The sequence below is a fragment of the Prionailurus bengalensis genome, chromosome B3 (assembly GCF_016509475.1).
Source record: "Prionailurus bengalensis isolate Pbe53 chromosome B3, Fcat_Pben_1.1_paternal_pri, whole genome shotgun sequence".
In the NCBI taxonomy this organism is placed as follows: domain Eukaryota; kingdom Metazoa; phylum Chordata; class Mammalia; order Carnivora; family Felidae; genus Prionailurus; species Prionailurus bengalensis.
The window spans coordinates 107,840,548-107,901,495 of NC_057355.1; the positions used below are offsets into that span (position 1 = coordinate 107,840,548).

Here is a 60,948-nt window from a genome sequence, read left to right on the forward strand (position 1 = left end):
CCATCAGCCCAGAGCCCGACCCGGGGCTCGAACTCACAGACCGCGAGATCGTGACCTCGCTGAAGTCGGACGCTTAACCAACTGCGCCACCCAGGCGCCCCATATATCTTAATATAAAACCGTGAGATGAGGGGCACATGGGTGGCTCAGTCATTTAAGCATCCAACTTTGGCTCAGGTCATGATCTCATGGTTCATGGGTTCGAGCCCTGTGTCAGGCTCTGTGCTGACAGCTCAGAGCCTGGAACCTGCTTTGGATTCTGTGTCTCCCTCTCTCTACCCCTCCCCCACTCATGCGCGCGCTGTCTCTCTCTCTCTCTCTCTCCCCCTCTCTCTCTCTCAAAAATAAACAAACATTAAATATATATATAAAACAGATGAGATATAGCAAAGGATACAATACTATTTTTTCATGCAAAAATTAGAGTTGATAGTTCATTTTAATTAAATAATTAATTTGTTTGTTTGTTGTTTTGACAGAGAGCACACAAGCAGAGGAGAGGGGCAGAGAGGGAGAGAGAGAATCCCAAGCAGGCTCCACACCCAGCATGGACAGTGACATGGGGCTTGATCTCACCACCATGAGATCATGACCTCGGCCAAAATCAAGAGTAGGACGCTCAGCCACCCAGGTGCCTCAAGAGTTGATAGTTCATTTTAGAAAACAATGATTAGAGGGCGCCTAGGTGGCGCAGTCGGTTAAGCGTCCGACTTCAGCCAGGTCACGATCGCGTGGTCCATGAGTTCGAGCCCCGCGTCAGGCTCTGGGCTGATGGCTCAGAGCCTGGAGCCTGTTTCCGATTCTGTGTCTCCCTCTCTCTCTTCCCCTCCCCCGTTCATGCTCTGTCTCTCTCTGTCCCAAAAATAAATAAACGTTGAAAAAAAAAAATTAAAAAAAAAAAAAAGAAAACAATGATTAGGCATTTCTCAAGCTACCAGATTAACATTTACTAAATTTAATATCACTTTCTTCAATAGATACTATGTTAATCTGAATATACACATAAAAATTTTACTTCCAATTCCTTGGTAATTTCTGACCCACCGTCTTCTAAAATAACCTGCCCTATAGCAGTCCTCATAGTTGACTTATAATAGAAAAAATAAAAATAATGACACATTTGAACCACTTACTTATAAAAGTAAATCTGGACACATTTTGTATTATTTTTCTTATGTGTTTACAATGTAGAACTTGGAGATACTATAATTTGATAGGATTCTTATTAGTGGTTTATAAATCCATGCTTATTAACATTATAATAAAAATACATACATTTGCATTCAATTTAATTTCTTAGATTATAAAGATGTGGTAAGCATTGACCATCAAATGTCATCTCTCATATACTGATAGTGCAAATTAAAGGTAACTATATTTGAAGTCCTGGAAAAAATTGCTAAGCCTTCAGCATTCCCTTGTCAAAGTAATCATCATAACTAACAAGGAGCAATAAATGACAAAAACCAGGAATACAAATAATTTTACACTATGTCAGTACTTACCATTGATCTAGCCACCATGCTTAGTCTCTGATGATCTTAATTCTGAAATGCCATTTCCTTTAAGAACTAATGTAAAATACATATAAGGTCCCACGAAATTCAAATAGTTATTCTAGATTGGTCTTGGTTTTACAATCAGGAAGAAACAGATCATGAGGCATGTTAAACTGTGTAAATAAAAGAATTATTCCTTTTATACAGCATTTTTTGTATTCTTCCTTGTTATCTAAACCAGATATCCATATGCAGCTGTGTATATGGATAGGTGAAAAATCTTATAAGTAAAATGGCAAGTGGTATATACATCAAGAGAGCTAGCCCATCAGTGTATTTTATATAATTCTTGTTCTGTTTTAGGCCACCTGTACTTTCCAGAAAGGAGTAACTTTTCTCCTCGTATAGTAAAAGACTCACTGCATACAGTTTTTCTTTTTATATGAGGTAGAAGAGGCTGCTTCAGTATTCAATAAAAAATTTAGGGGTGCCTGGGTGGCTCAGTTGGTTAAGCGTCCAACTTTCACTAAGGTCATGATCTTGCAGTTTGTGAGTTCAAGCCCCACATCAGGCTCTGTGCTGACACCTCAGAGCCTGGAACCTGCTTCAGATTCTGTGTCTCCCTCCCTCTCTGCTCCTCCCCTCCTCACACTCTGTCTGTCTCTCTCTCAAATAAGTAAACATTAAAAAAATTTTTTTTAATTTAATGACAATTTCTGAGGCCTATTTCCTTAGGTTTTACTGACTATAAATTCCAGTATTTTTCAAAAAGAATTTTACATATTTATTCAACAAAAATTTATATAGTTTTATAATGTGAAAAATCCTGTACTAGGTGTTTTGGAGACAGTAGTGAACATCAGAGACTTGATCTCTTACCTTCTGGAACCTAAAATCTAGTGGCAGATACAACATTAAAGTATATACATAATCACTTCTATAATTGAAGTTGTAATGTTATATGAAGGAAGTAGGCAGAATGTTATGAGAGGTATCCTCACAGTCTATGGGAGGAAGGGAAGGCTTGTTTGAGAAAGTGACATGAATCAGTGAGTATACTGGTGTAACAAAGCCTATGGTTCTAATCAGATCTGAAGCCAAATCTGTGGTTTCTTTTGTGTTTAAGCTGTATGAGTTGGGTATCTGTTGCTTACATCTGAGGGGTCTAATATGCCATTTAATGTCAAATAAGATGTAAAACAACTTTTGTTCAAGGTATTTTAAAGAAAAGACAATTATTAGATTTTGGGTTGCCATTTGAATTTCAGATTGCAAATCATTTTTCTGAGATAATTTTTTCATGTCCATTCTCTAAAGAAAAAGTAATAGGGACGCCTGGGTGGCTCAGTCCATTAAGTGTCCAACTTGGGCTCAGGTCATGATCGGGTCATGACAGAGGGCTCAATCCCACAAACCATGAGATCATGACCTGAGCCGAAATCAACAGTCAGAGGCTTAGCTGACAGAGCCACCCAGGTGCCCTGAGAACATTTTAAATATTTATGCAAGTTTTGTATACTGCCTATCATTCTCACCTGGTAGGCCTTAACAAGTATTTCTTAATTATTATTAGGTTAGGCACATCTTTACTTTTGAGATCTTTTTATTTTTATACCCATTAAGTACAGAAGGTAAGAAAGTGAAAGACTAATTCAACAGATGTGGAATATTACTAGTTACAAAAAAACCTCAATGTATAATTCAAATATTTTTATATGATCAGAAGGCATCAATTAATCATAAAGTTGGGCAAAAGAATAAAAATGAGACTAATGAGTAATATTTTAACATATTTTAATGTTTCCCCTTCAAGATGCATTGGAAGACAAAATTATTTCTTCCTTGGCTAGAAAAAACAGGCATAACTTTTGCAAGTAGTTATTTTTCAGACCAATTTGAACCATGGTATAACTGAATTAATATAAAATGCCTTCCTACTGAATACTTGCTTTACCATTGAAAAGACTTTAAAAGTTACTTTAAAATATCTTTTGTCTCAGGGCACATGGGTGGCTCAGTTGGTTGAGCATCTGACTTTGGTTCAGGTCATGATCTCGCAGTTTGTGAGTACAAGCCCGGCATTGGACTCTGTACTGGCAGCTCGGAGCCTGGAGCCTGCTTCAGATTGTGTGCGTGTGTCTCTCTCTCTGCCCCTCTCCCGCTCATGCTCTCTCTCAAAAATAAATAAAGATTAAAAAAACTTCTGTCCCTTCATTTGATATATGTAGCATATCTTAATAAATTTTTAAAAATCTGAACATTAAATTACCTTATGCTTTGCATGAAAATCTCTATCATCTGTCTCTAAAACAAGTAAGACCACCATTCATCAAGCACTCACCATGAGCTAAGTGCCAGGTCAAACACTTTAATACTCCCAAAGATCCTCTTTAATAGGTAGGGTGATCAACCCCAATTTTAAAATGAGGAAACTGAAGCAAAGAGGATAAATAACTGGAAGAGTCAAACTTCAGCATCAATATTTCAATGTTTAAACCCAGACAGTAACACCAGGGCCCACACTCTTTACTATTCAATACTCTATCCATCATCCTTCTGCTGTTACACTCTCTTGTGATTCATCAATCTGGAGCTACAAATACTCATGAAAAACAATACGTCCTAAAACACACCAAAAAAAAAATTATAAGGTGAGCTGATACTTTGGAAAAATTACTTTCTAAAAAGTAGGGTAGTTTAAAGTTCTAAAAAGAATATCATATTAACCTCAAATCAAAAAAGGTATACTATTAAATAAATGACGTTTTAAGAGACAAATTCTCAGCAAGATGTTAGTATTAGAATACAAAGTGATGTATTTAGAAGCAGAACTGCTGAGCTGCAAACAACCTGGGTGTGAGTCAGAGAATATTAGGACAGGCCTGTCCACCAGGGATGTAGATTTGATTGTATGTGACTTGTGTCAGCTTTGGAGAAATCAAGAGCAAACTATAAAAGCAAGCAATGGGAATGTTTCTAAATGAGCCATTCAGCCTCTAAGGCAAGTTATATGGAGCAACTGAAATTCAAAGGGAAAGCATCAACATGCCAGCCAGGTTTATACATTGCTTGTTCATTCATTCCTTCAAAAGATCAGAAAAACTTTATTTAAAAAATTGTAATTTTGGGGACACCTGGGTGTCTCAGTTGGTTCAACCTATGACTTCAGCTCAGGTCATGATCTCTTGGTTCATGAGTTCCAGCCCTGCATTGGGCTCTCTACTGTCAGCGCAGAGCCCACTTCAGATCTTCAGTCTCCCTCTCTCTCTGCCCCTCATGTGTGTGCACCCGCTCGCACTCTTTTTTTTTAATTATTAAATTTATTGTCAAATTGGTTTCCATACAACACCCAATGCTCATCCCAACAGGTGCCCTCCTCAATGCCCATCACTTAAAGCTTGTGCCCTCCTCAATGCCCATCACTTTCCCCTCCCTCCCACCCCCCGTCAACCCTGTTTATTCTCAGTTTTTAAGAGTCTCTTATGATTGGGCTCCCTCCCTCTCTAACTTTTTTTTTCCTTCCCCTCCCCCATGGGTTTCTGTTAAGTTTCTCAGGATCCACATAAGAGTGAAACCATATGGTATCTGTCTTTCTCTGTATGACTTATTTCACTTAGCATAACACTCTCCAGTTTCATCCACGTTGCTACAAGTGGACATATTTCATTCTTTCTCATTGCCACATAGTATTCCATACAGCACTTTCAACAATAGCCAAATTATGGAAAGAGCCTAAATGTCCATCAACTGATGAATGGATAAAGAAATTGTGGTTTATATACACAATGGAATACTATGTGGCAATGAGAAAGAATGAAATATGGCCTTTTGTAGCAACGTGGATGGAACTGGAGAGTGTGATGCTAAGTGAAATAAGCCATACAGAGAAAGACAGATACCATATGGTTTCACTCTTATGTGGATCCTGAGAAACTTAACAGAAACCCATGGGGGAGGGGAAGGAAAAAAAAAAAGAGGTTAGAGTGGGAGAGAGCCAAAGCATAAGAGACTCTTAAAAACTGAGAACAAACTGAGGGTTGATAGGGGTGGGAGGGAGGGAAGGGTGGGTGATGGGTATTGAGGAGGGCACCTTTTGGGATGAGCACTGGGTGTTGTATGGAAACCAATTTGACAATAAATTTCATATATTGAAAAAAAAAGAAAAAATATAAATAAATATCAAAACCTTTAAAAAAATAAATGTACCACTGACCTATTATCATACTTTAAATAAATAAATAAATAAATAAATAAATAAATAAATAAATAAATAAATTTTAAAAACACACAGTCCAAAGTTTTCTTAAATTCTTTCTGTCATTAGCTAAATCATTTCTCTGACTTCTAAAAGTCTTTGGGAAAGCTTAATTTCATACAATTGTCATGTGTTGTGGACACCCTGAAGAAACAAGAAAGAGTCTCACTCCAAATATGCTTTGTATATTGAGACTGATGACATCACACACACCCCAGTAGGGTATGAAAAGGTTTATTACTCACATAATGATGTTTTCTGGAGAAAGCAGGCCAGGCCTATCTAGTTCTCTGAAAATGGCTTGAGAGATCAGAGACATCAGAGAGATCAGACACTGACTGTGGGTTTTTAAGATGGTGTGGGATGGGGCCAAAACAAGAGTTCCTATACATGGTTTGAACTTCCCACTAGTGCCAAAGGTGGGAACCTGGGCTTTCTTACCAGATTGATCAGATATGGGGCAGAAGGGGAAGAAAGTGCGGTGAAGCTTAAAGCTTGTGAGCATTCACACACCAAAATATGGAGTCAGACTTTTTATTACTCAATAACTCTATATAACTAATTTACAAAATACAAAGACATTGAACATTATGCTTATATAATTTCATCAAATTTTAAATATCTTCATTTACCTATATAATTGACAAGCAAATACTGCATATAAAACATAAAGGTGAGTTTTTTTGTTAGAGACAGAAAACAAAATTTTAAATGTTTTTCAAAAAAGTTTAAGCAAAAAATATAACAGTATCATCATTAATACAACAATCTAATTCTCAGAAATTACTCTAGCCCTTCACATTAATTTCTTTCCATTAAAGATATTAGAATAACTGATAAAATTAGAATTTTATTATTTGTTGTATTCAAAAAAATAACAGATTTAATTCACTATCAATAAAATAAATTATGTGAGATTATCACTGATGTACCACACTTTTTTTTGAAGTACCACCACTCTTTATAGTGAAGCACAGTAATTTTAAGAGCATTTTTTAGTAGCTAAGGTACAAAGTATACCTCAGGATTAATTCTGCATAGTTACTGCCATCTTCTGATGGCCTGAAGTTTTCATTCTTATCAAAGCACCTAAATTACTACAAGAATGAAACAGGTTCTGGGGAGAAGCAGGTTTAATATTTATAGTAAATATTAATGGAAAAGTATCAAATTCTATTAATTCTGCCTAAATATGGCTTGCAAAATCAAAACCAAAATAATGATAGCAAATGCTGCAAATAAAATAAAATTAGATGACATAGGCTTAATTTCCATCAATATTTAAATATATAATCAAATAATGTAACTATGCTAACCTATTTATTATTGCTTTAACCAACAAAATAAAGTAGTCTTCATTTTTAAAGTAATAATGTAAATTTATGCCCTAGATGGTTACAGAGCAGTTAAATAATTCAAGAAATTAGTAATTAGTTCAAAAAAAGGTAAATTGCGTTGTATTTTGTGAGGAAGATGAAAAACCTTTTACAGAAGAAGGTGCTGAGTTTTGATCCTGTTCAAATGAAAATGGAAAACTAAAATCATCTTTTCCAGTTCCAAATGTATGAGTTGAAGAGTCTGATGAAAAAGAAAATGTAAAGGCATCTTCTCCTTCTGGTTTCCCAAATAAGTTTCCTGAGGAAGGTAAATATTATAATATCATGCTATTCATGCTACATAATTTGCATAACCTACTAAGTTACAGTATGCTGCAAACAATGCGTAGGGTAACATCTTATTGCTTATTAAGCAGATACTTAACTATATTCCTCCTATGGGCAAAGAATTGTCCTTTGTACTATGAAAAAACAGATTCAAACTTAAACCCTGTTTTCAAGTAATTTGAACACAAGTATAAAAAGGGCCAGTATATATGGTAGAAAAAAGGGTAAAGCACCTCAAATGGAGAGAATACCACAGAGGCACAGAAACAGGCATGCATAAGAAGTATAAGGATAACAGAAATCAATTCAGCTCGTCAGGAAAACTAAGAAATAATAGTCATTAAAAGGGTATTAATGAAGATGAGCTTGGAAAGACTACTGAATGTCCAACTACAGAATCTGGACTTTATTTGATATGTAAGAGGAAGCCATTAAAAGTTTTCAAGTGGAGCTATGACAGGATTTGAACTGCTTTATAAGGATTACTAAGGAAAGAATGTGTAGAAAGGTTGAAATAGTAGAGCATTTAGAAGTCAGAATAACAGGAAAGGGATGACGAAAGCTTGGTCTTACAGTCATAGCAAAGGGAATGGAGAAAGAAATGCTGGGTCTGAGAGATAACTGCAGAAGTCAAATTTACTCAACTATTATTGATGAGTTACTACAATGTATTGTTTGTAGTACCGAAGGAAATGGACAGAACAGTGAAATGGACAGAACAGTGAAAAAGCTTCTATAGTTTCAAAAGGAATTTTTGTATATGTGCTGCCGAAGCAAGCACTTCAAAAGGAATTTTTGAAATAAACTTTACATAAATAATTTTAACGACTTTAAGAATTGCCCCTAAGGAAAAATATTGTTTCTCATTCATTATATTATGTAAGACTATAAAAATAAAAATATTTTAAATATCTTAATTAGAATTCTTAATTATTACTAAACAACATAAAATGCACAGTAATCTAAAACCTTATTTGAAGCAAGTCTTTTAAAGCACCTGTATTTCTTCCATAGAGAAACAATTCAATTAGTACATTAAGCAAAATAATTTATTTTGTGGCACTTTGAAGTTTCATATATCTTTAAACATCTCAATTATTTCATTCTAAATAAAGGTGAACCAACCAGAAGTAGAAGAGATAGATGGAGGGATGGTTAGATAGACAGATGGACTGACTGATTACCATATACCTGAGTTCTTCCTCTCTCCATTTTTCCACTGACTTCAGTGTACATCCATAATACTAAAATAAAGGAAAGTAGCTCTAATATAGCTATAGATTCAGAAAGAACTAAAAGCTTAAATCTGCCTTTGAATAAATGAATTTGATGTTTACATTTAATTTCAGAAGAAAAGAAGTTCATATGAAGTCTTCATAAAACTCCCATGTTCATTATAAATAAAATAGTAGATTGCTGTGCAAGGTTCTGTGGACAATTCAAAGGTGAGTAAAACAGAACCCCTGTCCTCAAAGACCTGTGATTAGGAGAGATTTTATATATTCATAAATAATAACAGAGAGTAGAATATTCAAAAAGTAAATAAAAAAGAAACATTCAGAAAAGTGAAGGAGACATTTTTTTTGGAATGAAAGGCTGAAGACAAAAGGATTTATGGAACTTGGTTTTTAACAGATAGTTAGAAAGAATTAGAAATTGAGGATTTCAGGAAGAAAAAAATGGGTAAGAAAGTACAGGCATATTTGGGATGCAGTGAATTCTTTAGTTTGGCCAAAAGCATACATTATTCTTATAAGACAAAAGGCTTAAAAGGTATGTTGGAGCAAGGTTAGAAAAACAGGAGCATAATTTGATACTCCATGGGGAGCCACTAAAGATATTAACTAGGGAAAATAATGTGATTTTATATGTAGAAAATCCTAGAGACTCTACCAAAAAAACTGTTAGATCTAATCAATGAATTCAGCCAAGTTGCAGGATACAAAATTAATACACAAAAATCAGTAACATTTCTATACGCTAACAATAATCTGAAAAAGAAATTTTAAAAAATAATCCTCTTTACAATAGAGTAATATTGCAAATATTGTACAGAATAAAATATTTAGGAATAAACTTAACCAAGAATGGTGAAAGATCTCTATTCTGAAAACTACAAGACACTGATGAAAGAAATTATGGAAGATACAAATATATGGAAAAGTACCCTGTGTTCATAGATTGGAAGAATTAATATTGTTAAAATATCAATACCACTGAAAGCCATCTATAGATTCAATGCAATCCCTACCAAGATTCCAATGGCATTTTTTATAGAATTAGAAAAAACCCTCCCAAATTTATACACAACCACAAAAAACTCCCAAAAGCCAAACAATCCTGCAAAAGAAGAACAAAATGGGAGGCATTATACTTCCTGGTTTCAATTAAACTACAAAGCTAATATTAATCAAAACAATATGGCACTGGCACAAAAACAAGCAGATCAACAGAACAGAGCTTGCATATACAGTCAACTAATATTTGACAAGTGAGTTAAGGACAGAGAGAAGACAGTCTCTTCAATAAATAGTGCCGAGAAAATTGGGATACTGACATGTAAAAAGGATGAAACTAGATCCCTATACCACTCACAAAAATTAATGTGAAATGGATTAAAGACTTAAATGTAAGACCTAAAACCATGAATGTCCTAAAAGAAAACATAGGAACAAAGCTCCTTGCCACTGTCTTGACTTTTTGGGTATGATACCTACAGCATAACCAATAAAATAAAAAACAGACAAGTGTAACTACATCAAATTAAAAAGCTTCTGCACAGCAAAAGAAACAACAAAGTGAAAGTTAAAAGACAACCTATGGAATAGGAAAAATATTTGCAAATCATGTATGTGATAAGGGGGATTAATATCCAAAATACATAAAGACCCCATACAAATCAGTAGAAAAAAACAAATAATCCAATTAAAAATAGGCAAATGACCTGGATAGACATTTTTCCAAAAGGCCAACAGGTACTATGGTGGCCAACGGGCATATGAAAGGATGCTCAACATCACTAGTCATTAGTGAAATGCAAATCAAAACCACAATGAGAATTCATCTCATACCTGTTAGAATGCTCATCATCAAAAAGACAAGAGATAACAAATGCTGGCAAGGACGTACAGAAAAGGGAACACTTGTACACCATTGGTAGGATTGTAAACTGATACAGCCACTACGGAAAACAGTATGGAGGATTCTTAAAAAGTTAAAAATAGAACAACCATATGACCCAGCAATTCTACTCTGGGAATATATCCAAAGGAAATGAAAACATTGACTCAAAAAGATTAATGTACCTCCATGTTCATAGCAGCATAATTTATAATAGCTAAGACATAGAAACAACTTAAGTGTCCATCAGCTAATGAATGGATAAAACAGTTGTGAGGTGTATATCTATCTATGTATAGATAGATAGATAGACAGATACACACACACACACACACACACACACACACACACAATGGAATATTAAGCCATAAAAAAACAAGGACATCTTGCCATTTAAAACAACACTGATGGACCTTAAGGGCATTATACTAATTGAAGTAAGTCAGACAGAGAAAGACAAATGATGTATGATTTCACTTACATGTGGAACTGAAGGAAAGGGAAGGGAAACCCATAGAAAAAAAATTCAGATTTGTGATTACCAGAGGTGGGAGGAGGGGGAGGGGAATTTGGAGGAAGGTGGTCAAAAGATACAAACTTCCAGTTCTAAGATAAATAAGTACTATGGAAGTAACTAAAACATGATGACTATAGTTAACACTGCTGTATGATATATAGGAAAGATATTAAGAGAGTAAATCCTAAGAGTTCTCATCACAAAGAAAAAAAATTTTTGCTTTTTCTTTTTATTATATCTATATGGGATGCTGGATACTCACTAAACTTATTACAGTAATAATTTTAAAACGTCTGTAAGTCAAACCATTATGCAGTACATCTTAAATTTGTACAGTGATGTATGTCAATTATATTAACAAACTGGGGGAAAAAAAGACTAAAAACATAAGGTCCTAAAGTTTAGGAGAAGTCAGGGAGGGAACATAGGAATTTGGTCATCACCTGTATTATAATATTTGAAAGTGCTGAAGTGAATGAGTGTCAAATGAATAAGAATGTCAAAGGAGAGAATATTAAAATTCTAATTTTATTAAATAAGGTTTAATTAAAAGAATGTCTACAATTGGTATATTCATTCTGGTCTCATAGCATTAAATGTCATTTATGACAATTTCAAAATTTATGTCTTCACCTTGCTGAATTCCAAATTCATATATACAATTTCTCACTTTACTTTTACTTAGCTATCTAACAGAGGCTTTTCAGTTGATAACACTTCCAAAACTAAACTCCCAGCTCCTGTTGGTCTCTAACATATGGCCTTCCATATTTCAATAAGTGGCAGTTCCATTCTTATTCATCAAAATCTTCTTTGTATCATCCTTATTTCTATCTCTTAATCCTTACATCCTGTCCATTAGCAAATCCTTACAACTCTACCTTCAGAAAGCTTAATGACCAAATCCAACCTCTTCTCACCACTTCCACTACCACTATCCTTGCCACCATTAATTTTCACCTGTAGTATTTTAATTACTTCCTAATAAATCTCCCTGGTTTCACCCTTGTTTCCATATAGTCCATTCTCCATACAGTAGCCAAATAATGCTCTTAAAACCTATTAAATCATTTCAGTCCTTTGCTCAAAACTTTCCAATAAACTGCTCATCTCATTAGGAAAAAAACCCAAAGTCCTTAATTGTCTTAGGGCCCCATATGGTTTGCTCTCCCTCCAACCTCTCTGATGTAATTTCCTACCAGTTTCTCACGCCTTATTTGATTCCAATCATACCAATTTACCCACTATTCAACACACATGCTGAGTATGCTCTAATCTCAAGACCTTTGCACCCTCTGCCTAGAACACTTAACCACATAGCTTGTACCTGGCACCTCCTTCAGGTTTTTGCTCAATGGCTGCCTTTTAGTGATGCCTTCCCTGACTCCCTTGTAACAGAGTAACCAACCGCCCAATCCAAATACTCCCTATTTCCCTTATTCCGTTTACTTTTCTTCATAATACTGATCATCCACAGTAAGTAAAAAGCAAACATCAAGCCTGCCTTGATCCAAGCCCACCTGGAAGAATGACCTTGAAGTTGGAATTCTCATAGGTCTATTTTCTTAAAAAATATGGAATTAAAGTAAATGCTGTGTCTTCCTTGTTTAGTGTAAGACTGCACCTGAATTAGGTGAGCTGTGAGTTAGGACGCAGTCCTTGGACCTTATGATTAGAATGATATTAAAAGACTGGTGGGAAACTGAGGTTGCAGATTTTCTGTTATGCACCATGCCTTTTGTCCATAGTAGCTTTACATGTCTTGTGTGAGTGATGTGGCAAATGAAACCTTATTATTTGGGTAGCTGGTGGGCCTCTCAATGAGATAAAGACACTGTACATGCTGTTATTTCCTATCCTGTATCTTTCTATAAAGCTAAGTAAATCTAAGATTAAAAGTTGTAACGTGTGAGTCTACCAATATCTACTGTTGTTTAGTGCACTACCTGACATAATCGTTTGTCTACTTTCAGTTTCTCCCACTAGAACAAAAACCCTATGAGAACTTTGCATTCTTGTCCACTATCCTATCATCAGAGCCAAAGCAGTACTGCATATGAAATATACTATATGTATACACATATATGTTTATATTTATATGTTGAATGAATCCATTAATCATAGGATAAAAGAAGAAAGAAGATCCAATAAAAAATAAGCACCAGAGAGAGAGGATGAAACCCAAAAACTTCAGAAGGATGAGAAGAGTCAACTATATCACATGCTGCAAAGATACTGAGTATGATAATAAATACAAAATACCCATAATGTTTGATAATTGTTAACTCTCCAGTAATATTAGAGAATTTGGTAGAGTAGTGACAGAAGAAGCTAAATTACTACAAAAAATGATTAGTGAGTGATGCAGAAGTAATAGAATTTTAAAAGAATAAGCTGAGAAAAATCAGAGACAAACTAAATACAAAGTGGAGAAAGTAACATGTTTTTATATGTAGCAAACTTCAAATCACTTACCAATTTCTTGTTGTGACGAAAGAGGATTTAAATTTCCCGCAGAATAATGTTCATTAAACTGAAAAATAATTTCCATTCAATATTACTCATGAAGTCAGTAGAACAGCAAATATGACATTTGTATTTGAATAAAAACCCTAATTTTTCTATTAAGCATAATTAGAGTAGACAAAAATGGCAACATTCTTTTTTTTTAATGGCAACATTCTATATAGCGTACTACTGTACTTTATTTTTTTTGGGTTTTTTTAAATTTTTTTTAACGTTTATTTATTTTTGAGACAGAGACAGAGCATGAACGGGGGAAGGGCAGATAGAGAGGGAGACACAGAATCGGAAGCAGGCTCCAGGCTCTGAGCCATCAGCCCAGAGCCCGACACGGGGCTCGAACCCACGGACCACAAGATCATGACCTGAGCTGAAGTCGGACGCTTAACCGACTGAGCCACCCAGGTGCCCCGATACTACTGTACTTTAAAAAAGAAATCTATCTTTAAAACCTATCATTTAGCCTAAAAGAAGGCTTATTGATTTCATTCTGGCAATGGATAAAATCTTAAAAGGTGTATATATTGTGCTAAAAATAGTTCCTACTTTGGAATATTAATATAACCTAAAATTTTTTTAATGTTTATTTTTTTTTGAGAGAGAGAGACAGTGTGAGTGGGGGAGAGACAGAGAGAGGGAAACACAGAATCTGAAGCAGGCTCCAGGCTCTGAGCTGTCAGCACAGAGCCCAATGTGGGGGGTCAAACCCACGAACTGTGAGATCATGACCTCAGCTGAAGTCAGATGTTTAACCAACTGAGCCACCCAGGCGCCCTTATATAACCTAAAATTCTAATTAATTTTTGCTTTACTCTGAAGGCCTTTTACAAATCAGGTTCTTGGTATTGTTTTCTTGCCTATAAAAGTAATGGGAAATATGAGGAAATAGGAAATATGAGGATAATAGGAAATATCAAGTTTTGCTGCCAAAAGAGTCTGTTTTCTCTGTAAAAGTTTTTTTTTTTTTAAATGGGATCATGACATAGATATGACAACATAGTTTTCTGACCCATTTTTTTCTCTTAATGTTGCATTATGAGCATTTTCCCATGTCATTCTTCTTCCAAAACCAGATTCTTTTCATGGCATTTTAATATTCTTCTATATGGACATACCATACAGTTTTTTAAAGTTTTTACTTAAATTCTAGTTAGTTAACATACAGTATAATATAAATTTCAGGTGTACAATTTAGTGATTCAACACTTACATACAACACCTGGTGCTCATCACCCTGCATAATCCCCATCACCTATTTGACTCATTCCCCCATCCATCTCTCCTGTGGTAACTAACAGTTTGTTCTCTATAGTTAAGCGTCTGTTTCTTGGTTTGCAATCATTCTTTCAATTTAGACATTTAGGTTACCTCTGTTTTTTTTTTCTAATACAAATTACACTTGAATAAATACTGTTATGCACAGATTTATATTTTTTGACAATAAGGAAAACTGTTTTTCCTGGAGATTTTATAAGTCACTTGAATTATTTTTCCGTGATTTATTCACCTAAAGAACTTGTATATATCTTATTAATCTCTATAAGCTCTTCATATATTAAAGATATTAATCTCTTCTACTATTATTGCAAATATTGCATATCACATTATCATTTTGCCTTAAAAAAATTTTTTTAACAGGGGCACATGGGTGGCTCAGTTGGTTGAGTGTCCGACTCCTGATTTCAACTCAGCTCATGATCCCAGGATTGGGGGATCAAGCCCCACATTGGGCTCAGCACTGAGTGTGGAGCCTCCTTAAGCTTCTCTCTCTCTCTCTCTCTCTCTCTCTCTCTCTCTCTCTCTCCGTCCCTCTCCCCCATGCTTCCTCTCTCTTAAAAATAAAAAGAAATTAAAATATAACAATTTTATATGGAACCAAACCCTTCTATTTTCTTTTGGCTCATCTTCCACTGTTTTAATGCTCAGAGAATCCTTCCTCTTCTTAAGATCTGATGAATATTTAAAGTTCCAAGACTTTTAGCCCATACCACTGATCAATTTATCAATCCTTGTACCATTACCACACTTTGCTTGCTCTAGGTTTCCCTTCACCAGTCTTATTTTCCACAATATTATCTTATTATTAATGTCTGTAAATCTATAATACTATTTCATTCATAAAATGTATAAATTGTCTTATCTTTTTATCAGTCTAATGATGACTTTATAAACTCTCAATTTTTTTTCAAGGAACCAACCAATTGGCTTTGTCAATTTTCTCTATTGCTTGTTTTCTATTTCATTAATGTCTCTTATCCCCCTTATTTTGCCATTCTATTTACTTTGGGCTTATTTTGTTCTTCCTTTTCTAGATTTTCAAGGTGAAAACTTACATCACTGATTTTAGACCTTTCTTCTTTTTCATTAATTGAATTATTTAAATATAAACTAAATTATTTAAAGCTATGGTTTTGTTCTGGTTTGGGCAACATCCTACAATTTTGATACACTGAATTTTTCGTAATCATTTCAAAATCTTTTCTAATTTCTCTCATGATTTCTTCTTTGGCCTACGACCTAATTATTCAGGTTTTTCCTTCTACCTTATTATTGATTTCTAATTTAATTATATTGTGAGCAAACAATGCACTCTGTATGATTTCAATCCTTTTAAATTATTAAGACTCATTTTATGGTTCGGAACATGGTCTTGGTGAATGTACCATTAGCACTTGAAAAGAATATAGAGGCACACCTCTGAAATATTATGAGTTTAGTTCCAGACCATCACAAAAATGTATCACAATAAAGCAAGCCGAAAGAATTTTTTGGTTTCCCAATGCATATAAAAGTTGCGTTTACACTATACTGTAATCTAGTAAGTGTGCAATAACATTATGTCTAAAAAATGCACATAAATTTTAAAATACCATACTTTATTGCTAAAAAAATGCTAACCTTCATCTGAGCTTTCAGTGAGTTGTAATTACTGATCATAGACCACCATAACAAATAGTAATGAAAAAGTTTGAAATATTGTCAGAATTACCAAAATGTGACACAGAGAAAAAAGTGAGCAAATGCTGTTGGAAAAATGATGCTAGCAGACTTGCCTGACACAGGGTTACCACAAACCTTTACAAGAAAGCAGTATCTGCAAAGTACAATAAAACAAGGTATGCCTGCATAAGCTGCAGTTGCTGGATGTGTTGTTCTATAAATGTCAGGTCAAGAGGGTTGATGGTGTTGTTCAGATTTTATAGATCTTTATTGATTATGTTGTCTAATTCAATCAATTGCTTAGAGGGGGTTTTTTATTAAAAATCTCCAACTAAGTTTGTGTTTTTTTCTATTTCTCCATTTAATTAAGTCAATTTTGTTTCTTAATATTTTTTATAGTTAATATACAATGTTATATTAGTTTTGGGTGTACAACTTAGTGAATTGACAAGTTTATACATTATGCTATGTTCATCACATATACAGCTATCATCTGTCCCATTACATTGCTATTACAGTAACATTGACTTCCTTATGCTCTGCTTTTGTTTCTGTATTTTGAAGTTGTCATTAGGCACATACACATTTGTCATTGTTGTATCTTCCTAGAGAATTGGCCCTTTTGTCCTTAAGAAATGCCCTTCATGATCTCTAGCAATATTCTCTGTCTTGAAGATTATCTAAAATGATGTAAGTATAGCCATTGTGACCTTCTCTCACTTAGTTTTTATGATATATCTTTTTCCATTCATTTACTTTCAACCAGTTTTTATCTTTATATTTAAAGTATATTTCCATTACCCATTTATCTCTAATTAAGAGTCTATTTTCTGGTTTCCCTCTCTTTTTTTCCTCTATGTTCATCTGTGGTTTTTTTTTTTTTAACATTTATTCGTTTTTGAGAGAGCGTGAGCATGGGAGGACCAGAGAGAGAGAGGAAGACAGAATCCGAAGCAGCCTCCAGGCTCTGAGCTGTCAGCACAGAGCCCGACGCAGGGCTCGAACCCATGGACCAGACTGCGAGATCATGACCTGAGCCGAAGTTGGACACCCAACAGACTAAGCCACCCAGGCTCCTCTGTTCATTTGTTTTGTTTCTTAAATTCCACATATGAGTGAAATCATATGGTATTTGTGTTTCTCTGACTGACTTATTTCACTTAGTATGATATGCTCTAGCTCCATTCAGTCATTACAAATGGCAAGATTTTATTCTTTCTGATGACTGAGTAATACTCCTGTGTGTGTTTGTGTGTGTGTGTGTGTGTGTGTGTGTGTGTGTGTGTACACACACCACATCCTCTTTACCCATTCATCAATCGATGGACATTTGGGGTTCCTTCCATAATTTGGCTATTTTGTTTTATTTTTTTAGTTTTCAAAAAATGTTTATTTATTTTAAGGGGGGGGGCACACTCACACACAAGCAAGGGAGGTGCACAGAAAGAGGGAGAAAGAATCCCAAGCAGGTTCTACACTGCCAACACAGAGCCCATTGTGGGGCTTTGTCCCACAAACCGATAGATCACAACCTAAGCTGAAATCAAGAGTCAGATGCTTAACCAACTGAGCACCCAGGCACCCCAATTTGGCTATTGTTGATAATGCTGCTATAACATCAGGGTGCATGTATCCCTTCAAATCAGAATTAAAAGTCATGGAATTTTAAATATTCATTAGATCTTAACAAGAGGAAGGATTCTCTGAGCATTAAAACAGTAGAAGATGAGACAAAATAAAATAGGAATATTCCTGGATGTAGGGCAGTTCTATTTTTTAAAAAAGAGAGAGCAAGCAGGGGAGGGAAAGACAGAGGGAGACAGAGGATCCAAAGCAAGCTCCATGATGACAGCAGAGAGCCTGATGCGGGGCTCGAACTCACGAACTGTGAGATCATGACCTAAGCCGAAGTCAGACACTTAACTGACTTAACTACTCAGGCACCCCAGGGCAGTTCTACTTTTAACTTTCTGAGGAAACTTCATACAGTTTTCCACAGTGGAAAATAGTCAACTAGTGTCACATCAGAGTGTAGTCTTAACCACTACACTGTGCTGTCTCTACTGATCAAATAAAGTACATCTTAATTTTCAGTTTCAATTGCCAAATACAGAAATAAGCACTTTATTATCCTATCACTGAATAGTAGAATCACTATCACTATTAGAAGAAAATTACGTCTTCTAAAAAATTAACTGATGATGTTACTATGTACACATATGTAGATAAAAATACCAACTAATAACCTGGAGAATTTTTCACACTGAGAATATGTGAAGTTTGGTTAGTAGACACATGAACTATAAAGCCAAATTTATTTTAAAGTGCCTTTAACTGCAATGTAAATCAACCCTATACTGAGATTCTTTTTTTTATAAATAGATATCAACTGAAGGTACCTGAAATTGAAAACAAAAACATAACGGGAAAACTGTGCTATTCTATCAATACTCAGAATCTTCTAAAAAATTGCCTGTGCTTCGTATTCTGCCCCAAGACAGTTTGACAGTAAATAATTAAAATTACTTGAGGTTATAGTGTACAGTTTTTTATTTTTCTTATTTTCATCTTTTAATGTTTTACTTATTTTTATGAGAGAGAGTGCAAGCAGGGAAGGGCAGAGAGAGAGGGGGACAGAGGATCCGAAGTGGGATCTGTGCTGACAGCAGAGCCTGATGCAGAGCTTAAACTGACGAGCCATGAGATCATAACCTGAGCAAAAGTTGGATGCTTAACCGACTGAGCCACCTCCAGTGCAATTTTTTAGAAATAAAACTTTAGCTTCCACCTATTACCTGATCTGATGAGATTTCTGAATCAAATGTAGAATCAAATAGATTCAATCCAGGAGATCTAGAAGTATAATTCATAAGAAAAGAAAATCCAGGGGATTCCTTTTGTGTTTGACCTTCAGGCATTATATTTCTATTTCTGTTACAGAGAAATAAGAAATAATAAAAATGTTAAAAAATATATTACTAAGTATGCAGACTGGTAAACACCGTAAGAAATACCATAGAAGTAAGAATTAGCACAGTAGGGAAAGGGAAGGAATAGTTATTGAGGTGACAAACCTCTTGAGAAAAAGATAGTTTGAAGTGAAAAATGTTAAATAAAGTAGAACAATCAAGTATGGGATGATGATAACAATGAAGTTCAACTGAGAATAAACCCTAAACTGCGTTCAGGGTCTATTCTAGGTATTTCCATTGGCATTAACTTACGTATTCCTCACAGTATCTCTATGAAATAGATATTACCACCTCCATTTTACAGAAGAAAATTTTGAAGCATAGAAAGGTTAAATGACTTTCTCCAAGAAATGTAAATGCCAACTTAAATTCAGCAATCCAGATTCAAAGTCCAAGCTTTTAACTTTGAGGCTATACTGTCCCCAACACATTGAAAGGCAATTACAAGATTTTAGTCTTAATGAGAAGTCAGTCATTACATACTGTTGCATAAGGAAGTTAAACTAGAAAATGATTTGGGAAAAATAATTAGAGAAGACAGTATACAACACAGTGGTCAAATGCATGAATTCTGGAGGCAGAAATGCCTGGGTTTGAATCACAACTCTATCACTAATGAGTTGTATCACCTGTGATTCTGTTTCCTCTTCCTCTAAGTATAATAGTGTATTTACATCTCATAAAGTTTATAAAATGTTTAGACACAGTTAATGCTATTGTTAAATATAATAGATATCTGAAGATACTTCCATAACTGTCTCCATGACCATCAATGAATCACTTAACTTTACAGATTAGTTTTCTCATCCATAAACAGAGGTTTTAGTATATGGCTGCCATTCTTTTTACAGTTCTCAGATTTGATGATGAGTTCTAGTTTGAACATACTGTGAGTCAACAGCATGACTTTCACATATAAAACGTTTATTAACAATTCAAACTACAGAAGTAGAAAATGGGTGAGAGATTCCTGAAGTGAAATTTGTTTGACATATGTTTTTAAAAAATCTTAAGGTAAAAAAAAAAGAATCTTAAGGTTTGTATTTTTAAAAGGGATTAAACTACACAAAAAGGTTAAATGCAGCACTATTCTCTTGGCTGCAATCTACAAATCTGTGGTTTCCAAAGTTAAATAATCATGTTAGAGATATTTCTGCCTACCTAGGTTACTTGACAGATGGCAATTCTTGCTTTAGACAACATAAAGGAAAATTACAGCTGGAACATTATTCAGTGATGTCCACAAGCTATACCGTACGTGACAGTTGCTTTTTAGCTTGACATTTAACATTTTTCCATACAGTTTTTATCCTTTGGAAAAATCTAAAATCTATATACTATTGCACTGGGTAAGTACTCAGAATCTATGCCATCTCCATCTAAGTGTTGTAGGAAAAATGGGGAAGAGGTTCTATGGAACAAGAATGGCAGAATGCTAATAATTATTTGAACAGGATAATAGGTACATGGAGGTTCGTTATGCTAGTCTCTCCTTTATGTATTTGAAATATTCCATATAAAAACCTTTTTAAAGTTATAGGTACTAGGCATTTTACTATTCCCATCAATTATTTACATAATATCGGCCCAGTATATAGATTCTTTAATTATAATTATTGATTAAAATCCTACATTTCAAAAGAGGGGGTTTTAGGAAACAATGATTTCTCCAAAGGTTCAGGTGTTTTCACAGCTTCAGGAGTTCTTAAAAATAAAGGAATTTCAGGAGTTCGTGGAAAATTCTCAGTCCTTTCTTCTACTTCATCACTATTATCTTCTATTGGCTTCCCAAAACGTTCTGCGCATATAACCTACAAATTCAAAATAACAGAAAACTATAAAAATGAATGCTATTACATTAACAAACTCACATATATATAAAAGTGTATGAGGTAGAAAACACCATATTAATCTATTATGTTATCATTTCATAGACAAAAGAACTAAAATATTAATTGATGAAAGTGGTATCAAAATATAACTGCAAAATACGGAAAAATAACTATTTTTAATTTTCTAATTTTTCTTTTCTTCCCTGATCCACCTCCCCTAACTCTACCTGAAAAAGGAAAAGATAACCAGAACATACTGAAACTGATGAAGAAAAATGGTTAGGAATGACTTTTTTAAATTTCCACATCATACTCTGACTCAAGAATTGTCTATGATAGCTCTTTAAAAGGAAAAAGTAGGGGCGCCTGGGTGGCGCAGTCGGTTAGGCGTCCGACTTCAGCCAGGTCACGATCTCGCGGTCTGTGAGTTCGAGCCCCGCGTCAGGCTCTGGGCTGATGGCTCAGAGCCTGGAGCCTGTTTCCCATTCTGTGTGTCCCTCTCTCTCTGCCCCTCCCCCGTTCATGCTCTGTCTCTCTCTGTCGCAAAAATAAATAAACGTTGAAAAAAAAAAAAAAAAAAAAAAAAAAAGGAAAAAGTAATTTAATTCTAAGCAATCTTACTCTCATCAGTTATGTTCTTTATACTTTTTTGCCCTTATAAATTCATTATACTATTTTCTCTGCAAAGGTTGAGAAATTCAACAGAAATTGACTTTTGTAAGGTAGGAATATGATTTCTCAAATATGTTTGCTATACCAAATATCATTTCAGAAACAATTCGGGTCCCTCTACCAAAAAAATTAAAATGTGCTTTTTATCTGTGTTTCTTTTTTTTTTTTAATTTTTTTTCAACGTTTATTTATTTTTTTTGGGACAGAGAGAGACAGAGCATGAACTGGGGAGGGGCAGAGAGAGAGGGAGACACAGAATCGGAAACAGGCTCCAGGCTCTGAGCCATCAGCCCAGAGCCTGACGCGGAGCTCGAACTCACAGACCGCGAGACCGTGACCTGGCTGAAGTCGGATGCTTAACCGACTGCACCACCCAGGTGCCCCTTTATCTGTGTTTCTTGAGCAGTACTCTACTATGTCATTTGCCTTGTTTTAACCCTTAGTACTTAGTAAAGTCAATATACATTGCCTACATCTATCATTAAAGTTGTCCACTATTAAAATATATTTTGAAGAGATTTGTGTGGTAAGCACTGGTTTTGATTAGCAAATCATTCAATTCTACCTAACAAAATTGTCTTCCTCAGTTGTAATTTAGTTGCAGTGTCAGTATATATATATATAGTCCTGTATTAATGACAATTCTTTTTTGTATATTTTCATGTCATGTAAACTTTTTGTGGCTTCATTTTTTTAATCTAAAGCTCTTCTAAGGGATAGAAGCTTTAACACCACAGCAACTCAATTACTAACCAAATAACATCTAGACCTCACATAAATAATCTTCATTAAACACAATCAGAAATTAAAGTGGAAACAATACTTTAAATTGGAATATTTTGCTTAGAAATTAGAAACCAAACATTAGACTTACTTGTGAAGTACATTTTAATTCTCTCAATGGTCTTACCGTCCCTTTATCTTCACACTCAGCATCTATTTGTTATGGGAGAAAAAACTGGGTTTTTTTACAATTGCAAATAAAACATACAAACAATAAGAAATTTAACTGTTTTTGACCCACAAAAATAGCAATTTCATATAGTTCTACCTAACACATAGAAATAAGAGAATAAAACCCACATGAACAGTTTAACAGAGAAAATTATAGAGAATACTCATGTCACCACCACCCAGGTAAAGAAATAGATCATGCATACTCCATAAGGCCCCATATTCCTCATATCCTCCTCCTCACAGATAATCATTCTCCTGCCTTGTGTGATAATTATTTCCTGGATTTGTTTTATATAGTTTTATCACCTGAGTAATATAGTGATGTCCACACTATTTTTTTTTATTTTTCCTGTTTTAAAAAGTTATATGATGAAATGGTAACGTATGTGTTGTCTTGCGTTTTTTGTTCCAGCATATGCTTGTGAAATTCATCTGTATTGCTTCTTATAGACATAACTTGCTTACTTGTATTGATGTAAAGGATTTCATTGTATAAGCACAACACAATATATCTACCTATTCTACTAACAAATGGGCATTCAGGGTGTTTCTACTTCAAGACTATTACAAACACCAATGACACATACATTCTTTTGTATATATATACTTGTATGTATGTACTTGTATTTCTCTAAGTATATATGTAGGAGTGGAATTACAAGGTATAGGGTATTTATATCTTCCATTTTACCAAATTTTAAATTTTTCCAAAGTTTAGTTTCCAAATTATTTATCAATATTTTTGTGGCACCTAGCCATCCCAAGTTACCTTAGGAGCCCATTCAGTTTCTAGTTATAATTTAGATATGGTCTCAATACTCATTTATAAATGAGTTTCTCCCAAATAGTTATGAGTTCTTATCGTCCTATATTCTCATCAACACTTAGTATTACCAGACTTTCTGAATTTGCTAATCTGTTGGATGTGTAGTATCTCACTGTGGTTTCATTTTTCAGTTTCCTAATTTGCTAAGCATCTTTTCATATGTTTATTTGAGACAAAAGTTTCTCTATTTGAAGTGCCTATTTGCGTATTTCGCACGTATTTCTAATTGGGTTGTCTGTCTTTTTCTTCTTGGTTTGTAGAACTTCTTTACACATTTTTGGAAACCAGTCCTTTGACAGTTTTATGTATTGCAAATATATTCTCTTGTCTTCTTTTTATAACATCTTTTGATGAATGGAAAATCTTAAGTTTAATATAGCCAAATTTATCAGTCTTTGTTTTATTATTGGGCTTTTTAATTATTTAAGAAATTCTTTCCTACCTCTAATATGTTTTTCTATTTGGCCAACTGAAAGCTGTATAGTTTTGCCTTTTGCATTTAACAATCACAACCATGATTTTCACCACAGATTAATTTCCTCAAAAGACAGGCTGGGAGACTGCTGAAAAGAATCTTTTTTTCCCCTAAGATAACTACGTGCCTTTTCGGGTATGAAGCCTTACCATATACGCTCAGTGGTAGCTAGGAATATGACAGATATGTGCATTTCCCCACATATCTGTATTAGGGGTGCACTGTTCCTAGAGATCAACTATTCCTCCCTGTCTAATGCTCTGTCAGCTTGGTATATATACAGGATTATAAACAGGTGGAACAAATCATATGTGAAGATAAGATAGGATTCTTTCTTCCAGAAGAAAGCAGGAAGAAAATCCATCTGCATGGAATCAGCATATTACGTTGGTTGAACCCTATTTTGAGAGTGGGAGAAACAGATTCACATTATGAGACCATTGTGAATGTGCATATATTTACAGAATTTTTCTACTGCAAAAACGAGCCAGTATTTTTAAGTTTTTATTTGAATTCCAGTTAGTTAACATGCAGTGTAATATTAGTTTAAAGTGTATTTAGTGATTCATCACTTACTTACAACACCCGGTGCTCATCACAAGTGCATTCTTTAATCCCCACCTATTTAACCCCTCCCTCCACCCCCCTCTCTTCTGGTAACTATCAGTTTGTTCTCTACAGTTAAGAGTCTGTTTCTTAGTTTGCCAGTTTGCCTCTTTTTCCCTCTATGATCGTGTGTCAGTTTCTTAAATTCCATATTGGGGTGAAATCATATGGTATCTGTCTTTCTCTGACTTATTTTCCTTAGTAGGATACACTCTAGCTCCATCCACATTATTGAAAATGGTTAAGATTTCATTCTTTTTATGGCTGAGTATATCTATACACCACATCTTCTTTATCCATTCATCAGTTGATGGACACAGGCTGGGCTCTTTCCATAATTTACTTATTGTTGCTAATGTTGCTACAAACATTAAGGGGCATGTATCCCTTTCAGTTAGTATTTTTATATTCTTTGGGTAAATATCTAGTAGTGCAATTGCTGGCTTGTAGGGTAGTTCCATTTTTAATTTTATGAGGAAATTCCATACTGTTTTCCAGTGGCTGCACCAGTTTGCATTCCCACTAACAGTGCAGGAGGGTTCCCCTTTTTCCACCTCTTTGCCAACATCTGTTGTTTCCTGTGTTGTTAATTTCAGCCATTCTGACAGGTGTGAGGTGATAGCTCATTGTAGTTTTGATTTGTATTTCCCTGATGATGAGTGATGTTGAGTATCTTTTCATGTTAGACATCTGGATGTCTTCTTTGGAAAAGTGTCTATTCATGCCTTCTGCCCATGGATTATTTGCTTTCTGGGTGTTGAGTTTCTTAGTTCTTTATAGATTTTAGATACTAACACTTTATCAGATATGTCATTTGTAAATATCTTCTCCCATTCCATAGGTTGCCTTTTAGTTTTGTTGTTTCCTTCACTGTGCAGAAGCATTTTATTTTGATGAAGTCTTAACAGTTTATTTTTACTTTTGTCTCCCTTGCCTCAAGTGACATTATCTTGAAAGAAGTTGCTATGACTAATGTCAAAGAGGTTACTGCCTGTGTTCTTCTCTCGGATCTTAATGGCTTCCTGTCTCACATTTAGGTCTTTCATCCATTTTGAATTTACTTTTATGTATGGTGTAAGAAAGTGATCTAGTTTCATTTTTTTGCATGTTGTGTGCAGTTTTCTTGACACCATTTGTTGAAGAGACTTTTTTCCAAATTGGATATTCTTTCCAGCTTTGCCAAAGATTAGGTGACCATATAATTGTGCGTCCATTTCTGGGCTTTCTATTCTGTCTCATTGATCTATGCGTCTGTTTTTGTGCCAATACCATACTGTCTTGACCACTACAGCTTTGTAATATAACTTAAAATCTGGAATTGTGATACTCCGGCTTTGCTTTTCTTTTTCAAGGTTGCTTTGGCTATTCAGGGTCTTTTGTGGTTCCATACAAATTTTAGGATTGTTTGTTCTAGCTCTGTGAAAAATGCTGGTGGTGTTTTGATGGGGGTTGCACTTTTATGTGTAGATTGCTTTGGGTAATACAGACATTTTAACAATATTTGTTCTTTCAATTCATGAGCATAGAATGTTTTTCCATTTCTTTGTGTCATTGTGTCACCTTTATTTTATTTCATCAGTGTTTTATAGTTTTCAGAGTATAGATCTTTTTACCTCTTTGGTTAGGTTTATTCCTAGGTATCTTACGGTTTTTGGTGCAATTGTAAATGGAACTGATTCCTTGATTTCTCTTTCTGTTGCTTCATTTTTGGTGTACAGACATGCAACAGATTTCTGCACACTGATTTTGTATCCTACAACTTTACTGAATTTATGTATCAATTCTAGAGGTTTTTTTTGTGGAGTCTTTTGGGTTTTCTATATAGAGTATCATGTCATCTGCATATAATGAGACTGACTTCTTCCTTGCTGATTTGGATGTCTTTTCTTTCTTTTTATTGGCTGACTGCTGTGTCTAGGATTTCCAATAATATGCTAAATAACGGTGGTGAGACTGGACATCCCTGTCTTGTTCCTGATCATAGAGGAAAAGCTCTTAGTTTTCCCCCATTAAGAATAATAATAGCTGTGGGTTTTTTGTATATGGACTTCACTATGTTGAGGTATATTCTCTCTAAACCTACTTTGTTGAGAGTTTTTAAATCAAGAATGAATGTTGTACTTTATCAAATGCTTTTCTGCATCTACTGAAACAATCATATGATTCTTATCCTTTTTTATTAAAGTGGCATATTACATTGATTGATTTGCAAATATTGAACCACCCTTACATCCCAGGATTAAATCCCACTTGATCGTGGTGAATGATTCTTTTAATGTACTGTTGGATTCGATTTGCTAGTATCTTGTTGAGAGTTTTTGCATCCATTTCATCAGGGATATTGGCCTGCAGATCTCTTTTTTAGTGGAGTCTTTGGTTTTGGAATCAGGGTAATGCTGGTCTCATAAAATGAGTTTGAAAGTTTTCCTTCCATTTCTATATTTGGGAATAGTTAAAAGAAGAATAGGTATTAACTCTTTAAATGTTTGGTAAAATTCAGGGGAACTGGGTGGCTCAGTTAAGCATCCAGCTCTTGATTTCAGCTCAGGTCATGATCTCACAGTGGGATCAAGCCCCGTGTCAGGCTCTGTGCTGATGATGTGCTCACGCGTGCGCGCGCGCGCTCTCTCTCTCTCCCCCCCCTTACCCCTCCCCCGCTCTTGTGTGTGCACTTGCACTCTCTCTCTCTCTCAAAAATAAAATAAATAGACATTAAAAATAAATAAATGTTTGGTAAAATTCTCCTGTGAAGCCATGTGGCCCTATACTTTAGTTCGTTGATTTTTTTTTTTACTGATTCAACAGAATGAGCCATTTTTAAAACTTCAAAATAAAAGTCAGTAGCCCACATGCTACAGACAAGAAGAAATGAAAACTTTCATACAGCCTAATGAGTGGAATAATTGTTATCCATACTGGATTACCAAAATATGTATATATGTACACATGAGATAAATTATGTTACGCATTATATTATACTTTATTTATTTATTTATTTATTTATTTATTTATTTATTTATGTGATACCCTTGAAAATTTCCAACAGCTAGTTGATTCTAGGATAATAAACTCATATACATACATATATTTATACACACACACACACACACACATATATATGCATATATATATATCTTGTGACCTTTCTATGATTTTATTTAAAGAAAACAATCCAAGATAGTAAAAGATTTATGTAAAAGAATACAGTAGCATTATTCATAATAGCAAGAAAACCCAAACTAGAAACAAAAAAAATTTTTTGAGAGAGAGAGAAGGGAGAGTGCATGCATACAAGTGCACACAAGGGAAGGGCAGAGGGAGAGGAGGAGAGAAAATCTTCACCAGACTTCATGTCCAGCACAAAGCCTGATATATGGCTCAATCTCACAACCATGAGATCATGATCTGAGCAGAAACCAACAGTAGGACACTTAACCAACTGAGTCTGAGTCACCCAAATGCCCCCTAAAATACTTAATATTTTGAGAGAGAATGGCTAAATAATTAAAATAATTAAATATAAAAATAATTCAATATTTTGAGAGAAAAGCTAAATAAATAATAGCATATCCTTACAATGGTATATGATACAGTCATTAAAAATAAAATCTATTTAATGGCATTAAAAAATACCCTCAACAGTATATCAAGTGGAAAGAAAAGGATACAAAATGATATACACAAGCAGTTTCAAATTTGGGGAAAAAAATAAAAGAAAAAGACACACACATACATAGGAAAAAAAAATAAGACAGAAATATATACCAGTATGGATGGTGTCAGTTATATCTGGGTGATGGTATCTTTGTTTCTTTTGTATTTTTCTCTGTTTTCCAACTCTTTTACAATGAAATGATATGTTTTATATTTAGTGAAAAAGTGTTTTTAAAACTAGGCATGCATGGTCAGTTAACCAGAGATGCAAACAATCCAAATATTAAATAGTATAAAAACCAGATATAATGTTATTCCCACTTCTTAGGAAAAATATAAACAGCAAATACCTGTATCCCCTTTTTCAAACCATTGATTGCAATTTGATTGTTCCTGTGGGGTTAACAATCTAAAATAAAATAAATAAAATTTAGGTATTATTTGCTCAGTTGATAAATTATTTTAGAAATTAAAACATTTTCCTATTTTTAAATATTTTGTTTTTTAAAGTTTATCTATTTTGAGAGACAGAGAGGAAGGGACAGAAAGAGAGAAAGAGAGAGAATCCCAAGCAGGCTCTGCACTGACAGTGCAGAGCCCATGGCAGGGCTCAATCCCATTACCCCAGGATAATGACCTGAGCCAAGATCAAGAGACAGATGCTTAACCAACTGAGTCACCCAGGCGCCCAGCGTTTTCCTATTTTTAAAAGTTACCTGAAATGCATCGTATTTTGTGAATTTTTAATAGCCACGGCATTTGAGCATTTTGAATGTTTACTCACAGTAGAGTCATTAAGTACCTGAACAAAAGAAATGAAGCATTAGAATTGGCTACATAAACAACAAAAATTTTTTTCTTGTCATGGCTACTGAAAGCTCTCCAAGAACATTGTCATCCTCTTCTTCATCATCGTTATCAATATGAACAACCACTACAAACATTAAATGAAACCACTATATACAAAATATTAAGTCAAATACTGGGACACAAAGGTTAAAACTCTCAAGGAATTTGATATTTTGGACAAGTATAACAACTATGCTTGGTAGCATTCTGACATTTAAGGTAAACTTAAAATTTTTATCCCATATTTATGATTAATCAAGTCTATCTTACCATTTTCTCAACTGATTTCTGTGTCTATTCTCTGTAACCTCTTAAATTCAACATAAAAAAGAAAAACAGCAGATTAAAGGATTAAAGGCTGAAATTTTATTTTTTATATATGTGTGGAAAAGGTAATATTTCATTTTTAACTTTAAATTTAATATCAATATCTAAGCCACTGCTTTATTTATTTTTGTATTGTCCATTTCAAGTCATTCATTCTCTGTGAGTGACTCATTCTGAAGAGTTTCTGATTTTTATTTGACCCAAAATAAAAATATCTTTAATAGGAAAGTTTATCCCATTTGTTTTTGTTATAACAGCCACTGGTCTTAATTCCATCATCTTACTGTGCTTTAGATAAGACCTTGTCCTTTAAAGGGCATTTGTCCCTTAAAGAACAAGTGTTGTTACTGCTTTATGTTTTAAACAATATACATGTTTGTATTGGTCTCTTGGTAAAAGTATTTATACAAGTTAAGTAGTTGTTTAGAGTAGATGCTAAGAATTAAAACTGTTGAGTATGTGAATTTTTATGTGTAATAAATACTATGAACTAGTCCTCTGAAGTAATTATACCAAATTACATTCCACTATTGACTTCAGTAGATATTATCAAATGTTGTAGTGTACGCAAATCTGATAGGTGAAACCATATATATCATTGGTTTAATATGCCTTTCCCTTTGCCCCCGAGCTCAAGCACCTTATTATGTCTAGTGACACTTCGTCTTTCTTTTTCTGTAAATTGCTTATCTTTTGCCCATTTAAAAAATTAATTTGTATTAGTATTTCTTTGTATGTTATGCATACCAATCTCCTGTCCATTCTGTCATTCTCTTCAACTTTGTTGGTGTCTTTTGTCACACATTAGGTTTTTTATTTATTTATTTATTTATTTTTATTTAAAAAAAAATTTTTTTTTCAACGTTTACTTATTTTTGGGACAGAGAGAGACAGAGCATGAACGGGGGAGGGGCAGAGAGAGAGGGAGACACAGAATCGGAAACAGGCTCCAGGCTCTGAGCCATCAGCCCAGAGCCTGATGCGGGGCTCGAACTCACGGACCGCGAGATCATGACCTGGCTGAAGTCGGACGCTTAACCGACTGCGCCACCCAGGCGCCCCTGAGTTTTTTTATTTTAATGTAGTCCGTTGACTAGTTTTTCTTATACCACACTGTTGTAATTACCACATTTTGATAATATTTAAAACTGTTCTGGGATGATGAAAATGTTCTGGAATTAAGACAGTGGTGACAGTTACACTACCTTTTGAATACACTAAAAACCACTAAAATGGGCACTTTAAAATGGTGAATTTTATGATAAACTTTTAAGCATCTAATAGTATGAGTCTCCCTTATGTTGTTTAAAAAGATCTTATATTTTAAATCTTTATTTGAACTCATTTATTAATATGTTAATGTAGTGAATCATATTGATAGACTTTTCCAATGCTATTATTGCATTCCTTGGGAAAACCATGTTTTAGTCATAATATATTATTCTTTTAATGTTACACTGCCAAATTAGGTTTGCTGATCATTTATTTGGATTTCTACATGTATGTTCATTCTTGAGACTAATGTACAAATTTTTTTCATTCACTATCTCTGTCCTTGCTCCCTAATAAATTAACTATGTATAATTTGTTGCATAGCTTCCAACTTCTATGCTCTGGAATTGCTTAAATAAAAAGATTGCCCTCAACTGGCAATTTTGCCTCTCCGGGAATATCTAACAATGTCTGGAGGTATTTTAAGTTTATTTATTTATTTTGAGAGAGCGAGAGCAGGGGAGGGGCAGAAAGAGAGAGAATCCCAAGCAGGCTCTGCACCATCCACGCAGAGTCCCATGTGGGGCTCAATCTCATGAACCGTGAGGTCATGACCTGAGCAGAGATCAAGAGTCAGAAGCTTAACCAACCAAGCCATGGAGGCGCCCCTGAAGATATTCTTCACTGTCTTTTCTTAGGGATGAGGTGCTATTGGCCTCTAGACCACAAGGTGACCCTACAACAAAGAATTATCTGGCCCAAAATGTCTATAGTGTCATGGTTTAGAAACTCAATTTATTCCTAAAGGTTTGGTAAAATTTACCTGAAAAACTCATTCCCACGTGTTTTGAAAGGGGTGTGTGTGTGTGTGTGTGTGTGTGTGTGTGTGTGGCAGAGGGTAAAGGGAGGCACATAAAGAAGAAAAGAAAAAACAGAGAACTGCTTACATTTCAGTTTCACCTACATTTCCATTTCTAGTTAATTGATCTATTCATGCTTTTCTTTTTCAGGCTATTTAATAACTTATATTGTCCTATAAAATTGTCCCCCTCACCTACATTTTCAAATTTACGGATATAAAGTCTTACATAGTATTCTCTTAAGACTTTGAAAAGATTTCTTCCATATATTCAATGATACGTACTCTTCCCTCTCTATTTTATTAAATATAATAAAATTTATTTTATTGATATTTAAAAGTTATTAATTTTTGGCTATACTGATTAACCCAACCTTTCAATTTCATTAATTTCTCTTTTTCTCTTTATTAATTCCTACTTTCTTTGCATTAATTGTTATTTTCCTATTTTGAGTTGAACTTTTCATGCTTGGAATTAAACTTTTCCTACTTAAAGTTCAGCTACTTTTAATCTTTATTTTCTATATTTGTTTTCAAATATAAATTTCTCTCTGAGAAGCAATTTGGCTATATTCCACAGGTTTTGGTTTATAGTATTCTTTTAAATAATTTTTAAGTTTTCTTTTATTTCTTCTATAACCCCCAAATAATTTGAAAGTGTAAATTTCCTTTCCCTCTGCTAAGTACTTTTTTTTTGAGAGGAGGGCTATATTTTTGTTTAACTTATATTTTTTATAGGTAGTGGTAAGTAAAGAGAACAACTTTTTAGAATTGATTGAGGTATTCTTTTGGTTCTAGTAAACAGTTAATTTTGGTGAATACTGCAAATATCAGGAAAAGAAAGTATAAAGGGAGCCTGAGAAATGACACTGTAGAAATGGTCCTATCATCCCTGATTAGTGAACCTGAGTCACCTACTTTAGAATTTCACTGCAGGTAAGAGAAAAATGTTTACCTTGTTTAAGATGCTGTTATTTCATTTCACTGGTTTTGTATTGTTAAATGTGTAACCAAACTCAACCCGAAACTCAAGATACTACTTTTTTTGAGAAAGCTATCCTTTTTAAAATTATGGATTAAATACTTTCTTGGAATTCCATTAATTTTTATTTTATTTATTTTGAAAATGTATAATTTGGTTTATCGTGGTTCTTATGACTTGGTGAGTTATTCTTTTTAAAAACATGAAATATATTTTTCCCTATTAATGCTTTTTGTCTTGAACTCTGTTTTTTAATTTTTAAATTTTAGTTAACATACACTCCAATACTGGCTTCAGGAGTAGAATTCAGTGATTCATCACTTACATACAATACCCAGTGCTCATCACAAGTGCCCTCTTTAACATCCATCACCCATCTAGCCCATCCCTCACCCACCTCCCTCCATCAACCTTTAGTTTGTTTTCTATCATTAAGAGTCTTTTGTGGTTTGTTTCCCTATTTTATATGGCATTGTAATAACAATGTTTTTGTCCCATTGTTCTACCTTTACCCTTCATTTGTCAAGTTTTTTCAGCTCTTCTATTTTAAAAGTAATGTATATGGCTGTACCACTCTAGAAAACAGTATGCAGTTTCCTTAACAAGTTAAAAATAGAACCAGCCTACAATCCAACAACTGCACTACTGGGTATTTACCCAAAGGATATAAAAATACCAATTCAAAGGGATACATGCACCCTGATGTTAGAGCAGCATTATCAACAATAGCCAAATTATGGAAAGAGCCCAAAAGTCCATCGACTGATGAATGTATAAAGAAAATGTGATATATATGTATATGTATATTATATACATGTGTGTGTATTATATATATATGTATATATGTGTGTGTATTATATACACATATATAATGGAATATTACTCAGCAATCAAAAAGATTGAAATCTTGCCATTTGCAATGATGTGGATGGAGCTAGTGAGTATTATTCTAAACAAAATAAATCAGCCAGAGAAAGACAAATCCCATACGATTTCACTCCTAGGTGGAATTTAAGAAAACAGATGAACATAGGGGCAGGAGAGAGGCAAACAAACCATAAAACAGACTCTTAACTACAGAGAACTAACTGAGGGTTGCTGGAAGGGAGGTGGGCAGTGTATGGGCTAGATGGATGATGGGGATTAAGGAGTGCATTTGTCTGATAAGCACTGGGTGTTGTATGGGAGTGAAGAATCACTAAATCCTACACCTGAAACTAATATTACACTGTATGTTAACCATCTGGAATTTAAATAAAACTTGGAAAAAAATAGAAGTATATTTCTGTATTTTGTTTATATATCCCATAGAAGCATCTCTGTCACATTTCTGAATACTGATTTGTTCAGAACGATTTATGGCATCTTATTTTCTATTTATAATGTATTCTAGTTATTTTATCTACTCTTCCATCCCTGCCTTTTGTTGGACTGATTAAGTTGTTCCATCATTTTTCTTCTACTGTTTTAAAACTAGTGCATGTCATTTCTCTTATTTTGGTTACTCTTACGTGTTTAACATACACGCATAAATTCACATTTTCCCAACAATATATAAGTGAATCAGTATTTGTATCTTCTCTCTACTTCCATCCCCGCCCCCAAGAAAAGAACTTGGGTAAACTTTTGTTTCCCTTATTTATCTTCCTACCTTCATCCCATATTGATCTCATCTGAAATTTTAGTACCAGATTTAAACATTTTTGTAATTAATACATATTTACGGTAAGTTTCACTAATTAATTTGGTTACCACTACACCTCTATCTGTATGTATTAATTACAAATTAATGAAAGGCAATTATATTTTCCATTGAGAATTCCCCCCTGGACTATTTTCAGGAAGAATGGGGGAAGACAGAGATGTGCCACACCAGAAGCTAGCTTTCTGGGTGGTATGCTCCTTATTTTTCTTAAGCATCAAGAACCCCCTAGAAGGGCAACTGGGTGACTAAGTTTGTTAAGCATCTGACTCTTGACTTTGTCTCAGGTCATGATCTCATGGTTTCTGAATTCAAATCTGTGTTGGGCTCCGTGTTGATGGTGCAGAGCCTGCTTGGGATTCTCTCTCTCCCTCTCTCTCTCTCTCCACCCCTCCTCTGCATGTGCTCTCTCTCAAAATAAACAAATAAACTTAAGAAAAGAAGAACTCCCTAGAGTTACCATCTATCTCTCTAACCGAAGCTCCTATACTACTGCTTCCACCTACAGACAGTGATCCATTGCTGATGCCTAGCCAAAGGCAGAGTAGATATGAGTTGAACAGGTGTTAACTAATTAACTCCCACTGAAGTAACCCAACCAACTACCCTATTCATTGTCCCCAGACCTATACCTTCTATAATAGTGTTCTATGCAAGTCCTGGGTCACAATTTCCCCCTTCAATCTAATCCTGTTTTCCTCCTTCAGAAATATCTGGGTTTGACTAGGTACAGGGCTTAGCATTTTTAAATATCTTTTCTATTTTTTAAGAGTAAGTGAGAAGGCTACAGTATATGTTCAGGCTGCCATATTGAAATTCTTTTAAGATTTTTAGACACTGAGGTTGTAGTAATGGCTGATTTAATATATTTATAACACATACACAAACACACACACCCATGTTCTAAATGCAATACATTCATTATCTCATTTAATGCAAGCAAATATTTAATTTATACTATTAAAAAGGAAATACCTACCTGCATGTTGTTTCCTTTCTGCCTAAAGTCAATATTGGCAAGCTTTGACTGTTTCACAGAACTTTCTTCTTTTTTATCTAGGTTATTAAATTGTACAACTTCAAATGAATTTCAGAGATAGAATCAAATATTATGCCCAAAATTCAACATAAACTTGTAATTAAAAAAATCAAGTTACATGAAGATTTAATTTAAATTATAGAAGTGTGTGGAATTCCTGCAAACCTTTTAATTCCTCACTATATAAACTATCATAACAAGCATGAGTGTAAAATGAAAACCAGCTTACAAAACTACATCTTTATAATGAGGAACCAAATAAGACTGAGGGAAAAAGAACAGCTAGTGCAGTTAATCTAATACAATGTAGTTAATCTGCAGATCCACTGAATGAAACACGATTCAAATATCTCAGTGACTAGGTCACAAATATCATTAATACAAGTCAGCTACCCACTTTAATTACATACACTAATAACACAACTCCTCAAATGAAAAATTATTATTCATCCTCCTCTGGCAGCTGTGTGACCCAACCAGAACACTTGTTTTAATATTATGCGGATGATTTCTCTCTCAAAGAGAAAAAAGTTAGGGATAGAAGGCATATTGTTCACCCTCAGAAAGAATCAAAGTGATACTTTCTGAGTCTATTGGTCTCTAGTATTGTTTGTTCTTGCTTACACCAAATGATAACAAAATTTGCTTCTGCCTTTTCTTCTATGTGTTTACAAAGAAAACTAAGTTTTTAAATAATTAACAGATACTGTACCTACAACTCTTGCCTCTGAAGAATGCATTTTCATTGGTCTGACTTTCTCAGATTCATATGGAAGAAATAATCGACTGTTTTGAGGGGCTTTATTCAATATAAGTACATGTTGTTCATCTTTTTCAAAAATTCTGAAGGGTAAATTACATTAAATATTTAGTAAGTAAAAAATTAACATATTTTAAATCTAGAAGAGACTTATATACTATATAAATTCATTTTGCAGATAGTAAAACTGAGTTTCAGAACATTTAAAATATCTGCCCAATAAAATTATTTACTGGTGGGGCGCCTGGGTGGCGCAGTCGGTTGAGCGTCCGACTTCAGCCAGGTCACGATCTCGCGGTCCGTGAGTTCAAGCCCCGCGTCGGGCTCTGGGCTGATGGCTCAGAGCCTGGAGCCTGTTTCCGATTCTGTGTCTCCCTCTCTCTCTGCCCCTCCCCCGTTCATGCTCTGTCTCTCTCTGTCCCAAAAATAAATAAACGTTGAAAAAAAAATTATTTACTGGTGTCACAGCTAAAACACACTTTTCCAGATTAAGTCCAGTGCTCTTCTCAGAATACCACACTCTCATTTTAAAACATAATCAATTTACTCAAGGGATACAGGAGTGCTGATGCATAGGGGCACTTGTAACCCAATGTTTATAGCAGCACTTTCAACAATAGCCAAATTATGGAAAGAGCCTAAATGTCCATCAACTGATGAATGGATAAAGAAATTGTAGTTTATATACACAATGGAATACTACTTGGCAATGAGAAAGAATGAAATATGGCCTTTTGTAGCAACGTGGATGGAACTGGAGAGTGTTATGCTAAGTGAAATAAGTCATACAGACAAAGACAGATACCATATGTTTTCACTCTTATGTGGATCATGAGAAACTTAACAGAAGACCATGGGAGAGGAGAAGGAAAAAAAAAAGTTAGAGGGAGAGAGCCAAACCATAAGAGACTCTTAAAAACTGAGAATAAACTGAGGGTTGATGGGGGGTGGGAGGGAGGGGAAAGTGAGTGATGGGTATTGAGGAGGGCACCTTTTGGGATGAGCACTGGGTGTTGTATGGAAACCAATTTGACAATAAATTTCATATTAAAAAAATAATATATAATAATTTTAGGAGAATTTCTAAACATGTTGAAAAATTTCTAAACAAAACTTTATCCACAAATAACATGCTACAGATTTCAGAGTACTTCAAACTTTAAAAATAATTATTCAGAAACAATTCAGCTACATGAATCCAGAAACCACTAAAGCAATAACACAAATCATAAATGGGTCTTTTTAGTTTTTTACTTAAAATTTTACTTAAGTTTTTTACTCATTGAATTTTTCCTAAAGAAATAATTTTAATTAGTTTTAGTTAAATAATTTAAATGATGTTATTTATAATAACTATGAAATAGATATTGAGTAAAAATGACTAAACAGTTACATAAATTCCTCTCAATATAGAGGATCTTTACAGTACTAAAAAGTCATGAAGTGAAATTCTATACATGTACTTATTTCCTACTCAATTTCTTTGGAGAATTAAAGACAACATTATTATGTTTGTAAGAAGTGGGAAGGGGGAATCAAGAAAATTAATAGATCCAAGGAAGTGGGATCAGAGAAATTAACTTTGGAGAGGAAATGTGTTGAAACATCAGGACAAGAGTAATGGAGCCTACTAAGGAGATGAATTTAAAAAGAATAAAAAAGGATTCGGGCAAAAAGAGAAAAGGTAGAAATTTTATCAGACACAGCAACAGTAATACATCTATTTTTCTGTCACACAGTAACAGGTAAAATCTAACTTTTTTTTTTAATGCCTCCATCACTGATGTCTGCTTTATCACCATAAGGATGAAAAGCAAGGAAACATATGATGCCACAGATTCAGTAGCATTTTGATTCATCTTCACTCTCTGTGGCAAAAGAACGGTCAAGCTGGTGACAGAGTGAAAAAAAGGTAAATACAGGGGTGCCTGGGTGGCTCAGTTGGTTGGGCAACTGCATGATCTCATGGTTCTAGGGACAGAATCCCATGTTGGGCTCTGCACTGATAACACACAGCCTGCTTGGGATTCTCTCTGTCCTCTCGCCGCCCCTCCCCCACTGGCTCACACATGCTCAGTTCTCTCTCAGAATAATAAATAAATAGCCATTTTTTATGGTTAATAAATAAAAAGTTTTAAATGGTTGTTATTGGGGGGGGGGGAGAGGGAGGGAGAGAGAGAGAGAGCACACAAAAAGAGAGAGGCAGAGAGAGAGGGGGAGACCCAGAATCCAAAGCAGGCTCTAGGCTCTGAGTTGTCAGCACAGAGCCCCACATGGGGCTCGAACTCACACGAACTGGGAGATCATAACCTGAGCTAAAGTCAGACGTTTAACTGAATTAGCCACCAGGCTCCCCTGTAAATAAATAAACATTTTTTAAAAAGTTAAATATAATGCTGCTCCCACTATTATTCCTTTGTTTTACTCCTACTGGTGACCCAACATGGAAAACTGGATGAAAGGTAGCTTATAAAACAGCAAATGTGCTGCTGCTACCTTATTTCTCTCTATACATTATCCTTGGCCTTACTAAATAACAAGCATATTTTAATGTTAGTCTACAATATTTAAGGGTATAAATTAATATTTTTCATAATAAATAAGCAGAAAATAGCCTGCACAAAAATGTATATAGATACTGTGTGAATATTAGTGGCTTGGGATAGAATATGGAATCAAATGTTTAGATGCAGAATAACCATTCACATAAAATCCCATTTTAAGGATTACCTATACCTTTCTTTCAATTCCTTTCTCTTTTCCTTATTTTTATTTTTTTCTTCCAGAATTTCTGCAAGATTCTTAGTTTCATGAAGTCTTGCAATCTGCTAAAAAGAAAAATGACAAAGCAGAACAAAGTAAGTACCAAGGAACACATGCTTTATCTTAATAAATATGATTTTTTCTATATAATTACAGGATTTATGTTTTTGTAGTATTAGCTATATTTAGCAAAAGTTGCTAAAAACAGGTCAAAATTAACAATAAATCATACTCCTTTAATTTTTCCTTACAATTTCATTAGCCAACCTAGATTCAATGAACTTCCATCTTCTTTTTTAAAGACTATGATCAGAAGCAAAGCAGACATCAATTCCCTGTAAATAGACCTAGTTATCATACATTTTAAAGGAAGTAGCATCTACCTTGTTCTTACTACTAAAATGACTTTACTGTTATTTGGAACCTAATACCTATGAATGGTAAATGTATCTTCTTTAACACAATTTTCAAAAAATTCAGAAAATTAGCTATTCTATTTTTTTCTCAGAATCTGGAAGTAACTTTGATGGGTTCTCAGTCGATGAAAGCCATTTCAATAGATGACATTAAAAATGTTTTCAAGAAATTATGCACCATCAATCTTTAAGTCTAAACTAGTTCTAGCCTAGCTCTATAAAGATTATAGTCATAAATTTTCAAGATTAAGTTCTTAAAACCATTTATTGTCTTGTTTTCTTTGCTGACAACACTGTTGTAGTGAGTGCCTTTAAATTCCTGTTATTAAGCTACATCTTGCTCTTTACTCATCTTTTCTCAGCTGCCAAAGAAAAGTAAACCATTCCCTAAAACTTAAAATTAAATATACTTACTACCTAAAACATATTTTTGGATCCAAACATAATCTGAGGCAAATAAATTATCATAAGCCATTCTCCATATTTAGGCTTTTTGGAAATAGCTCTTCTAAGACTAAATATACCATTATACATATACCTTAAATATATTAGAAATATATTACAAAATATATACCTGGTTTAAATAATTAATTTCTATTTCCACTTCATCTACTTCTTTCTTCAATTCAGACGAACTTTTGGAAAAACTTCTGGCATGTTTAAGAATATTTTGTGTTTTACATCTCACATTAACCCTTTTATATTAAGGAACGATGTTATGCAAGTAAAATTGACATTTATAACATATGTACCATATCAGAAATAGTTAACATTATGTCACATTATTTATAAAATGTTCCATATAAGCAGTAAGCAATATTAATAACAGTGCCTGAAAACAGGTAATGCTAACATGAACATTTGGCAAACTGACAAAGATAACTTGTTGCTTACCTATATTATATAATGAATTTAAAAACATTTCACCTAAAATATGTTAGAATTTTTTTTCACTTAAATATTTCACATGGGGTTTTTTTGCTTTTGTTTTTTTACCTAAGTTCATCAAGTTATTTGGTATAACTAAAAATATGTAATCAATTCAGGTCCAAATTTAACTTCTTGTGTTTCCATTATTTATTTGTTCCAAAATCAATATTTAAAAATCTACCCAATCAATTTCCCTTTTCTTGTTCTGTAAGGTTCATCAGTGCAGCCTGCAGGACTCAGAAAACAGCAAGATCTTCCATCTGGACTTTCTGCTTGAACTGAAGTTACACCAATTTCAAGTAGAGAATTTCTCAGCTGTTAACAGACATCCTGCACAGTTATTAATCACTACAACTTCCTAAGTTACTCTATAATCCATTTAGGGGAATTTAAAAATAAAATAGTGATAGTGAACAAGAACTCCAGAGAAAATCTGTTTAAGATGGAATATCTCCTACTCTGCCCTAAAATATATAATTTATATGCTGGAACATAAAATTTCACATGAATATTATTTATGCTATATTGTTATGAAAAGTATCAATTAAATTTTAAATATAGACATTTAAATCTAATCTTCAATTCTCCCTACCTTCATCACCTGTTCTTGTTTCTCATATAATCTTGTAACTCATCCCTTCCTACATCCAACCCCCTAATCCCCACTATAGCTCATGCATCAATGAACCTCTGCCTCTTCCCATTGAGAAGTTACAACACAGGCAGCAAATGAACAACTATGCTGTTTACAGTTGTTTATAAGCTAAAACCTAAACATGAAGACAGCAAGCAGCAAAGGAGTTAAAAGATGATTTAGGATGAAGCAGAATGAAGCAAGGTAGAATGCAGGGATAAAGAAGACTTAGTACAAACAGTGGAGTTATAATCTAATAGGAAAGCATATGAAGGATTGCAGAGGTTGGAAGAGGATTAAAGTTCTAAGTTCATCATCAGGGAAGATCACCTTGACAAACAGATGAGACTTAGACCAATTAAGAATTACTTAATCATCTAATACAATGCCACTGTATTAGAATTATTTGTTTACATGTCTGTCTCCCTTACTAAACTGTGAGCTCCCTGCAAGAAAGCTCTGTATCTTCTTGAGGATTGCCTAGCACAAGGTAGTCCCCAATGAATTTCTATAAATGAGTAAATAATTGTGATTACCACCTTCCATTCTAACAAGTAATAACCAATTGATTTAATTGGAATTCTTTCTTTGGTAAGACAGAGCAAGAAGACTTCTTCATTGGTTTGGTTGCTAAGATACACCACTTAAAGCAGTCATCACTTTATTCTCATTAAAACTGCTTGCTTCTGGGGCGCCTGGGTGGCACAGTCGGTTAGGCGTCCGACTTCAGCCAGGTCACGATCTCGCGGTCCGTGAGTTCGAGCCCCGCGTCAGGCTCTGGGCTGATGGCTCAGAGCCTGGAGCCTGTTTCCCATTCTGTGTCTCCCTCTCTCTCTGCCCCTCCCCTGTTCATGCTCTGTCTCTCTCTGTCCCAAAAATAAATAAACGTTGAAAAAAGAAACTGCTTGCTTCTGATCACATGTATATAAATATGAAAACTAACCCCAGCTGACCTGTAAAGTAACTTATCTATTTTTTTAATTAAACAAGCAAAAAACTCCAAATCCATGTGATACTTACCAAGGAATCACAAGGACAAAATACAGAAAAAAACACTTATCTACAAAAATTCTAGGTAGAAGTACTTTTGTGGATACATATGTAATGTCCATTTAGTAAGTGATGGAAAAGGAGCAGGTACTGAAAAACAAAATCATATTTTAGTCTAATTCATTATTCATTACAAAGATACAATTATTAAATAATATATAAAAAATATTAATACCTAGAAGTTCCATAAAGATAGCTTCATTCATTTTTAGTTGTTCAGTACATGCCAACACTCTATTTTGAATTTCTTCATGTTCTTTTTTCTTCTCATAATATACATGTGAAAGAGGTGTTTCTGAGTATTTTAGTTGATATTGCTTCAAAACATCTTTATACTGACATACATAATCATGATACATTTTTCTGTTAAAATTTTAAAACATGATGTCAATATAAAAACAGTATATCTAGAAACTTTCTAAGTATCACTTGTTAAAGTCTACTAAACTAAGTATAAATGGCAAGTCAAATACCTACTTATCCGTTTCCCTCAATACTGTCTGCCCTTCAAACTTTCCTTAACTCCATCACACTTTTCAAGTCTTTACTTTCCCACTACCTGAGTTATTCATTCCTTAATCCTCTCCATTTAACTTTTACTCTCACCATTCCAAAGAAACTACCCTTCACAAGGTCACCAATGATCTAACTATCCAACTCAGTGATCTCTTTTTTTTCTCATCCTAAGACAGTGCAGAACCTTTTTTTTTTTAGTTTTTATTTAAATTCTAGTTAGTTAACATACAGTCTAATATTAGTTTCAGGTGTACAATTTAGTGATTCAACACTTACATACAACACCTGGTGCTCATCACAAGTGCACTCCTTAATCTCCATCACCTATTTAACCCATCCCCCACCCACCTCTCCTCTGGTAAACATTAGTTTGTTCTCTACAGTTAAGAGTCTGTTTCTTATTTGCCTCTTTTTTTCTCCCTATGGTCATTTGTTTTGTTTCTTAAATTCCACATAGGAGTGAAATCATATGGCATTTGCTTTTCTCTTACTTTGCTTAGCATGATACTCTCTAGTTTCATCCATGTCATTGCAAATGGCAAGATTTCATTCATTTTTATGCCTAATGTTCCACTGTGTGTGTGTGTGTGTGTGTGTGTGTGTGTGTGTGTGTATACCACATCTTCTTTATCCATTCATCAGTCAGTGAACACTTGGGCTGTTTCCATAATTTGGCTATTGTAGGTAATGTTTGCTATAAACATTGGGGTGCATGTATCCCTTCAAATTAGTGTTTTTGTATTCTCTTGGTAAATACCTAGTAGTACAACTGCTGGCTCATAAGACAGTTCTATTTTTAACTTTATGAGGACCCTCCATACCGTTTTCCAGAGTAGCTGCACCAGTTTGCATTTCCACCAACCAGTGCAGGAGCGTTTCCCTTTCTCCACATCCTTGCCAATACCTGTTGTTTCTTATGTTGTTGGTATTTGGGATTTCATCAAAAGATATTTGAGACTTCATCAAAGTTAAAATTTTTTTTTAATGTTTATTTATTCTTGAGACAGAGACAGAGCGTGAACAGGGGAGGGGCAGAGAGAGAGGGAAACACAGAATCTGAAACAGGCTCCAGGCTCTGAGCTGTCAGCACAGAGCCCGACATGGGGCTCAAACCCACGAACTGTGAGATCATGACCTGAGACGAAGTCGGACGCCCAACCGACTGAGCCACCCAGATGCCCCAAGACTTCATCAAAATTAAAACCTTCTTCAGTGAAGGAAACAATCAATAAAACTAAAAGGCAATTTATAGAATGGCAGAAGATATTTACAAATGACATATCTGATAAAGGGTTAGTATCTAAAATATATAAAGAACTTATAAAACTCAACACCCCAAAATGAATGATCCAATTAAAAATTGGCAGAAGACATGAATAAACATTTTTTCAAAGAAGATAAACAGATGGCCAACAGACACAGGAAAAAGTGCTCAACAACACTCATCATCAGGGAAATGCAAATCAAAACTACAATGAGAACCTGGTTCTTCTGATGACTTCCTGATCTCTATCCTCCCTGAGTTTTCAGTTGTTATTGTCCCCAGTCCATCTACCTCTAAAACTATGTGTTCTAAATCCTCAACTCTCTAAGCTAACATTATAAAGGAAGTCATGTTTTATGTGTTAGAACTCTAGGTTCACAATCATTCTTATATACTCCATATCTGTTTTATGAAGGAAATTTCAGCACTGTTTGGAGGAGCTCCTCCAGTCTAAATCAGGTAGAGGTGGATCGGTCATCTATGTAGACACAAGTCTTAAGTGGGACAGTTAATTCTTGCAAAACGATATTAACTCTTCTCATTTGACTTTTGCTTGATCTACAATAGGGGTCAGTTACTATGACCTATGGGCCAAATCTAACCTGTCACTTGTTTTTGTATGGCCTGTGAGCTAAGAATAACTTCTGAATTTTAAAATTACTGGGGTGCCTGGGTGGCGCAGTCGGTTAAGCGGCCGACTTCAGCCAGGTCACGATCTCACGGACCATGAGTTCGAGCCCCGCGTCAGGCTCTGGGCTGATGGCTCGGAGCCTGGAGCCTGTTTCCGATTCTGTGTCTCCCTCTCTCTCTGCCCCTCCCCCGTTCATGCTTTGTCTCTCTCTGTCCCAAAAATAAATAAACGTTGAAAAAACAAAAAAAAAAAAATTTAAAATTACTGAAAAACAAAATAATAGTATTTCATGCCACATTAAAATTATATGAAATTCAAGCTGTAATGTCCATAAATAAAGTTTTATTAGAACACAGCCATTCATTTTGTATTGTCTAAAGTTGTTCTTGCATCACAACAGTAAGGTTGAGTATCAACAGAGACTTAGTATAACCCACAAAGCCTAAAATATTTACTATCTGGCTCTTTATAAAAAAAAAAAAGTTTGCTGGGGCGCCTGGGTGGCTCAGTCGGTTGAGTGTCCGACTTCAGCTCAGGTCATGATCTCGCGGTCCGTGAGTTCGAGCCCTGCATTGGGCTCTGGGCTGATGGCTCGGAACCTGGAGCCTGCTTCCGATTCTGTGTCTCCCTCTCTCTCTGACCCTTCCCCGTTCATGCTCTGTCTCTCTCTGTCTCAAAAACAAACTTAAAAAAAAAATTTAAAAAAAAAGTTTGCTAATCCTAATCTACAACAATGAAAATGTTCAATCCAGGTTTATCATAGGAAATATATTCTTTAGATTCTTTCTGCCCAATTCTTAAGTTTCAAGAAAGAACATGCATTGAAAATTTTCTAAAAATATATAGTCCTTATGTTCCTCAAAATTTTGTAAATTTTCTAAATCAAAACATTCTATATGGGGGAAATTTATTTAAAGATACTATGATTATCTCATCTTAACAGATGAGAAAAGAACAGTATTCATAAATGCTTGTATACTGAGAAAAAAAAGTAAGGATAACAGCATTGTACTGATCAGCAGATCTGAATCTCCTCATGTTTTAATTTTTTAATATACTAAATAAACTCTGGGGGCACCTGGGTAGCTCAGTCGGTTAAGCATCTGACTTTGGCTCAGGTCATGATCTCACAGTTTGTGAGTTTGAGCACCATGTCAGGCTCTCTGCTGTCAGCACGGAGCCCACTTCAGATCCTCTGTCCCCCTCTCTTTCTACCCCTCCCCCACTTGTTCTCTATCAAAATAAATTAAATTAAAAAAATATATATATATATATATACACTAAACTCTGTCCCCTTTAGCAAGATAAAGCAGTTGAGCCCCAAAACTCCTATTCCTCTAAATGCCTATTTGCTAATTAATCCCTCACTTCTTTTTAAAAAAATATGTTTTTGAGAGACAGAGACAGAGGCGAGTGGAGGAGGGGCAGAGAGAGAGGGAGACACAGAATCCGAAGCAGGCTCCAGGCTCTGAGCTGTCAGCACAGAGCCCAATGCGGGGCTCGAACTCACAAACTGCAAGATCATGACCTGAGCTGAAGGTCACCTAGGCTGAGCCACCTAGGCACCCCTAATCCCTCACTTCTTGGGAAAATGGCCCAGGGAAGAGGGAAATACCTATAGAAAACTGAATTGGAGTGGCCAGTTTCAGATGAAATTAGCATTCCACATTTACCCTATTCATGTTGTATATTCATGCCCACTGTTCTTATATACTCCATACAGGGACTTTAGCAGAGACCAGCATAGTAAAATCATGATTCAAGAAGAGCCCTGACTATCTCATCTGCTGACAATACTAGTCTTAATGAATGTCTAGAATGGAAGATTAGGAGAAACAAGAAGCTGGTTCCTCTATTTCCTTCAGCATCCATGATACCAACAAATGGAGTCATTTCCTTTTACAAGCATCTGGTATTGAGTCATCAATTCAATCAACTTATGTGGTTGGTTTAAGAAAGAAATACTTGTTTCCACTATTAAAGTGACTACTCTGGCTACCTAAGAGAAGTCATCCACAACAAACACTATCAGCTAGGTACACTTTTGAACTGCTTTGTTCTAGCCTCTCAAAGAAGCATTTTTAATAATGTTTTATAGCCATGACTTGCATTGAGAGATGTTCTAAGAAGTAATATATATTTTGTTTATTTTGGGGAGGTCACTGAAGATACTACCACACTGTATAATTATCCTTTAATGAGAACTCAGGCGAGAAATTTCTCTCAAATCTCATTACCAGGAAAAACTTCTGCTTATCCTTAACAATTGAACTGTTTTTTAAATGAATACTCTGGGGGCGCCTGGGTGGCGCAGTCGGTTAAGCGTCCGACTTCAGCCAGGTCACGATCTCGCGGTCTGTGAGTTCGAGCCCCGTGTCAGGCTCTGGGCTGATGGCTCAGAGCCTGGAGCCTGTTTCCCATTCTGTGTCTCCCTCTCTCTCTGCCCCTCGCCCGTTCATGCTCTGTCTCTCTCTGTCCCAAAAATAAATAAACGTTGAAAAAAAAATTTAAAAAAAAATTAATGAATACTCTGAATCCCAAAATGATCACATTTCCACAATGCCTGACTACTAGGAATTCCAGAACCTAATCTGTATCTATATTTAACAAATGTACAAGGCCATGTAATATGAATTTCTATTCTAATCAAATGCTTCATCTTCTTACATTATCCTTATATTCCTATAGCCTTAATTTTTATATTCAGTTTTCTTTTAACACTATGGCATTATACAAATTATCTCAAATCCTTTTTAGATTAAAGCAGGGTCTAAAAATGACAAAGTAACAGTCTCTTTCACTAATTTCACCCTTTACCTATTCCTTGGATGACTGTATACTCTAGCTTTCTTTCCTTTTTGCTCTATTCATTTCCATGGACAATCTTACCTATTTCCATGATTTCAAATGCCAACGAAGTCCAAATCTATTACTTTAGTTGTTATCTTAAGACCTATCTTTGAATATAAAGGGTATTGCAGTCTATATTTAGTATGTTTTTAATTAAAATATAAAAATTGGAGTGATGTCAGCGAGAGGACAGAATAAAACATCCCTCATGTGTATTGCCCCCTCAAAAATAATAATTACCATATATCCATGGGCAAAAGTGCATTTGTGAGAGCTTTGTGATCCAGGTAGGAGACTGTGAAACCCTGGTGTAGTCCAAGACTAAGAAGAGCTATTTTGAGAAGGCAGGCTCACATCCTGGTGGTTAACTCACTCTGGTCCTGACTACAGACCCAGAAATAGTTCTGTACTCCTGAGACCTCAGCTACAGCCCATTTGGCCTTGGGTCTGTTACCAGCACTATACACCAAAGGACTCAGGAGTCATGCCCACGCCTGTGTCAGGAAATAAGCATACATCCCCTGGTCCCAGCTGTGGACCCTGCAGTGGCCCATGAACCAGCTCTAGTCCCTATGGTCGCAGTCTGGGAGCCCCTGGAGGCAAGCTTGCCACACTCATTCAGACTATAGATTCTGGAAGGGCCCCATTAACTGGGCTCGAGCCCATCCCAGCCACAGTCATCAAAGAGTCCTGCTGGCACAGGGATCCAGCAGGAGACACTCCTGTCTGTGCCCCTAAAGATCCTGATACTTGATGAGCCTTATGCTTGGTTCCAACCCCCTCACAACTACAGTTTATCAGCAGTACTAAGGGTCTAGTTCCCAGTGGGAGACACTCCTGTCTGCACCCAAGGAGATCCTCAAGAGCCATATACTTAGTTCTAGGTCTCTCACAGCCAAAGGCCACCAGCAGACCTGCTAGCCCTGGAGCCCCCCAAATAGGTACTCCTATATGTATCCCTAGAAATTCTAAAAGGGCCCTATACTTGGCTCCAGCCCCTCCTGCTACAGTCAGGGAGTGGTCCAGCTCACCCAGGGACCTGGTGGAAGACAAGCCCTTCTGTCCCTTCATAGCCAGGACTACAGACCTCAATCTTGATTGTGGAAACTGAAACCTCACTAAGGCTCAGTTCCAGTCCCTTCTGGCTACTAAAGTTTAGGGCCAGTCATGACTACCCACAGATCTATCCAGTGACTAGCCAGGAGGCCTCCCAGGGACCTACTGGGAGTCATACCAGTCCACACACTTGGTAATAGAAAACAGAAATACCATATGATCCAGTAATTCCACTACTGGGTATTTAGCCCCCAAAACCAAAAATACTAATTCAAAATTATATACGAACCCCTATGTTTATAGCTGAATTATTTACAATAACCAAATATGTAAGCAACCCAAGTGTCCACCTACAGATGAATGGATAAAGAAGTAATATATACGCATGTATGTATGTGTGTGTGCACGTGCACACGTGTATATATATATATACACACACATATATATATGTATATATATATACATATATATATATGTATATATATATACATATATATATATGTATATATATATACATATATATATATATATACATTCAATGGAAAAAATTCAGCCCTGGAGCCCCATGTTGAGCAGAGAGTTTAAAAATAAAAATTAGGGGCGCCTGGGTGGCGCAGTCGGTTAAGCGTCCGACTTCAGCCAGGTCACGATCTCGTGGTCCGTGAGTTCGAGCCCCGCGTCAGGCTCTGGGCTGATGGCTCAGAGCCTGGAGCCTGTTTCTGATTCTGTGTCTCCCTCTCTCTCTGACCCTCCCCCGTTCATGCTCTGTCTCTCTCTGTCCCAAAAATAAATAAACGTTGAAAAAAAAAAATTTAAAAAAAAAAAAATTAAAAATCCCAACCCTTTAAAAATTTTTTTTAAATGTGGTATATATATGCTATGGAATTTTTTATTCAGTCATAATAAATAACTGCTGCCATTTATGACACCGTGGAAGGACCTTGAGAGTATTATGCCAAGTGATTAAGAGAAAAACAAATATGATATGATCTTAATTATATGAAAAATCTAAAAAAAGCCAGATCATCAAAACAGAATAGAATGATGGCTGCCAGGGGCCAGGAGATATTGCCCAAAGGATACAAACTTCCAGTTGTAAGGTAAATAAGTTCTGGGGATTTAACACACAGCATGGTAAATATAACAATACTGTATTATATCCTTAAAAATTGCTAAGAGAGTAAATCTTAAATGTTCTTACTACAAAAAACCCCAGTAGTTATATGAGGTGACAGATGTGCTACCTACCTAGCCTTACTGTGGCAGACACTTTAAAATACATACATGTATCAAGCCATGTTTGTACACCTCAAACTTAAACAATGTTATATGTCAATTATATATCAATAAATCCAGAAGAAAAGTAAAAAAAAACAACAACAAAATAAAGTATAAAAGAGGACATAAAATATAAAAAATGATGAAAATATTTATGAAATATTTCAGTATTTATGAAAAAAATATTTATGAAAATATTTCAATTTTTTTAATTAAGTGAAATTAGGGTGCCTGGATGGCTCAGAGTATCTGACTTCAGCTTAGGTCATGATCTCATGATTCCTGAGTTCAAGCCCCACATCAGGGTCACTGCTGTCAGGGCAGAGCCTGCTTTGGATACTCTGTTCCCTCTCTTTGCCCCTCCCCCACTCATGCTCTGTCTCAAAAATAAACATTTTATAAAAATTAAGTGACACACTGTAGGTTAGCCAATCTGACAATAAATTATATTTTAAAAATAAAAATAAATAAATAAATAAATAAATAAATAAATAAATAAATAACTAGCACTGGATTAAAAATCAAGGAAGGTTACATGAAGAAGTGGAATTGTGAAGGCAAAATATTCCATCAATTTGAATATTTTAAACTTGGTCTTTGATGAAGAATTAGATTGATGGAGGGCAGGGGGGAGGGGAAAATAGGTGACCGGCATTGAGGAAGGCACTTGGGATGAGTACTGGGTGTTGTATATAAATGATGAATCATGGGAATCTATTCCCAAAGCCAAGAGCAATCTGTATATTATGTATGTTAGCTAACTTGACAAAAAATTATATTTAAAAAAAATTGACCTTTGAAAAAAAATTAAGTGAAATTATAATGCTATATAATATATTCAAAGTCTTTCAACTTGTTTTATTATATTCACTAATTACATTTAGTACTCAAGACTAGGTTATTTTATACATAATAAAATAAACCCATACAAATATTGGGGTTTCTCCATCAGAATATAATACCCCACTACATTAGCTTTCTGAAAAAGAGAAGTCTCATATCAAATCCCCTTCAAGGTATGCAGGTGCCCTCTGTGCCTATTCAGCAGTTCCCTACTGAAGACTGGAGTGCTTAGCCTCCCACTGAAGACTGATCTGCAGCTCCCACTGCTCAGGCCACTGAATGGATAGGGACAACCACTGAGTGGTCTTAAGCTGCTCTTTTACAGAGGCAAACAAAATGGAAATAAGGTTGATGGAAAACAGTTTCTAAAAAATAAAAATAAATAAAATCCCCTTCAAAAGTCAATACTCCAAATTTTTCATAAGCTAGTTCTATAGCTAACTATTCCCCCAGATGTTTACCTGTAACAATTGTTATAAAGACCATTAACTGAAGCACTCTGCTATAACAATTGCTACTGACAAATTGTTTCTACCTAAGGATTCAGTAGAGCTTTATAACGAATAGGTAGACCTCCAATGGTACCGAAAGAGTACAAAGCACTGGATTTACTTAAAAAAAAAAAAAAAAAAAAAAACAAAAAAACCTCTCAACATACAAAGTTTCTGCATTTTTCAAGTAACGTCTTTGCTACACATATCCTATTAATATATTATAGAATTGATAAGCTTAAATTAATATATGTACTTGTCTTTTTCACTAGTTTCTTGATAAACAGTAAATTGGTCCTGCATATAGTCTTCATGTTTATGAAAAACATCACATGTTGGCTTCCAGCTATAGAAAAAAAAAACTGTAATTAGCATCTCAGAATGACAAATTGTAAGAGATAATAAAAATGAATTTAACCATTTAAAGATAATGAATATCTTCCTGGAGAAAACAAGTTTATAACAAGAAAATATTCCCACCTCTCATCACCACCACTACCACCACTCAGACAATCATACATACACTCAAATATCAACATTGATCAATTTTTATGTAAAACCCATTGTGGAACCATGACTAAGGTAGAAGCAAATGTTACGTGGTTAGACTGTGTATTGCTATGGCATTTCTAGAATATACTCTGCAACACTCCAACATCAGGCTTTCCTTCTATTTCTCATATCTTGGCTAAGAAATTCTTTGGGAATAAGGATTCAAAGAATTATAAGGGCTAAAGAGAGGCTTTTTCTCCCTTGAAACTTAGAAACTCAGATTGTTATACCCTCCTGAACTAGAAAGAAAGTAGGCCAAAATGAATTATAAAATCAGATAGTAAGAATAAAATGAATAGCTATCTTACATATTTTTTGTTTTAAGACTTGAAAAATGTTATCAATGTGACAAATCTAAAATTTGCATATACCATGACAGCTTCCATTCTAAGTGTTGTTCAACTATTTCCTCCAGCTCTTTTTTCTAATCTTTTAATATTTTTTCAGAGTCAAAAAGTTCACACTGGAAGCACAGAGAAGTATATAAGGAAATAGCTATCATCCATATTCTCAAATACAGAATAATATCTACTACTACTGTTTTAATAAACTATTTCCAGATTTTGTAAGTACATAATTTAACATCTTTGAGATTATATTCATATATATGTGTATCCTCCTTTATCACCTTTTAAATTATACACATTTTCCTTGTCACTTAGAATTCATTGTAAAGGTTTTAATAAATACATCATATTCCATAACTTTATCTAACAATTCCCATATTGTTGGCCATTTTTGCTTAATCTAAGTTTTTCCATTGTAAATAGAATTTTTACTTAAATATTTGTCTGAATTTCTAACAATTTCCTTAGAAAACATTCCCAAAAATAGAATTATAAGGTCAAAGGTTATACATACACATATTCTGAGTGTTTTAAAAATTCTGTAAGAAATACATGTTCACTGAAAAGATATTCTCTGTAAGCATGTACATATGGATGTACATATTCCCAGTTTATTTCTAATTATATATATATATATATATATATATATATATATATATATACAATTACTAAGCTGGGTTCATACTATGAATGTTGTTTTATTGCTTCATTCAGTTTGCAATATACATCTTTTCGTGTCAATAGAAAGTTAACCTCTTTCCATGTCAATAAATATACATTCATAATTTTATTGGCTGCCTACTGTTCATATGCACATACCAAAATCCATTTAACCCATCACCTAATGTTGTACGCTAGAGTTGCTTCCAATGTTTTCCTATCATTAAAAAAGGTTGAAATAAAACACCATGTTATACATTACATTTTTGAGAGAATGCCTAATTATTTCCTTACGAAAAATTCTCAGAAATGGACACTTTTAATCAAAAGTCGTGTTTATTTATTTTTTAATTTTTTAAGCTTATTTATTTATTTTGAGAGAGTTGAGGAGGGACACAGACAGAGGGGGTGAGACTGAATCCCAATCAGGCTCTGCACGGTCAATGCAGAGCCTGATGCAGGGCTTAAACTCACAAATCAAGAGAACATGACCTGAGCTGAAGTTGGACACTTAACCCACTGAGCCACCCAGGTACAACAAAAGTCATGTTTATTTTTAAAGCTTTTTAAAAAAATACTGACATATCATCCAAAAGGTTTATACCAGCATACATTACTATAGTGTACAAGGTAAGTGATTTTCTTATTCCCTGGCCAACACAGGATATTATCTTTCTTTAAATTTCTGTAAAACTTAAAGGCAAAAAGTAGCATTTTATTATTGCTTGAATTTGGATGTCTTAGATTACTAGTAAGATTGGCCATTTATTCACATGTTTCTTAAACATACATTTCTTCGTTTTGGTATTTACCTATTCCTATTTATTTTCTTTGCCCATTTTTCTAACAGGGCTTTTGCTTATTAGTTTCCACAAGTACTTTACATTTTTAAAAATAACCATTACTTGACACTTTTCCAACCTTATTCTTTTGCCTTTTATACCATTTGGGGGCATTTTTCATTTTAATTTGTGTGTAGTCACATTTATCCATTGTCTCCTCTGTAGTTTCTACTTTTGGTGACACACTTAGAAAGGTCTTCTACTCTCAAAGATTATACAGTCACTTACATTTCTTCTAGTACTTTCATGAATTCATATTCCACATTTCAATCTCTTAACCAGTATGGTGAAATCATGAATTAGAGGTATATCATGATATTAAGATCTCTACTAACTGTCCTTGGAACCCAGTGAGAGATTAAGCTTGTCTGAAGTACAGTACATCTTGTACTGGTTCTACAACTGGTTCTTAGAACAGCAGATTCTAACGGGAAACTACTTTTCCAGCACCCACTGCATCTAGTTGAAGGAAACCACTGGTAAAACTTCCTACAATAAAACTTAAATCAAAATAAAAGAAAAAGTTCAATAATATATGGTTTTTTGTTGTTGATCAGATTGCCAAAAAATTTACACAAAAATTTAAGCATAATTTCGGTGTTGGCAAGGGTATGAGGAAGCAAGAACTCTCATACACTGTTGGTGCAAGTATGAATTCATATAATCTTTTTGGAGAGCAGTTCAGCATTATCTATCAAACAGTTAAATGTGCATACTCTTTGATCTAACAACTGCATGTCTAGAAGCTCATTCTATAGCAACAGGTCCATTAATATGGAAGGATACCAGTACATGTTGCTCATATTAGGGAAAAACTGGAAACCTAAATGTCTATTAATAGGGGAATGGTTAAATGATATAAGATACATCAATACTATAAAATCTTATGGAGCTGTTAAAGAATTAAATCTATACATAATCATTACATGTATAGCACAATTTACATAACATACTGTTAAATTTAAAAACTATAAGTACGGTATGATCCCATATTATAAAAAGAAAAAGTAGACATACATATATATATATATATATATATATGTCTATGTAATAATGATATTGAATTTTTATTGAAAAATGCCTGAAAAGATTCTCAGAATGATTAAAAATGATTTCCTTTAAGGAAGAGGACAGGGTTGAGGTGGGAACTGCAGACAGAGTAACTTTTTATTCCACACATTTGTATACTTTTTGAATTTCTATACTAGGTATGTGCTTTTATAAAGGGGAAAAATAAAAAAGATTTATTAAAATTCTGAATAATGGGTGGCTCAGTTGATTAAGCACCTGACTCCTTATTTCAGCCAGGTCATGATCTCATGATCATGGAATCAAGCCCCACATTGGGCTCTGCATTGGGTGTGGAGCCTGCTTACAATTCTCTCTGTCCTTCTCCCTCTGCCCCTCCCCTGCCCTCAAAAGAAATAATAAAATAAAATATTTAAAAATTTTTTGAATAACAATATATTTTTAAACAAATAGGATTCTGAAATATAGTAGTTAATACAAAGACAATGGTCTATATTAAGTACAGAAAATTGACACATTTTATTTATTTATAAAAAATTTGTTAACGTTTATTTATTACTGAGAGACCGAGAGAGACACAGCATAAGCATGGGAGGGACAGAGAGAGGAGGAAACACTGAATCTGAAGCAGGCTCCAGGCTCTGAGCCATCAGCAGAGAGCCCAACACGGGGCCTGAATTCATGAACTGCGAGATCATAACTTGAGCTGAAGTCGGATGCTTAACCGACTGAGCCACCCAGACACCCTGACACATTTTATTTTTGTAATATATAATAAAGTTCTATTAGTAAGCCTTTGCTTCAAAATGTTTATGTCTTATAGTAAATTTAACCATTAGGATCCAGAACCTGAAGCCATGTTGAAAGAATTCTTAACATAGTAAGTACTTTCACTTTGAAAATCAACTTATTTTAGGCTAGATTCTCCTACATAAAAATAAATCTTAAAAATTCAAATACGGAAATTGTTTCAACTTTATCCAATAGGAATTTTATACACTGGGCCTATATTATTCAAAATTCTGCAAACTATTTGGATCTGAATTAGATCTTACAGTGCTTCTATTTTTCTTTTGATCCTCCTATGAGCCCTTTTTACAGAAGCATGTAGCAAAGCAATTTAAGACCTGATTCATTATTTTGCTAATACAAAATACTACTTTAAAGCAACAGTGTCTCCAAGTATAAAAACTATAAATTATAAATAACAGAAACCTTAAATAAAGAATCCAGTGACAATTACTGAAAGTTCATTTCTTTCAAATACTCACTTACTACAGTTGTCTTTGATCTCCTCACTATGTTTACAGTAATGACCAATTTCCTCATCTGTCGTATTTATAGTTTCATGTATCTTACAAATAGCTGCCTTGTTTTCTTTAATATCTTCAAAGCATTCTGAAAAGGAGAAATTTTTATTTCCTTAAGGTAGAAGTCATAAATTCAAAATTAACAAACACAGAGGAAAAAGGGGTATGGCAACTTAGCTAAAAGGAGAGGAGTTAGAGAATGGAGAAGAGAGGTTTGAGATGGGAAGGGCCCTATACTAAAAAGCACAGAACCAGAACCAGGCTTGCTCATAGATCCAGAAGCAAAGGATTTGTGTTTGGACTGAAGTACACTTGAAACTAATATGACACTGTATGTTAACTAACTGGAATTTAAATTAAAACTTTAAAAAAAAAGACCCTGTTCCTCATCTTAACATAAGAAGGCTAGATCAAGTGATATCTAGAATCAGTGGCGTCTTATGATTGTATGCGTTCATGTAAACATTTAGTCATATGTGATACTAACTTGTTTCAGTTTGGACAAATGTTAAATTTCCCTTCACTGATTCCGTGTCAATTAATTATTAAATACACCTTCAACTCACCTCTTTGTTACTAGTGAAAAAATACAAGATAAAAATAGAATTTCTTAAACATTAAAATAAATTATTAGCACTCATACTCCGTATTCTTTTTTGTCACAGAAAGGTAACCAAATTCTACCTTTTCAGAAATCAAGAAATTAATGGTTCTATTTTATAATAGCTTTTATGTTGGATCTTAAAATACTGTATGTATGTAACCTGCTTTGCCATTTCACCCATAATATCATTTTTCAGAATTATTCCTGAAAATGTGGCATGCATCAATCCTGACCCCTGACTTCTGGTCATGTCTAAAAAGATTTTTAAAAATTCACTCTTGGGGCGCCTGGGTGGCACAGTCGGTTAAGCGTCCGGCTTCAGCCAGGTCACGATCTCGCGGTCCGTGGGTTCGAGCCCTTCATCAGGCTCTGGGCTGATGGCTCAGAGCCTGGAGCCTGTTTCCGATTCTGTGTCTCCCTCTCTCTCTGCCCCTCCCCCGTTCACGCTCTGTCTCTCTCTGTCCCAAAAATAAATAAACGTTGAAAAAAAAAATTTAAAAAAAAATTCACTCAAAGGATCCAAAATATATAAAGAACTTAGAACACTCAATACCCAAAAAACAAATAATCCAGTTAAAAAATGGACAGAAGACATGAAGAGACATTTTTCCAAAGAAGACATACAGATGGCTAATAGACACATGAAAAGATGCTCAACATCACTCATCATCAGGGAAATACAAATCAAAACTACAATGAGCTATCACCTCAAACCTGTCAGAATGGCTGAAATTAACAACACAGGAAACAACAGATGTTGGCAAAGAGGTGGAATAAGGGGAACCCTTCTGCACTGTTGGTGGGAATGCAAACTGGTACAGCCACTCTGGAAAACAGTATGGAGGTTCCTCAAAAAGTTAAAAATGGAACTACCCTACAATCCAGTAATTGCACTACTAGGTATTTACCCAAAGGATTCAAAAATATTGATTCAAAGGGGCTCATGCACATCGATGTTTATAGTAGCACTATCAACAATAGTCAAATTCTGGAAAGACCCCAAATGTCCAACAACTGATGAATGGATAAAGAATATGTGGCATATATATATAACGGAATATTCAGCCACAAAAAAGAATGAAATCTTGCCATTTGCAATGACATGGATGGAGCCAGACAGTATTATGCTGAACAAAATAAGTGAGTCAGAGAAAGACAAATACCATGGGATTTCACTCATATGTGGAATCTAAGACACAAAACGAACACAGGGAAAATAGAGTGGGGGGAAAAACCGTAAGACGGATTCTTAACTATAGAAAATAAACTGAGGGTGGCTGGAGGGGAGGAGACAGGGGGATGGGTTAAATGAGTGATGGGTATTAAGGACTGCACTTGTGATGAGCACTGGGTGTTGTATCTAAGTGATGAATCACTAAATCCTACACCTAAAACTAATACTACACTGTATGTTAACTAACTGGAATTTAAATAAAAACCTGAGGGGTACCTGAGTGGCTCAGTAGGTTATGCGTCCAACTCTGGACTTCTGCTCAGCTCATGAGCCCAAAGTGGGGAGGAAGCCTGGCATCAGGCTCCCCATGCTTAAAATTCTCTCTCTCCCTCTGCTGCTCTCCCCCACTTGCACTCACACTCTCTCTCTCTCAAATAAAATAGATTAAAAATAAATACAAACTTGAAACTACAAAAAAGAACATAAATTTAAAAATAAAACCAAAATTTTTTCAATAAAATGTTTGAAGTAACTGGTGTTGTCTGAGAAAAAAAACATATTTTTTACTGCACTGAATTAAGGGGTTATTTCTTAATTTTTATTTTTGAGAGAGAAAGAGTGTTGAGTGGGGGAGGGACAGAGAGAGAGGGAGACACAGAATTCTCCAGGCTCTGAGCTGTCAGCACAGAGGCCCAAGCAGGGCTCACACTCATGAAGTGCAAGATCATGACCTGGGCCAAAGGGGTTATTTCTGCTTAAAGCAAAATTCTTCAACACAGAATAATTAAATGCTGAATACAGAAATTTATTATTGAGAATCTGTAGTTCAGGCAAATAGCATTAGTCACTAGATAGAACTGGCACAAAAGTTATAATGCCAACTGTAAGTTGGCAACTGCATTATTATCTTATATGCCATAAAAATTTTTAAAAATAAATACCTTTATCATGCCAAATGACTTACTGTTAATCCGTTGAATCATATCTTCTTTAGTACTTATATCTTGCTCATACTGGAAAACTAAAATAAATAATTTTGTGACTTCGTTGTTAAATGTTAAATAATAATACAAATAGTTACCCATTTCTTTATTTTCATTTTATACCTACCAAATTCTAGCAAAAGCCTGTCCAAACTGACAAATAGGCTGTCATTCATCTTGGATGCTACACTAAAAAACACAAAAATATTTATAAGAAGGAATTTCTGAAGTCATATGCAAAACAGCATATATTCATTCGGTAGCAAACTTTCTAATCAGACATTATTACAGAAAAATATGGGGTGGGGGGCAAGCACTGGGAAGGGGAGGAACACCTTCAGTCCAGTACTGGGCACTTAATACTTGCTGAATGTCGCTGCACGACTGAAATACCTGGGGGGGCGGAGAGAGCCTTCATAATTGTTTATATGTGGTATTGCAATAAGTCATTGAATCTTCTGGAGTCCACAGACACCAAGACTTCCCAAAACGATACGCCTTTGAAAATAACTAGTATCTGAATATGTCCTTTCTTGGCGTGTGTACTACTACGCGTAGCAAGAGTCCTAAACAAAGTCCTTTACCAACAGCAAGGTAAAACCCAGGAAGAGTGCAATTTTACCCTTAGGAATTTACCACCAGGACTCCAAAAAGCGGAGGTTTTCACAGGACTGCCAATTCGCATTACAAAATACGCCTGAGGCGGGGCGTCGCTTCACTCCTAACTCGCAGATTCAAGGAGCCACTCTTCCCGCGCGTTTTGAAGCGGGAGGTTGGCTCGGGACCAACACCCTCACAGCCAGCGAGCCTCCCCTCACCCGGGGCCACCCCCAAACCCCCAACCCACGCGCCATCAAACCCCCACGCGACCTCTGGTCGAACTCTGGGGACAGGGCCCGCCAGCCCCCCAAATCCCTCAGAGCCGCTCGCCCAGGGAATAACCGCCACATACAGACAGTTCCCTTTCCCGCCCACCTCAAGGTTCCCTCCGGGACCCGAACATCCACGCCCTTCCTTCTCCGGGTCCCACACTTTATTCTGGGTCCGGAGCGCGGGGTACTCGACGCGTACCCGGACACTGAAAAGCCGACAGCAGTCCCGCCTCGGCCCCACCCAGCCCCGCGAGACCCCGCGAAGCCGAGAACGGGAGCCGCAGATCGCGCTGAAGAGCGAGATTAAACTCCCCGCGAGACCAGTGCTGCGGCCATCACCCCTTCCCCTGGGGCGAGGAGAGAACCCAACGCCCTAAACCCCCAGGAGTGGTGCTGGAGTTACAAGAGAAGCCCTGAAACAACAGGGAACACGTCAGGAAGACTATTCATTCCTCTTGTAACCTAGCAGTTTAAAAAAGTATTTTGCAGAACAGCAGGAACATCGATATTATCGTAACGTGAAAGTAAAAACCGCTAGAATCAATCATCAAAATATATTTTTGCATTCAGCGTTTTCAAAACTTCTTTAAAAGCAAGTATAAGAGTTCGAATTCATTTTCATTCAACAAACATTTTGAATGACTCATTTGTTTAGTTTCAAATAAATGAACATTAACATTTTTTGTCCAAATGCTGTGTTTAGGTAATTTATGCTCTTAGACTTTGTCAGCATATCCAAAGTGAAAAAGAGAGTGGAGTAAAACTAATTTAAGCGAATAAGCCCCCAAACTGCTTTAATTATTGGTATACTTCTGGTAAAGATATTTTTAATACCCAATGTTCTAAATAATTGTCTCAATTTACCAAAGCCTAAATTCACAGATTATTAAAATGAAAGAGAAATTTTCAGAGCTTTTTTTCGCTTAAGTGCCTCAGATTATATGCGCATAACTGATTTTATTATACTGTGATGTAATGTTACTCATTAGTATTAATGATAGTAACCCATCAAAACTAATGTACGTCTGATGATGTAAGAGATTTAGCAGCTTTATTCTTATACTTGCTTATGATATATTTATTTGCTACCTTTTTAGGAAGGCATAAGAGCATAAATAGGAAGGCTACAGTTATTTAGTCTTGCTTGCTATGATGGTCAAGAAAATTTGATAGGTCAGAAAAGTTGATTGAATTCAACTTAACAGTAGATTTTCTTATGAAAATTTGTGGAAACCTAGAAACACCACCTTACTGACACCTGAAAATCAATTTATTTGCATTTAAATTCACATCTATATATATCCTAATTACTCTCACGAAAATACAACTGAGTTCTACTAAAATCACTACCACAGATCCCATTCCAAAAAATCCCTTCTGGACAGCAATAAAGATGAAGAAGTTCCAGTTACTGGAGACTTTTAAATAACAAATTTTATTCTTCCTTCTATATCCCCCCAATGAAATACTGAACACCATTTGAAAAATTACAGACAGTTGACTCAGGTAAACATTTATCCTAACAAATCATTTTCTGGGAAAGTACTCCTGTAAAACTCTCTCCCCACCTATTATTAGTGTCTTCCCCTTTGCTCCAAACATGCAAATCAG

General features: G+C 35.0%; 1 protein-coding gene across 3 annotated transcripts; it reads right to left on the bottom strand.

The window, feature by feature from the left end:
• Positions 1-6,274: 6,274 nt before the first annotated feature.
• On the bottom strand, positions 6,275-59,604 carry CB3H14orf39 (chromosome B3 C14orf39 homolog). 3 transcript variants are annotated; one of them, XM_043556295.1, is made up of 18 exons: positions 59,441-59,604; positions 58,593-58,654; positions 58,447-58,503; positions 55,666-55,792; positions 51,221-51,310; positions 42,211-42,398; positions 42,083-42,125; positions 39,996-40,116; positions 38,979-39,070; positions 36,195-36,325; positions 35,423-35,499; positions 29,229-29,314; positions 28,863-28,921; positions 22,869-22,930; positions 21,123-21,301; positions 19,314-19,449; positions 13,531-13,588; positions 6,275-7,389 (listed from the first exon to the last, which is right to left on the bottom strand). In XM_043556295.1, the coding sequence occupies exons 2-18, from the start codon at positions 58,639-58,641 to the stop codon at positions 7,190-7,192; spliced, it is 1,755 nt and encodes a 584-aa protein (XP_043412230.1). In that variant the 5' UTR covers positions 58,642-58,654; positions 59,441-59,604; the 3' UTR covers positions 6,275-7,189. The 3 variants fall into 3 exon arrangements, with proteins under 3 accessions (XP_043412230.1, XP_043412229.1, XP_043412228.1); XM_043556294.1 differs by having other exon boundaries at positions 38,979-39,067; positions 58,447-58,654; XM_043556293.1 differs by having other exon boundaries at positions 58,447-58,654.
• Between the last annotated feature and the right edge of the window lie 1,344 nt (positions 59,605-60,948).

What these genes read in the sequence shown, in the direction of transcription:
- CB3H14orf39 (XM_043556293.1), bottom strand. Translation starts at nt 58,567, where the DNA reads ATGGGTAACTATTTGTATTATTATTTAACATTTAACAACGAAGTCACA. An exon ending in AGAAAGGAAACAACATGCAG is followed by an intron (nt 29,315 to 35,422) that starts GTAGGTATTTCC and finishes TCTTTTGTTCAG; the next exon opens with GTACTTAATGACTCTACTGT. An exon ending in AAAACCCCCTCTTTTGAAAT is followed by an intron (nt 19,450 to 21,122) that starts GTAGGATTTTAA and finishes TCTCTGTAACAG; the next exon opens with AAATAGAAATATAATGCCTG.